This window comes from Nomascus leucogenys, chromosome 1a, assembly GCF_006542625.1.
Source record: "Nomascus leucogenys isolate Asia chromosome 1a, Asia_NLE_v1, whole genome shotgun sequence".
Taxonomy (NCBI): Eukaryota; Metazoa; Chordata; class Mammalia; order Primates; family Hylobatidae; genus Nomascus; species Nomascus leucogenys.
In genome coordinates this window covers 30,434,592-30,506,680 of record NC_044381.1, presented here as the reverse complement: position 1 = coordinate 30,506,680, position 72,089 = coordinate 30,434,592, and the positions used below count along the sequence as shown (strand labels likewise).

Genomic DNA, 72,089 nt, shown 5'->3' with positions numbered 1-72,089 from the left:
CTTCTTATAATTTTTTACCAAAAACACATGTCACTGTCCTTACACACCTTGTGTGTAAAACTGTTTATTCAGCAGACTCAAACATTACAATGCTAACTGAGCAACTTTTATTTTCGGTGAAAAATCTGGTAAGTAAGGATTTTAATTATCTATCAGGTGTGGAGCCTAAGATACTAGACAGAAGTCCAGATAAGGTCTTTTTTCAGCATAGCCAGGGGGCATGGCTAACTCCACATGTTCCCATGCCTTACCTGGAATCTAATGGCTCCGAAGCAGGTAAGTTGAACAATTATCAAGTTAAAGAAGCAGTTTATGATATTAAAGCATTTGGCAAACCTAAATCTGACTGGGTTAATTTAGACCAAATGTCTTTATTTTATCAATAATCTTTAAAACTGTCTTTAATTCCTAAAGATCACTAAAGTCATGTGAACTAAAAGGCATTTGTTTTTATTTTTCTGACAATATTTGATTTAATTGCCTATTATCTTTAAACCAATTAATCAGAGCTCTTTTATATATAAACACGACACACACAACACATGTAAATATGCAGACAGACAGAAAATTCAGTACTTGTAAGATTTTCCATTTGCAACTTTCTTAATTGGATTGCTGGCTTTAGGGTTGAGCCCTTGGAGGAACAGGACTGGGAAAGCATGTAGTTTCCAGGGCCTAATAAGCAGGCACAGCAAGAAGGCAAAACAGAGCCCCAAAATTAAGGGTCTCATTTTTATATTAGATCCTGGATCCCCAAAGAAAAGAGGGAATCATGAATGAGATAATGTCCTTTGCAGGGACATGGATAAAGCTGGAAGCCATTATCCTCAGTAAACTAACAGAAAAACAGAAAACCAAACACCACATGTTCTCACTTATAAGTGGGAGCTGAACAACGAGAACACATGAATACAGGGAGGGGAACAACACACACTGGGGCCTGTCGGGGAGAGCATCAGTATAAATAGCTAACGCACGTGGGGCTTAATAACTAGGTGATGGGTTGATAGGTGCAGCAAACCACCATGGCATACGCTTACCTATGTAACAAACCTGCACATCCTGCACATGTATCCCAGAACTTAAAGTTAAATTTTAAACAAGAGGGAATCAACCCATCTCCCATGGGAGTCTTATCTCTCAGTGCAGAATGGGGACATTTTCATACTTTCTAGGTGGCCAAGAACATGATTCTGTAATCCAAACATGCAAAGTGCCAAGTATCTCCCCATAACTGCCATTAGCCATCCCCAAAAGTATATTTCCTACCTAGTTATTACACACCAAAGCTCTCTCATAATGCAAAGTGATTTCTGATACCCCTAAAAGTCAATACTGTCAGACATTGCAATGCAAAACAGAGGAGAGCCTTAGATTTTGAGAGGGATCTACCTGATTTCAATTTCTGGATTTTCATGAAGAAAACAGAGGTTTTTCCCCAAACGGGGTCTGCAGTGCCTCCTGTTTTTCCCAAGGAGTCCCAGGCTGTTAGAGCTTGAATATCCACTTTTAATTAAGCTGACTTTTAACCATAGCATTCTTTAAAAAAAAAAATCTCATTATCAGACTCTAGCCAGGCAAAACACAAATACTTGTAGCTTTTGAACTTTACCAAAGGTAATGTCCCAAGTACTCAGAAAAAGGAAAATTCAAGAAAGGAAGTCAGAAGTTGTTCTGCAGCACTGGGCAGTCTCCATCGCTTTTCCCAGAAGGAGTCTAGAGCAGCCAATTTTGAGCTTGCAAAGCCTTTTAACTGCTCAATATAATTTTTAGGGCTATAATATGAACCCCAAAGTTCCTGTCCTCTGGATGGCAGAGACAAACAGGAAGTACTGCCACATGATTATAAGGTCAAGCTCCTAAGAACATAAAACAAGACAAGAGGGAAACTTCAGTTTTGTTTTTGTTTTGTTTTGCTTCAGGGACATGAAGCAAAGTTTGTAAGTGACCAGTTTGATGGGCTGTCTTGAACAGCAGTCTTATAGGGTGTATTAGTCAGAGTTCTCCGAAGGTACAGTACTAACAGGATAGATGAATATATGAATGGGGAATTTATTAGGAGAATTGTCTCACACGATTACAAGGTAAAGTCCCACAATAGGCCATCTGCAAGCTGAGGGGCCAAGGAGCCAGTCCCACTCCCAAAACCTGAAAAGTAGGGAAGCTAATAGTGAAGCCTTTAGTCTGTAGCTGAAGACCCAAGAGCCACTGGCAAATCACTGGTGTAAGTCCAAGAACCCAAAAGGTAAAGAACTTGGAGTCTGATGTTCAAGGCCAGGAAGCATCCAGCATGGGAGAAACATGGAGGCCAGAAGACTCAGCCAGTCTAGTCTTTCCACATTTCTCTGCCTGCTTTTATCCTAGCCAAGCTGGCAGCTGAATAGATGGTACCCATCCAGATTGAGGGTGGGTCAGCCTCTCCCAGTTCACCAACTCAGATGTTAATCTCCTTTGGCAGCACCCTCACAGACACACCCAGGAACAATACTTTGCATCCTTCAATCCAATCGATTTGACACTCAGTATTAACCACTACATGGGGGCTTAAGCATGTATTCTATCCTAAGATACCCCTCCTTCTGACAGAACAATATGGAAAGACAAATTTATAGCACAAAGTACACCAAACTCACTACAGCTTAAGACTAACTTAATGGGAAAATTCTTTTTCCTATTAATTAAAACTTTACACAGGAATAAACAGGGATGTTTACCATTCTTATAACTTGTTTGCACAGAGAGGCCAGAAGTCTGAATGGTAAGAAATTCTTACCCTTTTGCTGGTATGCCAGGCTTCTGGGTTCCCTTTCCCTGAGCAGCCCTAGTGACCTGTCTTGTGGCATCATAGCCCTAGGGGCCAAACCATAACACAAAGGAAAATCACCTTTTTCCATTTCATGAAACCATAGGCAAAAGCCTCTCAGTTTTGCAAGATGTCACCCAAGAGATTGCATGGGGTAACCAAATTAACATCTTCCAAACCAGCCAGAGCAAAATAAATGTAACAAAACATAGACATTAGCCACTCTGCTTAGCACCCAATACCAAACTGGCAAGGCTCAAACATGATTCTGGTCGGGCCTTGTCATCTTTGATCCACTTGAATTGGTGTGGAATGATCTTCTGACCAGGAGTTTCAACATGTGGTTTCTGGGCAAACTGAAACCGCAGACAGTTGCCCTGAGTAACAGAAAAGATAGAAAAGAGAAAGGAAAGAAAGGGAGAAAAGCATTGCCTGCAGCAGGGTGAGGAAAACGAGGAGCTCAGGGAGGCCAGAGAAGACCCATCCATTGTAGCAACACTGAATCTAAAGTTCCGGTGGCCAATTGTATCATCAGCTCTCAAGATTCCCCTTTAGGGAGAAAATGCTCCCCATATCCAGTGATCCTATATACGCCTAATCCTGTGACCCACAGCCATCAGCTAACAGTGCAAGGCAGATTAATCCAAAGAGAGTAATGGTTAATATCCCATAATGTCAAATCCATTTTTAACCAAGAAGGACTTTACTAAGAGGAGCTTAATCTTAGGAAGGACTCTAACCTTCCTAATTTGGGCCTTGAACCTAATTTCCATCAAGCGTCCTTGCCTTTTATTAAGAGGGTCCTTTAAGCTCTCTGTCTTAGGAGAGGCTCTAACTCTGCTAAGTTGGGCCTCTAACCCAATTCCATCCTTTAACCAGGTAAAATGGTTCCTACAACTTACCCAAAGTCATCCAATTGGTGCTCTAATCTATTTCTTTTGGTTAGGGAGTCTCTTAGTTTAATCTCATTGTGGTCACCAGGAAGATGTTACCAGAAAAGGGTCCTGATCAAGACTTTAAGTGAGGGTTCTTGGACCTCATGCAAGAAAGAATTTGGGGTGAGTCCATAGGGTAAAGTGAAAGCAAGTTTATTAGGAAAGTAAAGGAATAAAAGAATGGCTACTCCATAGACAGAGCAGTGGCATAGGCTGCTTGACTGATTATACTTATAGTTATTTGATTATGTGCTAAACAAGGGGTGTATTATTCCTGAGTTTTCCAGGAAAGAGGTGGGCAATTCCCAGAACTGAGAGTTCCTCCCCTTTTTAGACCATATAGTGTAACTTCCTGACGTTGCTATGGCATTTGTAAACTGTCATGGCACTGGTAGGAGTGTCTTTTAGCATGCTAATGCATTATAATTAGCACATAATGAGCAGTGAAGACTACCAGAGGTTACTTTCGTCACCATCTTGGTTTTGGTGGGTTTTGGCCAGCTTCTGTACCACATTATTTTATCAGTAAGGTCTTTGTGACCTGTATCTTATGCCAACATCCTATCTCATCCTATAACTAAGAATGCCTAACCTCCTGGGAATGCAGCCCAGTGGGTCTCAGCCTCACTTTCCCCAGCCCCTATTCAAGACAGAGTTGCTCTGGTTCAAATGCCTCTGACACACCCATGGCTGAAGTCTATGTGGTTGTCCTGGTGTTAGTTATTGAAGGATTCTGCCAAGGGGTAGGGAAATGTTAGAGAGTAAGCATCTGGGCTGTCAGGTCTAACTGTCCTTTTCCCAGTAAAAATCCTCCCTACAGAATCAACCTTTTGTTATCTGTTTTAAGTTTTATTTTTCAGGGAAACAATTTTTCTATACTTTTAATTAAAATTATTTGTACATAAATTTTATTTCCTCATGAGACCTTAATGTACTTGAGATAAAAAATTTAGGAAAATCACTAGAAGCCTCAATTTTCCCATTTGCAAAATGAGTGGCAAAAATTTTTCAAGGGCCCTTTCATCCGTATTACTCGCTAATTTTATACAACTCAGCCTAAAATTATAGGATGTCACAATTCTAGACAGGTTGAGTATACTTTATCTCTGGTTTCCATATTCGTTTTCTGGCTGATATGCTGCCTATTATCTTTTTGTTATTCTCAGGTAAAATAACTGCTCTGGAAAAGAAGGCAAGAAAGTAAAACAACGCAATTTCACCACAGCCATCATCAGGAACTCAGGGGCAATTTGACTTAAAGCAGCTTGAAATTTTAAAAGAAAAACAGAAAATGCAATCTGTTTTCTCATTTGGTCTGTTTCCTCTTTAAACAAGCACACTCTATCTCTCTAAAGATTTCCCCCTAAAAAGAAAACACATTGCACAGCTTGACCTATAATTTAAATCACAATTAAGCTTCCAGTTAGAAGGTATCTTCATCATAAATCTACTATAAAACCCCCAGTGTTCTGTTAAATTCCCCTAGCCTCTTAAACAGCAGGACCCCAGTGTTATTTTCCCTAGTTATAAAATGCTGGATTATAGCTTATTTATGAGTTTCATGAATAAGACAAATCTGATTGCCATTCACAGAGAAATTCTCACCAGGTTATTATATTCCTAGATCCTATTAACTAATAAAAATACAGAAACTAAAAATTACTCCAAAGTAGTCATTCAAGTAGAAATGCTTGCAAGACTTCTTTGTATAAAAAGAAGATGCCACCAAACAGCACTATTAAGAACTTTTCCTCCTATTGCTCCTGGTCATCACTGCTACCTCTGCTAAATCTAATCTGCTTTTTATAAACATTTATAAATCTACCTTTTAGCCTGCTATAGCAATCATTCCTGAGGGACATTGCTTTTTCACTAGGAATTCACTCCTTATGGGCAGTGCCTAAAGCGGTTCAGATTTTATGTTCTTGACCTAAATCTGGGTACCCACTATAAATCCAAACTCGACAGAGAATGTCCAAGCATCTGGTGAAATGGGTCATCTGGGGTTTCAAAGATTTCAGGGCTTCCGTAGTCACATGGACAGGACAATTACTTGAGGCATGAAGACTGATAGGTACTCCTAGGGTAGTGTAAAATTGTTGCAAAAAGTTCTGCTTTATAATCAATAAAATAAGAATTGATATTCACTACAATATAACCTCCATACAGCAGAAATTTTTGTAAGCACTCATTATTATTTGTTGAATGAGTGAATGGACTTTCATCTCAGCTCTGCTCTGTGATCAAAGCCTAGTTCCAAGATCCAGCTTCTTCATCTATGAAAAGGAAATTACCTGTATTACATGAAGTAACTTAGGAAATGTGTATGGAACTAAGTATAGCACAAGTATAAATCAATATTTTAAGCAATAAAATTACTTTCTAATAATCATTATAAATAATTCAAGCTAAATCTGAAATAAAAGATTATTTAAATCCTTGAAAGGCAACAATGGGGAAAACTGTTGTTTAAAAATTGCAAGTGTTTTCTTTCTCTTAAAACGTGAGGGATTAAACTTTCAGGCACAAACACCTTTTGTTTTTGTAAAGTCATCTGAATGGATACTCATTTACACAAATGTAGAACAATGGTTCCCAGTTGCAATAGAAATATTTTAGACATGTAGCAGCAAAGAAATGAACTGCTTTGCTTTATATTTTAACCAGTGACATTAACGTAAACAGGTTTATTTTAAAAATACCTTTCTTTTATTAGCATAAGGACAGAAATATGTTTTTAATACGTATGTACCTAGACCATTCCATGCCTTACGTTATTGCTTGTCCTTAAGAAATCGCATGAGTGTTTTCCCGAAGAAGTTGCCCACAGGAGATTGGGAGAGGATACTGGCAACGGCAGAAAAGACTTGGAGACATGATCTTCATCTTCTAATGACAAGGGACATAAAGAGAACATGATTTGGATTGCTGAAGCCTCACCTGAACTCCACTGTTAGTTTCCTACAAATGCTGTTATTTAAAAACACATTCTCTAATTCTCAGAAATGTATTGATGCCACACATTATCATGGTCTGAAGACCCTCAGGAACCAAAGAGGAACCAAAACCACACTATTATGAGTAGGGGTGGAGTTTGGAGAGAATGGACTATAGGGAGTAGGGAGACCAAAATAGAATCCACAGAAGTCTATGAATTCCCCATTTCCCACCTACCTATAATGGGATAGAGGTGGGAGTGGAAGTCAATGTTTGGAGATAAGGCCAGCATGGGAAAGAGAAGAGAGATAGTGATCAAGGTAATTCCTGAGTTTCTATGCACACTGTTTGATGGAGTATGCATATAATTACCTAGGAACTTAAATATGGGTAAAAATAACAGCAAAACAACAACAAACTTTCATCTGAAAAATCTGGAAAACAGTTTCTGGTTTGGAGAGAATGACCATCTTTATAATCTTTGTATGTTCATGTAGTCCCTTCAATTAACACTTATGGAGCACAACTCCGTCTCCAGAATTGAACTGGATGCTGCGTTTATAGACACTTACAAGGCAAGACCACTGACATCAAGGTGCTCACAGTGGGGGACAAACATATAAATAAATACATGTAACAGGAGTCTGTGTAATTCATAAGATAAAACAAAGGAGGGTTGGTAATTATACCTCGACAGCAACTAAGAAAGTGGTATCTGAATTAGATTCTTTCAACCCAAAACTGCAGCTGTTCATAAAGCATAGAAGCTTGTTTTTACTTTACGGGCAAAAAAAAATTGCAACCAGAGGTAAAGAATATGGTGCCAAGAGCCCTCTGAAGCGTCCAGCTGGCATAAATATTTCATGGTACATTCCTCAGCCTACTATCACAGTGGTCACTGATGATATTACACAAATAGAATATGTTGATAATAGGGTTTTTTTTTAAAGTTTTCAATATTAGGTCATTGAGAAATGATCACTACAATGAACTCACTGAACCTTAAAATACTATTTTGTGAAATACATTGTATATTTTCAAGTATTTTTTTCTTTTTTAAACTACCCTTTTCTTGTACCTTAATGAGCGAGCAGCAAATGAACCCCCTGAACTTATTCATATTCAACCAATATTTATTAAGTATCTACTATGTGACAAGCACCAATATGTATCGCAAAGGTATGTCACAATGGGAATGGAGGTCAGAAGAAAAATGTGGATAAAGGGTTAAGGGATTATGGAAGAGGTTGTAAGTAACTTGAGAAATGGATCAGATTTGGGGTTTAAATACATGTAGATATACACAAGGGGGAGAAGTGAAGAGTCAAAGGGCATTTCAAGTTCACCATGTACAAAGAAAGAGATGGAGAAGTGAACACCAATGCTTCAGGAATAATGAAAAGATGGTGCATAAAATGCTCCATAACCTGCCTTCTGTGGATCTCTTACACTAAATCTTGCTACTTCTTGCATCATACATTTATCTTCTGTGCCACTGCCTGTGCAATCTACTCTATTTAGATGACTGCCTTTCACTCTTCATTTCTCCTGGTTAATGTCTTCATACCAGTCTTCTCCACTCAACTATGGATTCCTTGGAGACAGGCACACATCTTATTCATCTTTGTATCCCAGCACATAACACAATTCTTGGCACAATGCAAGCATTCTATAAATGCCTATTGAATCCATTGATACATCTATCCACCAACAAAGTTAGAGAGCACTTTCTTTTGTCATTGGTTGGTGCATAAGTTCACAACAGTTAAAAAAAAAAAAAAAGACACGGTAATCTAAGGAAGAAAGCAGCAGATGAATCTGAGAAAGTAGGTTGGGAACAGACAATGAAAGGTCAGCCAGGCCACCTTAAAGAGGTTAGAATTAATTTTGTGTGTAATTTTCACCAAAGCTTTATATAGAGGGAAGAGGTACCATTTTTATATAGAAACATATATATATATATATATATATATATATATATATATATATGTGTGTGTGTGTGTGTATGTGTGTGTGTATGTGTGTGTATATATATATATAGTAAAACTTTAGAGAGGGCAGAGTCTTGTTGAAGTAGAAGATTAAGTTAGGATATATTTGTTGACTGTATAGGACTGCAGAGTGGTGTAAGAAGTAGTGGAGATGTTAACTGCAGAAGCAGATCTTGTAAAACAAAAAATCTGAGAGTGAAGACTCTCTTTGAATCTAGTAAGAATTGAGTTTGCTAATAAAAAGGAACCAATTGGAGGAGGATCAGGCAGATGTGTGTGGATTTGAAATAAAAAGTAACAATGGACCACCATGACAAGGAGAACTATGAAGTGAGAATAACATTTGAGGAAGAGAAGTCAGTAATTATCCCCATAAAAGAAGGGGTATGACAAAGCAGATGAGAGGTGAGCTAGGTAGCTCTGGCTATTAACCAGCATGCAAGTGATAAAAGCCAAGGACAGCTGGAAAAACAGAAAGAAACGAATACGAAACAAGTAAGAATAGAACTTACTTTATGAGTAGTACATGAAATTTTTCTTTTTAAAAAAAGTTCTGTCACCAGGCTGGAGTGCAGCGGTGCGATCTAGGCTCATTGCAACTTCTGTCTGCCTCCTGGGTTCAAGCGATTCTTGTGCCTCAGCCTTCTGAGTAGCTGGGATTACAGGCATGTATCACCACACCCAGCTAATTTTTGTATTTTAGTAGAGACGGGGTTTCGCCATGTTGGAGCCAGGATACTCTCGATCTCCTGACCTCCTATCTCCCCACCTTGGCCTCCCAAAGTGCTGGGATTACATGCATGAGCCACCGCGCCTGGCTGAAAATACTTTTTTAAGACCTAGTACCAGACTTCTTTAGAAAAGTAATCGCTGGTTTTTAGGAAAAGTGACTTTGAATAGAGAATGTGAGCTCTGTAAGGAAGGCTCAGGAGGAGCAAAACAAAGATCACTGATGTTCTTCACGAAAAGTAAATGAGAAGACCTCCTCCAACATGGTCGACTGAGCTTTCCTTTACAAACTCATAGAAATAATGGATAAAATATAATTATTGTTATATAAACCATATACAACTGTAAAAACAAAAAACAACAAAAAGGAAATTCTCAATGCCCGAAATAAATTGTAAACATTGAAGAGCAGAAAGCAGAACAGATACTGCGGTAGCCCTCCAAAATTTTATACTTGGCTATATGCCTCAGGAGCCAGTAGTTGAGTTTTAATGTCCAAGCACAAGGCTGAGCTTTGATGAGGCAGGTGAGCTGGAACTAAGCCCTTATGTAAAACCTGGAGCCTTAGGAATAGCCAGCTACTGGAACTGGAAAAAGGCAATCTACTAGTTTGGGGAAGCGATAAAAAAGTTTGTTCTTTGGGGCTTTGGATAGGGTGGAAAAAAAAACATAAGGTACCTATGAGAAATCAAAACCGCAGCCCTGCAACAGATCTAAATTTACAGTATTTGCATAATTCAGGAGCCACAAACTGAGAAATTACCATTTGAAAATGTTTCAGATCTTTAAGAGCTACAGTATGCTGGCAGAAGCAAATGCGTAATTGTCTAAAGGGACTCTTTAGCAACTAAGTGCGTAAGAGAGTCCCATAAACAAAACCACCCCATTGAAGAAGAGCACCACATGAGGAAATAAATCAGAGTAAGAGTCAGTGGAGGTTGTAAACAAGAGTTAGGAACTGAAAAGCTAAAAATAACAGAACTAACAGAAAAGAAGATAAAGACATATAACTTGATTAAAAGGGCAAAATAATAGAAATCATAATGAAAGAATAGGCAGAATTCACAAAGAACCAAACAGAACATGTATTTTGGAAAACAATATTGTCACTGAAATTAAAATGAATGGGTCTAACCAGATCCCACTGGGTGAATGAATATAATAACCTCCTTTTCTATTCCTCATTTTAAATTATAATTAGCCGTGTTTCTTTGCAAGTTTGTCAAACAGGTTATATTCGGTGAACCCACAGTTCAAATAATACGGCGTTAGAAATAAAATACAGTCATGCGTTGCCTAACGACGAGATAAGTTCTGAGAAATGTCTCATTAGGCAATTTCATTGTTGTGCAAACATCATAAAGTATACTTACACAAACGTAGATATTATAGCCTTATGATCCTAGACTACAAACTTTTATAGCATATTACTGTACTGAATAATGTTGGTAACTGTAACACAATGTTAAGTGTTTGTGTTTCTAAACAGAAAGGGTAGTATGTTGCACTATGTTACATCACTAAGCAATAGGAAAATTTCAGCTCTATTATAATCTTAAGGGACCACAGTCATATAATGTAATTGGACATTGAAATATTACGTGGTGCATGAGTGTATTCAAAAAGTGCTGCCAGGCCACTGCCCTCCAGCCTGAGACAGAGGGAGACTCCTTCTCTAAAAAAATAATAGTGCTGCTAGTCAATCCAATGTAAAAATACAAACTTTCTCTCATTATCAATTCATTTCCTTGAACCTAAAAATAATCTCTCAACAAATTGAGTCTTCCTTACTTCTGCAGTAAAGTCCTTTCTTTTTTTCTTGTCTTTTGTCCCAAGGAGAAAGGATTCACTCGGGTCCCTGTGAGAAGAGCTTCTTTAGCACTCTAAAATTAGAAAAGTATACCCAGGAGAGAGCAGGTTCCTTCCAGTTCCCTAGGAGAGTAGAGCACCAAATCTTTCTCCTAGGTCTTGCTTTATGGCTGTATGTGTGTCCTTGCTGGTACTGACGCCTTCCATATAAGGACTCAGACTCCACTAGCTGCCAGATTTCTGCTTGAAACACTGCCTGCTAGCGCTGAAGCTTTCAAACTATTTTAATCCATGGTGATGAAGCAAGAACAGTGTTTTCTGTATACTGCATCTACTCTATACTCCATCTCTGTTTCTACCCCTCACATCTCCAAATTAGGAGGCTTTACTGGCTTTGTGCCTTGGTTTTTTCCACTCACCTGTGGTGATCTCAGGAGGCAGTTTCAAGTTAGTCATCAGTGATATCCTCAAGTCCATTTGTCCTATATTTAGCAGCAATTCCTTAGTGCTTCTGGTATGCAATAAGACTAAAACTGATAGAGATCTCCACCTTTATAAGCATTTTTCATTTTAATCAATGGTCTTAATGGGAGTAGTTAGATCTACACATTCCTCTAATCACCCAGAAGTCCTTATCCAACAACAGTGCATCTGTATATGTTTTCATCCATTTGACGTAAGTATATCAGCTAGTTGTTAAAGTGCAAAGACTGTCTTAACATATATTTCCATACCAAAAATCACGTTATTTCACAACTTGACAAAGTCCACATTAGGATTTGTTGGCAAATTAAAATTCTTTACTCACAAAATGATAAAAGGAAGGAGACACAGCTCAAAGTTAATGTGTAAGAGTTAACAGAATCAATACATGCGAATAGCTGTGGAGCCTAGGGGATGCAGGAATCAAGGCAGACAAAGATATCTGCTGAATTAAATTAATGTTAGGTCACTACCCATGGTTGACATCACAGAAGTGGATAAGCATATCAGAGTAAATAAATGAATCCTTTCTTAAACAAAAAACCCATAAAACTTATTTTACTCCCTAAACGAGAAATAATTTCAAAATATAGGCCCATTCCTGGTAGGTTAAGACCAGTTCAGAAGACTGCATTGCCATTCCAGGGCCAAGAAAGCAACTTTAAAAACATGCACTACGCTGTGGTCTAAATGTGTCCCTCAAAACTCACATTTTGAAATCCTAACGCCCAAACTGATGGTTTTAGCAAGTGGCCTCTTGGGAAGTGAGGAATGGGATTAAGGTCCTTATAAAACAGGCCCGAGGGAGGGCCTCTGCCTCTCCACCATGTGAGGACAGAGCCAGAAGGTGCTATCCACTAAACAGAAAGCACCCCTCCCTACACACACCTTATTGTGACATTCCAGCCTTCAGAAATGTGAAGAATAAACTTCTGTGGTTCATAAACTACCCAGTCTATGATATTTTGTTATGGAGGCCCAAAAGGATCAAGCCATTCCAAAAGAGCATTGTTGCCCACATCATCTTTTTGTACCTCACCTAGGGTAACACCATACCCATTCGGAGTTAAGCCCTTCCTAACTCTTCAGTATCAACGTGCTTGGAAACGTGAGCAATCCTGACACCTTTTTTCTTCTTAAAGAACAACACATACTAATAATAGGATCGGCTAATAGTACTAGATTCTATGCATGAAGCCTAGTATGTATTTAAAAGCATGCAATCTGGACAAGCTGTTTAACCTTTTACTTGGGCTCATTTAACTTATTTGTAAAACCAGCGCAATTTCGGATTTCATAGGGTTGCTACGTGGATTTTAAAAAGCCCCATGCAACATAGCCAAACACTCAAAACTCAATAACATGAACTGTCTTAAAAGGTTTCCAGAAAAAATCCCCGACAGGTTAGGTCGGCTTATCATTACAACGCTTTCCGGTGTAAGGGAGATAAATAGCTATTTAGCACCACACAATTTCTCCTCTGGGCTCGAACAGCTCTCGATAGACTACGATCCCTTCCCGACGTGGAAACCTCAGATAAAAAGGCTCCGCGAGGTCCGAGGCCAGCACGGGGCGGAGCCAGGACGCGGGCCAGAGTCCCGAAGGACGGTGCCTCTCCGGCCCCAACGAAGTACAGCTTTTATTTTGCAGCAATCTGAGTCAACCAGAGATTCTGAGGCTTCCAAAACAGAACCGACGAGAACACTCATAGAATGCCTCTCCACTTCCTGACTGTCGCTTTGAGGGGAGAAAAATAAGCCATAGCGAGCCCAGCAGAGGACTCGGGAAGGCGGAGTCTGCAGTGTGCCTAACGCGGACTAGAAGGACCGAGGCGGGGCGGGGCTGGCGCAGCGCGAGGACCCGGGGCCGAGGTGTGGGGCTGACCATAGCGTGCCGGACGCCGGTGTGAACATACACTGTCTGCTCCTGTAGTGCCCAGGCCCGTGTCGGGGAGTCCCCGGAGCTACCATTATCGAGACTCTCATTCCTATTGCCCTGCGGCTTTAATCCTTCGAATGAAGAGGAAAAATTGAACCCTAAAGACAGGCAGCTCCTAGGCACCAGCACAGGAAATAAGCAATGGAGGTGGGGTCCTTTGCTCGCGCCGAAATTCAAAGGAATAAATAGTTCCGGCGCGGGTGTTGAGAGCGGTGCTGCAGGTGTTGTGGCCGCTATGGTGAAGTTCGCTTCGTAGCAGCCCCGGCTAGAGAGTTGGCCTGCTCCCCGCCTTTGTGACCCGGAGGAGCTTTTGGAGTGCGTCAAGCCCCTGGCCTGAGGCAGCGGTGAGGCGTGTGCTTGAGCACGGCCGGTAGGGCTCGGCCAGACATCCTGGCGGGAGGCGGGAGGCGGGAGGCGGGAGGCGGGAGGCGGGAGGCGGGAGGCGGGAGGCGGGGCGCGGGGGCTGTAGGGAGGGGGACCAGTGGCAGAGGGATCTTAGGTGATCCTTAGAAATAAAAGCTAGTTTCTTTTCGGCCTTGGAGTAGGGCGAAGAGGTGTAGACAGGCCTGGAGAAGCGAGGTAACAGCCTGAGTAAAAGCAAGAAGTTGAAGAATATGAGATACATCTTATCTCTAGTAAATACTTAAATGACTTCCCCTTCTCCTGGAGTCAAGCACAATTCGGGGATGCAATGATGGACGTAGGTGAAGATAATGCAGGAACTTACAAGTAATGACCGTCTAATATCAGCTTTAAGTACCATGAGGGAAAAAGCCGAGTGAAGGATTGTGGAGAGGTGACATAGGGAGGTCAGGGAGGACTCCAGTAAGGTGACATTTGAGCAAAGACGTGAGTGCAGTAGAGAGTAAGCTATGTCAGTATCAGAGAAAAGCACATTATGGGCAAAGATAATGGGATATGTAACAATCCGTAGTCTTTGTTAGGTAGAGTATGATAAAAGTAGAAGGCAATCCTGGAAAAACGGGTAGAAGAAATAGTTGAGACTTCCCAGTTGAATGGTTTAATTTCCAGATCGTGGCTAACTCTGGTATATTTTTGAGTAGATGAACTATGTCTTTACATCAGACAAGATAGTTTGTCAAGTGGCTGTTTTATTTCTATCACCCTATCGTTGCTGTTTTTGCCTCGTATTCATTATGATTCCAGGTTTACATTCCACTTAGGTGGTGTTATTTCTGTTTCGTACAGAACTAGTTTGTGGCCTGTTTGATTCCTGTCAGAGGTTTGCTGACCCAAGACAGGATCGAAAATGCATATTAAGTCAATTATTCTAGAGGGATTCAAGTCCTATGCTCAGAGGACCGAAGTCAATGGTTTTGACCCCCTCTTCAATGCTATCACTGGCTTAAATGGTAGTGGGAAATCCAACATATTGGACTCCATCTGCTTTTTGCTGGGCATCTCCAACCTGTCTCAGGTAAAGTGTAAACTTTCTGATTTATTGGAATATAACTTGGCAGGAGAATCCTCACTGAATTTTGGAGACTTCCCAATGTTCTCTTCATTTGTGTTTTTATACTTTTTGTAAATGACACCACACTGCAACCTTTTAAGGAAAGTAATATTACTCCTTTAGATGAGAAAATAGAAACTTAGAGATGTTTAGAAGTAACAGTGCCTCAAAACTCAGGCATTCTGACTGTAAAGCAGTCTCATTCCGGAGTATTTTCAACCCTGTGTAATGATGCCTTTTCAAATCCTATTAATGGATTGAATGATTGGTGAAAATCGTTGGGACGGTATTTCCTTATATCTTGCAAAGTAACTTTTTGTTAAAAAAAGAACAGGAAACAATTCAATTCAGGGTTGAAAAGGTTCTGTAGAGAAAAGTGTCCATTCCAGGTTATTGCCTCTTTTCCTTGTTTTTCTTGCCAGAGGATGCAGCTGCCTATCCTTGTCTACTTAATGGACTCTACGTTGGTGGGTTTTCCAACAGCGAGGGACCCATTTTTAGTGCTGCTTTGTACAGTAGGGAGTTTGTAATTGATATACTTTTCATATTTTAGGTTCGGGCTTCTAATTTACAAGATTTAGTTTACAAAAATGGGCAGGCTGGTATTACCAAAGCCTCTGTGTCAATCACTTTTGATAATTCTGACAAAAAGCAAAGTCCTTTAGGATTTGAGGTTCATGACGAAATCACAGTAACAAGGCAGGTGAGTGGCAATTAAAACATTTGGATATCTTAAGACCTTTTATGTCCGATGTGGTTTTTGGCCCTATGCCTTTGCAAAACGTGCTAGAGAAAGTTCATGAGCAAAATTGGTGCCTTAAATTCTGACTAGATTCCTTAATGTTTTTCTTATATTAAAATTTTGATCATGCACATTCTATCACTAAGAGGATTGAAAGACAGCTGAAAAGTTATTCATCCAATATAAGCACCCAACTATGCGGAAATCTTAAACCATACTTGAATCCTCTTTGGCTGTTCTTGAACACCTGTGTACTTGAGATCTTTCAATCTTCTGAGATAACCCATTCTGTTTTTGGACAGGTCTTATTAGAAAGTTACCGCTATAAGTTTTGTCAGAGTCTGCTGTCTTCAAATTTTATTCATTAATCCTAGTCCTCTTGAGAGCACCAAGAGCAAATCTAACTTATTCCCTACTTCAGTGTTTAAGTGATCTGCAAGTATATGTGTTTTAGTTCTAAGTGAAATCTTGCCAGGTCTTTCACTTGATGTTTATTCCTAGTTCCTTCACTTGCCTGATTATATCAAGTATGCTCCAGTTTCCCTCCCTGCTCCTGCATTCATCTATCTTTCTTTCAATGGCACCTTAGATTGGGTGTACCAAAATTGGTCTAGTTGGAGTTTCTCTTTCATTTTAGGTATTTTACTTTTATTTTTCCCAATAGAGCATTGGAGTGTTCATAATACATTGTGGATTCATACTAGATTTACTTGAAACCACTCAATTTTTTTTAGGTGTGTTATTAATATAGTCAGGCACTGTTTTCAGCTTGTCAAGGTTTTTTTTTTTTTTTTTTTTTTTTTTCTGAGACGGAGTCTCGCTCTGTTACCCAGGCTGGAGTGTAGTGGCACCATCTCAGCTCACTGCAATCTCCATCTCCTGGGTTCAAGAGATTCTTCTGCCTCAGCCTCTTGAGTAGCTGGGACTACAGGCGCCCACCACCACACCCAGCTGATTTTTTTTTTTTTGTATTTTTAGTAGGAACGGGATTTCACTGTTGGCCAGGGTGGTCTCAATCTCCTGACCTCGTGATCTGCCCGCCTCGGCCTCCCAAAGTGCTGGGATTACAAGTGTGAGCCACGGCGTCTGGCCCAAGATTTTGTTTTTTAAAATGTTGTCAACTCCTATTTACTGTCCATCTTAGCATTTATCACTTACAGATTTTCTCCTCTATTTTAATGGAAGCCTCTGATTGAAAAAAAAAAAAGAAACGTAGGCCCCGTTAGGACAGAATCCTGTTCCGTGTCATTAGGCATCCATCAAATATTTATCCTTTAGGAACTGTCACTAAGTCTCTTACTAATAATCTACCTAATTGTTCCTGTCCTCATTCAGGGCATAAACTTGTATCTTCACCAAAATTATAAAATTTTTGTCAGAGAGGTCTCTTCAAATACATTAATATATGAACTACCAACCTAGTAGTCCTGTCAGGAAAAGAAATGAATAACATTTATTCAATATTTATTAAATACTTGATGTATATTGGGTGTTCTTGAATGTACTGGGATGTAGAGTTAGAAGAGTGAGAAACAGAGCTTGTCTTTAAGGACTTCAATCTGGTAGATGAGACAGTCATACCCAATAAATGACAATTTAAGTGTGATAGTAGAGTATGGTGTCTGGGATGACTTAATGAAACCATACTGAAGCTCCGTGATTACCCTTTCTTTTAAATGGTCATAAATCATGTCTTTATTCGTAGCTTTTTGAATCGTGTCAAGAATTGATGTCAAGCTACTTTGACATCTATTCCTGTTGAAAAGTAGAGAAAGCCTCTAGAAAAATTACAGAAAGAAAGTAACTAGGAAAGTATGTTTTACATATACTTGGAAACATAAAGTTAGAAGTTACCTTGGAGACCTAGTCCAGTGCAGACCAGGGTAAGAGGCTTGTGTGTAATTGCGTAACTAGTTAGCAAAAGTACTTGCAGTAGACACTAGTTGTCCTGACTCAAGTTAGTGTTTTTGACCGTGTCATACTTGTTCCACTATTTATGCAGAATTGGTTTTGTTTACTGCTAGTCGGACAGAACAAATAAACGTAAGCTAATATACTTAGTAATTTATCCTAGCACAAGGTGTGCATGTACATTAATATTTTAAAAATTGCTTTCTTTTATAGGTGGTTATTGGTGGTAGAAATAAATATTTAATCAATGGAGTCAATGCCAACAACACCAGAGTACAGGATCTCTTCTGTTCTGTTGGCCTTAATGTTAACAACCCTCACTTTCTCATCATGCAGGTATTTTGTTTGAGGTCTTTATATCACTTTTGTAATAGTTTTGACATTTTTTACTTTTAAGCAATTAAAATAGAAGTACTTTATGTTTTGGATTTTATACTTTTTATTTACTATTGTGCTGTGTCCGGCCATCTGTTTAGAAATGTGGTTTAGTTACTTGCACTGATATATTCTACTGTATTATAGACCTTTGACTCCTCTAGAATGTTTGGAAGTAATTTTTGTTGACTTTTTATTTTGTCACTAAAAGAACAATACATGTTAACTGTAAAAAAAAAAAAAAAAAAAGCCATAATATATCCTTTTAAATTACTGGATTAATGCATCTTAATATTTCAAGTATAAAAGTTTGAATAATTTTCTTATTTAGAGACTCACACAAATGAGGAGTAAAGGCTGATTTTATCTTATGTTTACATTGCTTCATTTGACCCATCCAGCTATCCTTTGAGAGAATTATAGTAAAGGCAATGGGAGCATCTCAGTGGGACCAAAATAAAAATATTTCCACTACACACCTTCAAAGTTGAAACTTTAAGTGAATCTACATTCTAGTAATACAATTCTCTGAGACCTGGGTGTGCAGGTGTTTTGCTTTATTTATTTTTGGTAATGAATAAATTTAATGGTTTTCTGGCATTGATGTAAAATATTTTATTTTGTTTGAGGCCTAGAAGTATGTCATCTGTTTTGTGAAATTATCTTGGAGGGTTATCATTCAAAGAAATGTTAAAAGTTTTTTAATTATGCTGAAATTTCTTTTTATATTTACCTGTTTTAAAATTGAATATTTCTACTTAATGTTAACTGTCTCAGAAACATGATCCTTGTTAACTTTGTATCATGTAATGAATTGTTTCATTTGTATCATTTCATAACTTCCATAATTTGTATCACTGGTAAGTGAGAAAGTGAATAGCAAAGTTCCAAAATTCTAGAATCATAGAAGAATTATAGAGGAAAGACCCCACAAAGATTGGTATATTGAGATACAGCAGCTTCAGTCTAGATAAACATGAATGGCAGTACAGATAAACATTTTCTGTAATTTGTTATCTTAGTAAGTTTGCCATTTTATTTTCAGGGCCGAATTACAAAAGTATTGAATATGAAACCTCCAGAGGTAAGAGTACTATTTATGGACATTAAAAATAGTTGGTATAGATACTACTTTAATCTTTCAGACAATTTTTAAATATTCTATTAAAATTTTTGGAAACATTATTTAGGAATGATTAGTAAAGACAGTTGTATATTTGTGTAATATTTGGCACTATGCCCAAATATTAAAATTGATTTTGATTGTATAAAGGAGTCTTGCTCAGCTGGTGTTTCGTATCAGAATTCATTCCTACAGAAAAAGCCTACAGGAAAAGATTGTGTGAAATTGCTGTATTTAACTTATATGGTTCATTTGGGCCAAATTTTGGTAAGATGTTTAGTGAGGTCAAGGCAAAAATGCTATATTTAATGTAAATTCCAGTTGGACACATTGTCTTGGATACTAAACATTAATAAAATTGTCATTCCAGATTTTATCCATGATAGAAGAAGCAGCTGGAACCAGGATGTATGAATACAAAAAAATAGCTGCACAGAAAACTATAGAAAAAAAGGAGGCTAAGCTGAAAGAAATTAAGACGGTAATTTAATTCATGTAAAATATTTCTGGAGAAGAATGTAATTTTGCATGTAGAGTTTTTGCTGTAAAGGGGGAAAAATTTTTTTCCTTCGTTCAGTTTTCCATAGTCATCCATGCTACTTCTCTTTCAGATAAATTTTAATGGTACTTTACATGCGAAAATACTGATTTTTCTTTATTTTCCAGATACTTGAAGAAGAGATTACTCCAACCATTCAAAAATTAAAAGAGGTATATTCTGTATATGTGAGGATAATCTATTAGAATGTCTTTCAAAGTCAACGATGTATGCAAAATCATGCAAATAGTCATAATATTTCTTGGGGGGTTTTTTCCTGTGATGAGATAAGGAATTAGAGTTGGCACTCCATAACTCAGCGTTCTGCTTGCAGAGGATATGTACTTATCTATTAAGTCATAGAATATTGGAGAGTAATTTTTATAGTTTCAGAAAATGGTGTGCTGAATTTTAATTATTTAAGCTAAGCAAGTCTGGATTTGCCTAGTTAGGATTGACTGGAACAACATTTCTTAAAGATAACGCACTCTTAGACACCCTCATTGGTAGAGTGAACAATTTCCAGGATAAGAGGGGCTATCACTGTAATTATTGCTGTCAAGGTATTTTGTAAGCAAAAGGTATTGAAACAGAGGACTGGATTTTCTCTATAATCTTTGCAGCTCCGGACATCAAAAGACATGGGACAATATGTCATTAAAGAATGCATTTATGAGCTACGTTTTCTTTTTCTTGAGACAAGTCTCACTGTCGCCCAGGCTGGAGTGCAGTGGTGTGATCACAGCTCACTGCAGCCTCCACCTCCTGGTCTCAAGGGATCCTCCCACCTTAGCCTTCTGAGTAGCTGGGACTACAGGTGCATGCCACCACACCCTGCTAGTTTATTTTTTGGTAGAGACAGGGTTTCTCATTGTTTCTCAGGCTAGTCTTGAACTCCTGGGCTCAAGTGATCCACCTGCCTCGGCCTTGCAAAGTGCTGGGATTATAGGAGTGAGCCACTGTGCCCAGCCAAATGACCTTTTTAAAGATAGCCTTTTAGGAATTTGTTAAATGCTCATTGAAATTTGGTACTACTCAGCTGTCTTGTGAATCCATATAGTAGTTTAAATTTTACTGGAAAAACTAATCTTGAAGGTACCCTTTTTGTATGTATGATGTAGTAGAAAACACTAGATCAGGAATTGAAACTTAGGTCCTAGACTTCATTTTGCCACAATTTCTTTCTAAATCTAACAACATGGACAGATCATTTAATCATTCTGAATTTGTTTTTTGTGTATAAATTAAGGATTTTAGTTATTACTTTGTCTGGTCCCAGTAGGTCCTTACGGGAGTCATGTTTAGTAGTGATGTGAGCAGGTGCTTGTAGTAGTGCTTCAAAGTATATTAGAGTAGGCATCTTGATAATACTACTACAGAATCTGTTTAATAGTGTATCATTGGTGGGTGTATAAGTTGTCTAACACTAGCTTATGAACCTTATGTCCATATTTCTTTGTTAAGCTCAACTACCCAAGTATATGTTAGAAGAAATAGCCAAATAAGATTACTAGAGATGGTATAATGCTATCTAAAAGTCCTGACTTCTAATGTTATGTAAAGTTTCCTACAATTTAAAATGCTATAATTGTTTAATACAGGACAAAATCTATTATGTAATGAGAAATTTGTTTCATCTTGCATAATTGAATTTTCTTTGTTAATACAATTTTGAGTTATTCTTTTTTTGTGACTTCCCTTTCAGGAAAGATCTTCCTACTTGGAGTACCAAAAAGTAATGAGAGAAATAGAACATTTGAGTCGTTTATATATTGCTTATCAGTTTTTGCTGGCTGAAGATACCAAAGTACGCTCAGCTGAGGAATTAAAAGAAATGCAAGATAAAGTTATAAAGCTTCAGGAAGAATTGTCTGAGAATGATAAAAAAATAAAAGCACTTAATCATGAAATAGAAGAATTGGAAAAAAGAAAAGATAAGGTCTGAACATATGTATTGGAATCGATAATATACTCTGTGAAAAACGTACTAAATTATATATAGTAACTGTTTAGTATTCACTGGGCATTGTCTTCCGTATTGATTTGTTAATCTTATAGTAAGATAATGAAATAACTTATAAAAAAGTTTATTTGATACAGAACTCATACAATAAAATGACAGCATGAACAAATTTTACATAAGTGATTGAATTGACTGCATTTTATTATAGGAAATTGGAGGTATACTTCGATCTTTAGAAGATGCTCTTGCAGAGGCTCAGCGAGTTAATACTAAATCTCAAAGCGCATTTGATCTCAAGAAGAAAAATCTGGCATGTGAGGAAAGCAAACGAAAAGAGCTGGAAAAAAATATGGTTGAGGTAAGTGAGCTTAATGTGCCAATAGTGCCACTTGTAGACAAGTATATAGTCTCACTAGTGTACATTTATCTATTCCATGAATATTTAGTGAGTGTCTTCTATAAGCTAAGTACAGTTGTTTGGGCTGGGGTTATAACTGGACCAAATGGTCAGAAGTCCTTGCCTTGTGGACCTTCATTCCACTGGGGGAAATGATAATAAAATAAATAAAACATGTAACGTGTTATAGATCGATAACTGATGTGGAAAAAAAGTAAAGCAGGGAAGGGGATTAGGAGTGTAGGGGAAAAAGGATACAATTTGGGATTTTAAGTTGGGTAGCCATTGAAGTAAGTGGAGAATAGGAAGAACAGGTTCGATAAGCTTAAGAAATACAGTATGAATGTAATAGGCTTGAGGAGCCTGTTAGACATCTTGAGTAGTGATGTTGATTAGGTACTTAAATATATGAATATTGAATCCAGGCAAAAATACAGATTTGGAGGGATCATCAGTGTATAGGTGTTATTTAAATCCATGAGACTAGATAAAACGATCAAGGCTGTAAGTTTATATAAGAAGGTTGGAGCCCTGGGATACTTTCAACATTTGAATGTTGGGATAGTTCAACATTCAAAAGAGATTGAGTAGTGTGAGGAAAATTAGGCCAGTAAATTGTCCTGGAGTCCAGGTAAAAAAGATGTTTCAAGGAGAAGTGGCCGTGAGTACCTGATTAGATTGTGTTCATACTCTCACAGAATGAAGGCAGAAAAAAGAAAAGTGAATATAGATAACTTTTTGAGAAGTTTTCTGAAAGAAGGATAAATAGGGAGCTAACTGGAGGGTAATACAGAAGAAAGAGTTTTTTTGGCTTGATTTGACTGCCCTAGTCGGATGTTGGTACCACCTCACTAACAGGCCGTCTTGATATCCTTCAGTTACTTTATGAGTAGGCTGTTTCATTGTTCAGTGGCTCCATTGGCCTGTGAATAACAGGGTGCATGGAAAGTCCACTATATTCCACAAGAGACTGCCCATTATCATGTTGCTTGGGCAGTGAAGGATGTTCCTTGGTCAGAGTGAAATATGATGAAGTGTCAAAAAAATGACATATTTCTTTCAAGGGTAGCATCAGGGTCCACATGAGTGACATATATTTGTCCCTTTCAGGCATCAAGTCCTTGTTTCCACACAGGGGATTTTTATTTATTTTATTTAATTTATTTTTTTGAGGCGGAGTTTCGCTCTCATTGCCCAGGCTGGAGTGCAATGGCGCAATCTCGGCTCACTACAACTTGCACTCCACCCCCCGGGCTGAAACGATTCTCCTGCCTCAGCCTCCCAAGTAGCTGGGATTACAGGCATGCGCCACCATGCCTGGCTAATTTTGTATTTTTAGTGGTGATGGGGTTCCTCCACGTTTGTCAGGCTGGTCTCGAACTCCCGACCTCAGGTGATCCACCTGCCTCGGCCTCCCAAAGTACTGGGATTACAGGCATGAGCCACCGCGCCTGGTCCACATAGGGGATTTATTTTAGCAGTCCGGTCACTAAGTTGCCCTTCTCCTGACCAGATGACTATGCTGCTGGCAATAGCCTATGAGTTGGTGAAAGGTAGCAAGATATGGTGAAGGGGTGGCCCAAATGGACATCACCACTGCATGTAGTTTGACCCACTGAGCGTAATGTCCATGTTCAGCCTCAGTCAAAAGATGACCACTTACTGGCCTGATGGTGGCTACAGTCAAGAGGATCCCTCCTGTTTTGTTTGATGGAACTTTCAGTAAACCACGCCATACCATTAGTAGGCACATCTCAGAATCTTAGGACCCGGGGAGCCAGAGGAGAAGCCAGAGCATCCCCTGTGGGTTGTTTGGACCCTTCTAATAAGCTAGCTATTTTTTTCATGAAGCCTGCTGGTCCCTTGGGGTTCCAACTGGGCTTGATTTTAAATGTACCATTTCTGTTTGATAATCAAGCTCTTTTGAGCCTGCCCCAATTCATTGATAGAGTTTGTAAGCACCCAGGTAAGAGTGGGCAGTTTAAGTCGTGGAGTCGCATGTAGTGCTCTGGCCTTAAGCACACAGTCTCCAACAGTGCACAATAGCAAGCAAGAAGTTACATTCCAAGAGTTGTATCGGGTAGCTGCCTCAAGCAACTTAAAGTTCAATTTAGAAGAGGCTAGGTCTCCCCAGTGACAAGTTTCTGTTGCCATAGACTGCAGTCGGCATGCATGGAGGTTGTAGACACCTGTCATTGCATCAGGCTAACAGACTGTAAATGTTTTAAAAGCAGCACCAAGGCCACCACTTTAAATTGTTTTCTAAGGCCTGCTACTGCAAAGTCCCCTGTTCAAAGCTGCCAGCTTTGTTGGTCACCTGGATTAAAGGGGGCCAAAAAAACACCCACATGGGTTGTATGCTGTGTTTAGTACCCAAGAGACCTACCAGCTGTGGGGCTTCTTTTTTATTAGTAAGTGCCACCAGCACCAACAATTTTTGTTTGATTATATCTGGGATACTTCCTTGGCTTTCTGTCCAAGTGATTTTGACATTCAGCCTTTGACCATCCATTAGTCTTCATGCCCCAAAGGCCTTTCTGACTAGCCAGACTAGGCCAGTGCATTGTGACATTTTTATCTGTAGTGGGTTTTGAATTAAGAAAGTAGTGTCTTATTCTCCACTTGGTATGCAGTACTGCTTTCGTTGAGTAACTTAAGAGGTTTTGGGTAAGTCTTGAGTAACTTAAGAGGTCTTAGGTGGCAGGCCGGGGTGGATATGCCCCACTGGTATAGCTCAAATTCTTAGCTGCCAGGGGCATACCTCCTCAGGTGGTGGTGATGTTCTGCACCACAAGCAACCAAACTATCAATATCCATACTCAGTGGTGGGAACTGTGGTCACCAGCACCCAAAGTGACACAAAGTATCCTACTCACAGCAGATAAGCATAGTGAGTCATTACATTCACCTGAAACCCTCCCATGGTCATCAGTTTAACTTTTCCCTAGGAAAACTGGAAATATGTCCTCTGGGCTCCAGTATCCAAGAACTCCAGAAAAGCCTAATTTCATTTCTTTTTCTCATCTTGACAGGAGTGTAGGGCCATCTCTGGTGGGGACCTGGAGACCTCGGTCCCACTCTTAACTATGCCATTTAGCCATTTGGATCCACAGAGTCCCTTTATCAAACAAACACTTCAGCCAGGCTGCATAATCCTTTCCTGGCCTTTCCGTATACTCGTCCTGTAGATAGTGAGCTTCCATTTCTATGAAGGCCTGCATCGTGTGTGTTGGTTCTCTCAGATGCCTCAGGGACTGTCTGAGAACCTCTTTCCTGTTCCCTCTCGGGATCCATCTGACTACCCACTTCCCGAGCTCTCTGGCACTGGGAATGAGCAGTTACATGTGTCCAACAACCAGGAGATCATGATTCTGTCAGAGCAGACCCTACTAACTGCACTGATGGTGTGAAACAAGTTCAGTATGCACTAGTTACCAACTTGTCAGTGTTAATAGAACTCACCCATACAGCACAAGTTTTATGAAGCAAATTTATTTCCTACAGATAGGTAGTAATAGACAGTAAAATCCTAGGTTTCATGGTGGGCCATTCCCACAAGTGTTGGATGGAGTTTCATCTGTATGTTCCCCATACAGTTGAGGGACCCCAGAAAGCAGCTTGCCCTGGGTTTATACCCCAGAAATAGAGAAATGGGGGTGGTCAGCACATGATCCCCTGGTTTACGTGAGTTGCTGAGCTAAAGCGTGAAAGGACATGCATATTTCTAGGAGGGAACTGAAATAGAGTATGGATTATTCAGGCCATCCCCTCTATCAGAATGTTGCATTTTCTAGCACATTCTACAGCTATTCTACAGCTGAGAAAGGGAGAACACGGTTAGTCTAAGGACACCCAGATGACTGTCCAACAAACTCTAGATTTCTTTGTCCAGCTTACTTAATTAACATTTTTATCTGGATGAGTTTTAAAAAGTGTAAAACTTAACATATCCAGAATAGAATTTAGGAATTTCCCTCAACTACCCAAACCCACCTGAGTTACTGAATTTTCCTCATGTCGGTAAATGGTACCACTATTTACCTAATTGTTGAGGCCAGAAATTGTAGAGTCCTCTGGATTCTCGCCATTCTTTAAATATCTAGATCCAGTCTATCAACAAATTCTATTAACTTTAAAAGTGTATTCAGAATACAGCCACTTTTTGTTACCTCCATTACTGCCAACCTCGTTCAAGCCATCACCTCTCATGAGGGCTACTGCAATAATCTTACTAGTTGCACTACTCTTTTCCTGTTGCCACTCTATAGTCTCTTCTTTACAGAAGCTAAAATATAATTTGAATCACATCACTTCTGTGCTTAAAATCCTTCAGTGGTTTCCAAATTACATGTATGCTGTATAACACTGAAACAACATGGTTTTGAACTGCATGGATCAACTTATTAGCAGATTTTTCTCAATAAATATATTGGAAAATTATTTGGAGGTTTGCAACAATTTGAAAAAACTTGCAGACAAATACCATATTGCCTAGAAATATCAAAAAAATTAAGAAAAAGTTAAGTTGTCATAAATGCACAAAATATATTTAGGTACTAGTCTATTTTATCATTTACTACCGTAAAATATACAAAAATCTATTGTAAAAAGTTAAAATTTATCAAAACATAAACACCATACTTGGCATTATTCATAGTTGAGAGAAATCTAAACAAATGTAAAGATGCAATATTAAATGATAACTGCATAAAACTATAGAACATCCTACACTATTGTAGTAATTTTGTAGCCATCTCCTTTTGCTATTGTGGTGAACTCAAGTAAACTCAGTGTGACATTAATCATTTACTTCTTAGTAGTTCACGTTTCCGGTAAGTTGCAGAGCTCAGTAGAAAGTGATCTCTTGTGGTTCTCGTGTATTTTTCATCATGTTTAGTGCAGTACCATAAACCCGAATAACATGAGATCCATATGAAGTGCCACTAGTGATACTGAAAATGCTCCCAAAAAGCAGAGAAGTCAGGATGCTACAAAAAATAGTTGAGTGCTTGATAATGTACCATAGGTTGAGGTCTGCAGCTGTGGTTGCCTGCCTTTCCAGACAGATGATTTATCTTGTAAACAGATGATATAAACTTATCGCATCAATACACTACAGTACTGTAAATGTATTTTATGCTTTTAACATTTTCTTTTTTCTAGCTTTATTGCAAGAATACAGTATATAATGTAACATACAAAATATGAGTTAATTGTGTTATTGGTAAGGCTTTGGTTAACAGTAGGCTATTAGTAGTTAAGTTTTTGGGGGAATCAAAAGTATACGTGATTTTTGACTGTAGGGTGGGTCTGTACTCCAACTCCCATGTTGTTTAAGGATCAACTATATAATTGAATCTAAGTCTTTACCATGGCCTGCAAGGTGCTTCATGATGTGACTTGGCTCCTTAGCCATTTACTCACTGTGCTCCTAGTCCAATTCCTCAAACATTCAAACATGTTCCTCAGGGCTTTCAAGTATACTGCCCCGCAAGTATTTGCGCAGTCACTCCTCTCACTTCATCCAGTCTTCTGTTCAAATGGCATTTCAAAGGCCTTCTCTTATTATTCTTGAAGTAATAGTTCCTATCACTCTATTCCCCAACCTTGTTTTGTTTGATTACTATGTCATCTAACCTTGAATACAGGCTCCCCTAGAATAGCGACTTAGTCTGTGTCTTTAATGTCTTAGAACAGGGCCTACTAGATAGTAAGCACTTAATAAATATTTGATGAATCATGAACTAATCAAGTGGGCCAAAATTTGTTGTCACTTTAATTGTAAGTAAGATTGCTAGATTTTCTTTTTTCAGGGCTGGTATCTTGCATAGTGTCAGATATCTGGTAATATTACTTAAAAGGTGTTACATAATAGTAATACTTTTTCTAAAACTATTCGATGCTCAAATTTTATGGCTCTTGACAGTTTATAAAATATTTTCATATACATGCTCTTAATTCTAAAATCTCTACTTTTAAGCTTAGTGTAGGATGTCTGTTATTTCAGTTTTACAGCTTTAGAAATTCATTTTTAGTCCCTTCAAGTGATTTGTTTAAATCTGCAATTATTATTTAGCCCAATGTCTCACGGATTTAATTTATAACATGGAATGAACCAGTAGTATAAGAGTTATATTTATTCTAAAAACTGAGAGTGAATTTCAAAATGATAATTCAGTATTTATAAAGTTAGGATGGTTAAATTATTTTATTATGCTCACTCCAAATTACTATGGAATTTGATTACATAGGGTATATGCGTATAAGAAAGTGGGTGTTTTTCTTGAAATATAATATTTTTCCATTTGAAACTCTTCCTAAAGGACTCTAAAACTTTAGCAGCAAAGGAAAAAGAGGTTAAAAAGATAACAGGTGGACTGCATGCCCTTCAAGAAGCAAGTAATAAAGATGCTGAAGCTCTGGCGGCTGCACAGCAGCACTTCAATGCTGTTTCCGCTGGCCTGTCCAGTAATGAAGATGGAGCAGAAGCAACTCTTGCTGGTCAAATGATGGCCTGTAAAAATGATATAAGTAAAGCTCAGACAGAAGCCAAACAGGTAAATAGAGACATTAAGCACTATGTGATTGCTTTTTTTTCCAAGAAGTTTCTTTTCACGTTATGCTTTGGCAATTGTTACATAGTGTTGAAAATAATCAGGCTCTAGGAACTTGTTTGTTTACTTTATTCTGCAACTCTAATGCCTAATGCAGCGGAATTCAAATATGTTGATTGCTAAATATTGGCGATGTTAATTTGTTAAGATGCTGTACTACATAAATTACCTTAATTCAGTATGTAAGTGCAATAAATGCTTTGTTCTGTTTGCAGCATTGTGTGGAATTTTTGAGATTAATCCATTTATTCTTGTCTTTTTTTGGCTATGTTTATTTTTTATTGATATCATAATGTTGAAGTCTTAAGCTTTAACAGGAAAACAGGATTGTCTTCCCCATTGCTTTGCCTATCAATCATACCTAGTTCTTAAAACCTTGTTTCTCAAACTTTACATTTTTTTAGGAAGTGTCTCTACCTCACATTCTAGTCTTTGCTCTCCCTACTCTGATTTCATAATCTTAAAAGTCTTGTCAGTCTATTATAATGTTTCTCAGATTTTACATAGTAGTGCAACTTAAAGTCCTATGAACACAGGAGTTTTGCTAGCAGAAAAAATACATGTACACGGGCACATCAGTTTTGTTTTTAATGGAAGACACAGATTTTAAAACATGTACACAAATGTGTGTGATTATGCGTTAATCCTCAGGTTTTTCTCTTTATATATTTGCAACTTTTTCATTCAGGCATGACAGAGGTGATTGATAGTCACAAGTTTATAAGAACTCTCAATAGTAGAAAAGCTTTAAAGTACTCTCGGTTTGTCTATTATTTTATAAGGGAACTGGGAAAAATATATCATTATACAGTTTTAGAGGATACCCCCATGTAAAACCCCATCTAGGTTTTAGAATACTAGTTCATAGTTTTAAGAAGCAGTGTTCAAGTGTATAAATTCTTGAAGGCCTGACACATGTAATTTAAATAGTTCTAGCATTTAATTATCAGACTCAGCATTTAAGTTTCTCTGTCAGTTTAGCTGCTTTTCCTGTATAATCTTGTATCTTACTGCTCAATTCAGTTTCTTTACTGTTACTAGACAGCACTCACAAATATATACACATACAAATATGAACAACTAAGTGGAAAGGAAAGGAATGAGAGTTGTGATTTCTAGCTTTCTGTTTTTAATTACCAGCTACTGACATTCAATATAATCCTTCAATTTTAATATGTCATATTTTATTAAAAATATGGACTTAAATTTCAAATTCTTTAACAACATGTTAATCATATATTAATTTATACGTTGAGTAGTTTTTTGAGGAGAAAATACTGAGAAATGACTAATTTGTTGAAATGCTAATCCAAGAGACCAAACAATTAAATTTTTAAGGTTAAGGTCTCTTAGTAAAACCAGTCTGAATCTTCGGCCATTTAATTACTAGCACTGTCTGCCTCATACATCCTATGGTCTGTCGCATTTTTCTGCCGCAGGCTCAGATGAAGTTGAAGCATGCTCAACAGGAATTAAAGAATAAACAAGCTGAAGTTAAGAAGATGGATAGTGGCTACAGGAAGGATCAAGAAGCTTTAGAAGCTGTAAAAAGACTTAAAGAAAAACTTGAAGCTGAAATGAAAAAGCTAAATTATGAAGGTTTGCCTTTAAAAACATGATAATCAGATCATGAGGAGGTAGTGATTTTTGATAAAAAGCTAATTTAAATAAAGAATGCAAGCAAGTAGGAAACATTTCTTAGCCTATTAACAAGCGTTATTATAACAAGTGTGTGTAAATATAGTCAAAAAATACCTAATTATAAAACAACTCTTGAATTTTTGAGAACTCAGTATTGAGAATTTCCTGCTTCAGTCATTTGAAAGCTCAAAAAGTCATTTGTGTATTTCTACATTAGTAGGCATTCAGTTTGTATGTTATTTTTTGGAATGAAAATTGTGTTATTTGCCGATGGAAATAACGTCTGTTTGACAATGGATAGAAATAGGAAGGTTCAGCATGCTTTTTTAATACTTATAGAAATTTGTATTTTTTGTATGCTTTGGAAATAGTGGTTACTAATATTTTCCTTAAAACAGTAGACTGAGCTTTTAAAACTTGGTTTTAATTTATTATGATTTATCCTTCAGAAAATAAAGAGGAAAGCCTTTTGGAAAAGCGCAGGCAGCTGTCTCGTGATATTGGTAGATTGAAAGAAACATATGAAGCTCTATTAGCCAGATTTCCCAATCTTCGATTTGCATACAAGTAAGAGACTTAAGCCTTGAATTTTAACATAGTAGTAATCAAGACATTTTTATTTACGCTGGAAGCAGTCTGAAAATTTTGTCGACACCAAGATTTTTGTATGAAACTTGTTGTAAACTGCTTTTCTTTCATTGGTATTTTTCCTTTAAACATTTGTTGAAATGTTTTAAATGTTGGCAGGGAAATTCTTGTGAAATTTAATGGCTAATGATGCCACTAATCTTAAAAATGAGGGAAATTTAATCGCAGTTCAAAATGTCTTCAAAGTTATTCTGTCATTAATGTTAAATATCCACGTTTACATCTTATAATTTGTTTTGCTGTGTGGGTTTTTTTAATTGAATATTTACAGTAATCATATGTATTATAGGGATTAGAACATCAGAGTTGTTCTTATTACATTGAAACATACTGAAAGATCTGTTGTGATTTAGAAACCACAGCTGGCTAGTCATTTGGGACATTTTAAAATTTTTGGTTTGTTAAAACCATGTGCTGATTCTGCTTTCATTTCACTTTAATGTGTTGTCCAAAAGTGCTCTTGATGAGTAAAGTATAACTTTTTCTACTTTATTATCTTAAGATTAATTTTTGCCAACTTTTGTATTTCAGGGATCCAGAGAAGAACTGGAATAGAAATTGTGTGAAAGGACTTGTGGCTTCTCTGATTAGTGTGAAAGATACTTCTGCGACCACAGCTTTAGAATTAGTGGCTGGAGAACGACTCTACAATGTTGTAGTAGACACAGAAGTAAGTTGATTTTAATTTTAAAAAATTTAAAATTTGGTTAGCTTGAAAAGTCATGTGCCGCTAAAAGAATTAAATACTTTGATGTTTTAAGGCTCTCCCCTAAGGTGACATATTTATAGGGTAAAACTATTTGGTTCGTAACTTTTTGATAACTGTTCCAAAGGAGGTCTCATGCTTACTCAGAAACTCAAAATGCATATTTCCAATCTTAAACTTTTGGGATCTCTTTGCTGTATAAGTTGAATTTAATTTGTAAAATAATCTGGGAATAAATGACCTGTTTTTGATGTCAGTCTTCCCATCAAGGTAACATTGAATTTATTTACATTTCTTCAGTTCTCACTTATTATCCTTCTGTAGAATGCTCATACCCTTTCCTGTAAATGCTACATAGTCATTGTCAAATTTACTTGTTTTTTTTTAATTTACATTATATATATTGAAAATGTACAAGAAGCCTGGGTACGGTGGCTCACACCTGTAATCCTAGCACTTTGGGAGGCCGAGGTGGGCAGATCATTTGAGCCCAGGAGCTCGAGACCAGCTATCAGCAACATGGTAAAACCCAATCTCTACTGAAAATACAAAAGTTAGCCAGGCGCGGTGGCATGCACCTGGAGTCCCAGCGACTCTGGAGGCTGAGGCACAAGAATTGCTTGAACTTGGGAGGTGAAGGTTGCGGTAAGCTGAGATCGCACCACTGCACTCCCGCCTGGGCAACAGAGCAAGAATGTATCTCAAAAAAAAAAAAAAATACACAAAAACAAACGTACAAGATGTTTTGATACATATACATAGTGAAATGATTATTGTAGTCAAACATATTAACATAGCCATTCACCTTCAGTAGTTACCTTTTTTGTGTGTGACAGCACCTAAAATTTACTCTTAGCAAATTTTCAGTATATAGTATTATTAATTATAGTCCTCATGCTATACATTACATCTCTGAATAGGTAGATTTATTTATCCTACCCAACTGCAAATATGTACCCTTTGGCCTATGACCTCCTTCTACCCATTTTCTTTCACTCCTCATCCCTGATAACCACTATCCTATTCTTTTTATTTGTTCAGCTTTTTTTTAAAGATTCCATGTACAAATGAGGTCATACAGTATTTTTTTTTTCTTTGTCTGATTATGTCACTTAGCATCATGTCCTCTGGGTTTATTCATGTTGTCCCAAATGGCAGCATCTCCTTTTTGAAGTTCAAATGATGTTCCATTGCATATGTAATTATAACTTGATTGTTTGGGATAAATGGCACTAAACATTTATTATAGACTACTAAACTTGCACTCTCTCAATTTTCTGTCATCTTTAACATGCGTTTTTTAAATTCAAATGTGTGTTGTAGGTTACTGGTAAAAAGCTACTAGAAAGAGGGGAACTGAAACGTCGATACACTATAATCCCACTCAATAAAATATCAGCCAGATGTATTGCACCAGAAACTCTGAGAGTTGCTCAGAATCTTGTAAGTCTCGTTTTGTCTTATTTATATGTTTAATCGTCATCTGTGGTTTTTTTTAAGTTAGAAGACATTAATTTTGAGGGACATAATCATATGCAGAACCACAAAATTAAAATACAAAAAAATTGGGTTGGCTTGTGCAATTAGATGATAAGAGAGTAGAAATGTTGGAAGACTTGAACTCCCTTTGATGCTTCACTTTGTGGTATTAGAATGTCCTTTTTAACCTTAAGTCACATGACTGTCAGGTGATGGTGAAAATTACACTTGATTCCTGGTTAGAATTGAGCTTCTAGGTAAGTACCCCAAATTCTTCAAGGTTTTGTTTTTGTTTCTTTTTATGTCAGGCATACTTAAACTGCCCACAGTCACAGCCATTATGGAAAGCCTTCATTAGTATTGCAGTGATGCTTCTTTATTAGAGTTCTTCTAGATTGCTATTCAGCCTGTGCAGGTACATAGCAGGTGACCAGGATCCCATTCAACTGCTGACATTGATCTAAAGTGACATGCCTGCTAGTAAGAAAATAGATTAGTACAAGGAAATACATTTAGAAGTTATTGTAGTTGTGTAATACTGTAAAAACATGAAGTCAGTCATAACATTCAGCTGTAATACCAGTTTTTTTATTGATCAGACATTCCAAGTACATCAGTTGAAAAGACATTTCTATGAAACTTAAAAATATACTTGTAACTAAGTGGATGTTGTTGTATCCTTAGTTCCATTCAGAAGATTTCAATGGAAATGATTTCAAAATACAGTTGTGTTGATATGTATACTATCAGGAGAGGGAGGATGAGTGCTGAGTAATTGAAAGGTGATGTTTTTGGTTGGTACTTTCTGTACTTGAAAAATCACCATTAAGTCAAGAAGGCTCAGGAAGTTAATTCAGCCATACATCAAGTCCCAGCATTAGAAGGAAATTGGGATTTCAAGTAACAGCAAAAATACTTTGCCTCAAATCCTTTAGCCAAACCTATTTGATGGTAGCTGCCACATCAAAGAACAATACTGAACATGTGTTACGTAGAGCTTCCTTCACCGTAATTGCCACTGCTGATACTAAGCTCTAAAAGAGATGCTTAGTTTTTCTAAAATGATGGGCAGAGGTAGCCTCTATAAACAAAGGCTGAGAAGAAGCATTGTGATCAAAATAGAGGACTGGGGATTTTTTAAATTACTTTTACTCTCAGTTATTGTGTTTTCATTTCTGTAACTGGCAGGTGACTGCTCTAGCATGTTTCATTTGTATGAAAAAATATTTGTTGTGAAACCAAATTCCTGATTATTGAAACAACATTTTCATATAGTTGTGTTGATCTGGAAATTACAGGTTAAGCACTCCAAGTCCAAAAACTGAAATTTTCCGAAATTTAAAACTATGACACCCAAAAAATGCTCATTGGAGCATTTTGGATTTAGAAAGTTCAACCACTGTAATACAAATATACCAAAATCTGAAAACAAACACTTCTGTTCTAAGCATTTAGGATAAAGGATACTCAACCTGTACTATAATTAAAGTTGTGTCCAGTCAACCTTGGTGAAGGACACTTAGAAACATGGTAATGTCTCCTTATTGATAGAAACTTCCATAATGCCCTGTACTAGCTATTAATAAATATTTTACTTAGCAATAGATCTTTCAGTATTTAAACCTGCAATTTTTTTTCCTGAAACTTTTGAGTTTTACATAGCTTTTTAGAAAGTTCAGAAAGAATTTTAATGCTAGGTAATTATTACTTAAGTTTTTATTATAGCAATTCTTACTGGTTTATAAAATAATATCTGAAAGGAAAAGTAGTATGTACTGTGGCATATCTGTTGTTGTCCCATAGGTTGGCCCTGACAACGTTCATGTGGCTCTTTCCCTGGTTGAATATAAACCAGAACTTCAGAAAGCAATGGAGTTTGTCTTTGGAACAACATTTGTTTGTGACAATATGGATAATGCCAAAAAAGTGGCCTTTGATAAGAGGATAATGACTAGAACTGTAACTCTCGGAGGTGATGTGTTTGATCCTCATGGAACATTGAGTGGAGGTAAGTTTTATATCCTTTTGTCCTCACAATTCTTTGTGGTAAATAGGAAGATGCCTTTTTTTAGCCCAACTACCCACTTCTTCAGGAAACATGTTAACTTCGCATTTGTGTGTTTGCCAGTGCCACCTACCTCCTGTCAAAAGTAAAACAAAAAATTAAACCTGCCCTTGAAATGGTACCTTAATGCCTTAAAGGAATTCTTAGACAGTGATCGTATTCTTCTTGGTCTAGTATTTGCCACACTGAGTTTGCAGATCTTTGTCAAGACAATAGAATAACAAACACTGAATAATATTTACTGTATACCAGACAGTGTTCTACAACTATGCTGTCTAATACAGTAACCACTAGCCATATGTGACTCTTTACATTTAATTAAGTTAAAAGTAATTTCCTTGGTTTCATTAGTCACATTTCAAGAGCCATAATCACAAATGGTTAATGGATAATTCGACAGTGCAGATATAGAACATGTCTATCATTCTATAAAGCCCTATTCTATGGGCTTTAAATAAGAATTAGTTCTTAATAACAACGATGAGGTAGGCATATTATTATCATCTCTAATATACAGTTGCAGAAATGAAGATACAGAGTGGTTAAATAACGCACTACAGAGTGGCAGAGCTCAGAATTTGAATCCCAGCAGTCTGATTTCATAGTTTGTGTTTTTAACCCAGTAGACGGCATAAAGCCATTTGAGGTATCAAGTGACTTAATGTCGTTCTAGGCCATGGAAACATGGCCAGTTCAGTGAATTCCATGACCAGGTATCAGGTTCTCCAGTACACGGTCAAATGACTAGTATCTGCAAATGGAAGATAAAAAGAGACTACGTGCTTTTAAATGTCTACAAGAGAAGAAACTTTAGATTTTGTTGATTCAGATTCTTTTGAAGTTTCTACTTACAGGATATGAAATAAGTAACCCCGTATTTTAATTACAAAGTGTTTTAAAGCATTTTTAATTGACCTTAGCATTCTTCCATCAAACCTGCAGAGTTTCTTTGTCAACATAATGCCTCAGTCTGTGACTGCCAGATAGTTATACTTGCATAATGTGAAATCGGTTTATTCTGCTTGCTGTGCTGTATCAGAACTTAGGTCAGCCCCGAAATCTTAGCTTACAACAAATTTATTCCATGTTTATGCTACATCTGCTGCAGATCAGTTGCCTTTCTGCCCAGCGCTATTCTCATTCTGGGACTCAGTGTGAAGGAGAAGTAGTCTCTGTCTTGAACATATTTTTCCCATGGCAAACGGAAAGCAAATGGTGAATTATGTACTGCCTCCTAAAGTTTACTTTCAGAAGAGACACATTTCCCCATTTCATTGGCCAGAGCAAATCACATAGGCAAGTCCAATGGCAGAGGGTGGAAGATGGGCCCAGTAGACAAGGCAGTGGTTATTTTGAATAAATAATACCTACTACAACCTTTTGGATCTGTTATGAGTTCTCTGTGTTCTAAGGTTCAGGTGAAGGAATGAATTCCATGGCTTCATAAGCTCATTAAAATATTTACTATTGAATCAATTTGAGTATAATTCTCTTAGAAGACTTTTTATTGTGTAGTACATACCTGGTAACTTAATGTGGAAGACCTGTTTCAATTTGCCTCTATCAGGTGCTCGATCCCAGGCAGCTTCTATTTTAACCAAGTTTCAAGAACTCAAAGATGTTCAGGATGAACTGAGAATCAAAGAGAATGAGCTGCGGGCTCTAGAGGAGGAATTAGCAGGTCTTAAAAACACTGCTGAAAAGTAAGAACTGTATATACTTTTTTTTATTAAAGATTTGTATAGTAGAAAATGATAGAAAATTTACTTTTATTTCAAGAAATACAGCTTCTGACTTTTCTCATGTTTTTGGTTTTATTTAAAATGTTCGATTGAATTGTGAGTTGATAACTTACCATTTATCCATTTTTTTCTCATAAGAGAGATGTCTTTGTTAAGAAATTAGAAAAATCTATTTAAGCAAAACAAAACAAAAAATCATTCACATATTCCACTCTGTCTGCTGAGAAATACATTAGCACTTGGCTAGGGTTGGTGGGGAAACCCTTTGATACTCTGGCGTCTGATACCAGAGGATACTTGATTTCTTGATTTGACATGAATATGATACAGTATAGCATTGATCAGGTGCGCACAGTAAGTTTAACAGCATTGTGGCTGTCCTATGTATATCAAGGATCTGCTAGGTTGCCTAGTGAGCAGGTAAACAAGTTCATGTCGAACATCAGCACTAAAATTTTAGTGTTTCCTTACAGTATTTCTTCTGTGTAGGTATAGATAAGATACATATATACTTTCCAACATCACTTCTATTTTTCTATAATAGAGGTATATGCATATTTTTATTTTTTCAATATTGGGATCATGCTAATGTAACCTTTTTGTGTCAGTCAGTAAACATTTATTGAGTGCCTCCTGTGTGCCACATACTCTTCTAGGGGCTGGGGATCAGATAAATACCCCGTCTTCATCTAGTTTTTTCTTGTTGGAGAAGCGGACGATAAAGAAAGATAAATTGGTAAAACATGTTACTAGTTCTAAGAAGAAAAAAATCAGGAAAGGAGATAGGAACTATCTAGGGCAAAGACATGTTAAAATTTTATGTTGGGTGGCCAAGAAAAGCCTCACCGAGGACATGATTGTTGAGTAAACACACGAAAGAGTGAGTGAACTGGCTCTATGGTTATCTGGGAGAGTAGTCCCCACTTGAATTGAAAGCTTCATGAGTTAAAAGAGCTACAAACTTAACAAAGTGCATTGTTTGAAAGTTTGGCCAGGCCTAGTGGTGCACACCTGTAATCCCAGCACTTTGGGAGGCTGAGGCGGGTGGATCACTTGAGCTCAGGAGTTCAAGACTAGCTTGGGCAACATGGAGAAACCCTGTCTCTGTAAAAAAATACAAAAAAGTTAGTCAGGTGTGGTGGCATGTGCCTGTGGTCTCAGCTACTCAGGAGGCTGAGGTGGGTGGATTGCTGGAGCCCTGCGGTTCGAGGTTGCAGTGAGCTGAGATTGTGCCACTGCAGTCTATCCTTGGGGACAGAGTGAGACCCTGTCTCAAAAAAAAAATTTTTTTTTTAAGTTTAATTGTAATTTTTTCCGGTATCTCTGAAGATGACAAATAGGGACTGATTTAAAAAGATTTTATTCAGAATTCGCAATACTGAATACAATTTTAAAAATCTAAATAAATGTTGAAATGATTATTTTTGGGTATGTTTTTAGCATTCAATTTCTGTAGTTATGAAAGCTTAAAATGGCACCAAGACTTTTGAGGACACTAAATATGGACAAGATTTTCATAGGATGGCCATTCAAAGATAAAAATTAAATCAGAATTTGTCTTTTTTCTTTTTTTTTTTTTGAGACGGAGTCTCACTTTGTCGTCCAGGCTGGAGTGCAGTGGCCTGATCTCGGCTCACTGCAACCTCTGCCTCAGCCTCCCAAGTAGCTGGGATTACAGGCACTTGCCACCACGCCCGGGTAATTTTTGTATTTTTAGTAGAGATGGAGTTTCACCATGTTGGCCAGGTTGTTCTTGAACTCCTGGCCTCAAGTGTTCTATCCTGTTTACTTTCAAACATCACATACATGTAAAGACCTGCATTTTACCTTCATGAATATAAATTAACCATAGAGTAAATGAATTTTTTTCTGTGAGAAGAGTGAAACAAAATTTTTCTGTGATATGTGGAAGCTCTAGCAAGGTGATGAGTTTGTAGTTAGTTACATTTGGCTTAGAACTGTTAATTTTGTTCAGTAGTATTGGATCATTTATTCTGCAGAATTGAATTCTTTGCTAATTGTGACACTGAGGTCAAGGAAGGAAAATATATTTTGAAAAAAATGAGAATGGTGAAAGAATCAGCTAAAGCCATTGTTTCACACCATATCAGGAAAGTAACATCTTTTAAACAAATATTTCTACACTCCACATTTTTAAATTAATTTGAAGTAAAAATTATTGTTTTAAGTACTGTCAAGTACAGCTTCAGGCAAGAATACTCAAGGTAGTATTTATAAGTTTTGTTTTTTGTTTTTTTCCTCAAACTTCATGAATTTCTAGTGACAAGGTACTTTGTGAATTTATATTAACTTGAAATTTCACTGCAACTGAATTAGCTAAATACCTTTCAAAAGAAATGACTAAGCAGCCAGAACTGGGATAGAATTACAAAGTTTTCAAGAAAATGCATTTTAAACAACTAAGTACAAAACTTTTTTTTTTTTTTACACTAAAAGTAGGGAACATTATTATTATTTTTAACATTTGAAAATGAGGTTAATAACTACATTTTTGAAATTTTATGTAATTGTTATAATTAATCATTTTTCGTGGTGAGTAGTTGGTTTGATTTTTTTTTCTTTTTAGTTAGCAAGAGGGATTATTTTTAAGGAAACCTAGCTGTTAAATATTTCTAATGTAAATAGTTATTAAGGATTTTAGTCATTGAGAGTTGTTTACTTTCAATGATCAGATCTAAATTTGAGTTAATTGGTGCCTCAGAAACTTGAAAGCCATCAAAATTTTTCCTGTAACCAGTAGCATCTTATACTGTTCATAATGTATGTGAGTTTAATTTAGGTAAGAATCTGAAGTTTGAATGTATTTCTCAAATACCAGAAAAATGACAGTCATTTCTTACATGTTTCTGTTTTTGTAAGGTATCGCCAACTAAAACAACAGTGGGAGATGAAAACTGAAGAGGCAGATTTATTACAAACCAAGCTCCAGCAAAGCTCATATCACAAGCAACAAGAAGAATTAGATGCCCTTAAAAAAACCATTGGTAAGATGAAAACAGTCCATGCTTAATCTCTGGTTTTATTCATATCCGTTACCTTACGTTAGGTATCTTCTCTACCTGTGCTACGTTTAAGATATATATGATAAAGTTTATTTAGGGAAAATCCAAGTATGAGATTTCTAGGTCTTAGGGTATGGTCATTTTCATCTTTATTATATATTGTCAAAGGTCTGTTCGTTTTTACCAATACTCATTTCCACCAGTAGCATATGAAAGTTTTCATTTCTCCAAGTTCTTTTTTTCTCCAGACTTTAAAAATTTTCCAAATCTGTTGGTTGTGAAAAGATAGCATGCATTAGCATTTAATTTCCGTGTCCCTAATTGCTGATGAAATTTGGGATCTTTTTTGTATGTTCATTGGATCTTTGGGTTTATACTTCTGTGAATTTTCTGTTTATTGGTTTTTTTTTCCCACTGTTCTCATTCTTAAGAGTCCTAATTTCTTATAGGTTATGTGCATTGCAAATATCCTTTTACCATCTTTTTTGGCTATGTACTGGTCTTTTAATTTTGTGTTCATGGTATTTTTGTTATACAAAAGTTTTTAATGTTTAGTGTAATTCACTTTATAGCCATTTCCCTAATTTTAAGATAGCTTGTATGTTTTCCTTAGAATTTAATTGTATATGGTAGTTTAAATTTTTATTTTTGTCATTCATTAGGACAATATCCACACATGTGCTTCTCCACTAATATTTTAATAGTATTTTCTGCAATGAAAAGTAGTGTAAGAAATTGTGTGGTAATGACTTCCAAGGTTATATTTGCACCTGGGTCCTAACAAACACTCACAATATACATCAGTTGTTACAGCAACACATGTTCATTCAGTATTGCTCTTTTATTTAGTTTTTATTTTTTTGAGACGGAGTCTCTCTCTGTCCCCAGGCTGGAGTGCAGTGGTGTGATCTCAGCTCACTGCAACCTCTAGCCTCCTGGGTTCAAGCGCCTTCCTCAGCCTCCCAAGTAGCTGGGACTACAGGCGTGCACCACCACACCCAGCTAATTTTTGTATTTTTAGTAGAGATGAGGTTTCACCATGTTGGTCAGGATGGTCTTGATCTCTTGACCTCATGATCTGCCTGCCTTGGCCTCCCAAAGTGCTGGGATTACATAGGCATGAACTACCGCGCCTGACCTTATTTTTTTCTTTCACAGATTTGGGGATGTTTTTCCTTTGCTGTATCCTAGGCATACTGTCATATAATTTGTTGACTTTAATGAGAAGTTCCCTGAATATGTATAAAATAGGCAAAGAACATAATGTAAGCTTGTTTATGAAATTACACACTTTCTAGCAATTATAGAAAAAATACCATAGTTATACTGTTCTGGTTTTAGGAAGCATACAGTTGTGTTAAAAATACGATCTGTGATTTTTTTTTTTTTTTTTATTTTTTTTTTTTTTTTTAAATAGGTTGCTTCAATACCTTTGTAAAAGGATAGTTGTAGATAAAGTTCAATTTCATAGCAAAAGAAATTATTTTGTTACAGATCTTCAGATAATTCAAGTATGGCTTTTACGTAGGATCTGTGTTTCATTATACCATTTCTAGAATATCATTGGGATAGTTAAGTTTCTTAAATTGTACCCTGTAATTTTCCAAACCATTTCTTCTATTAAAAGTTGAATTTGTAAACCTTTACCTATAACTGTTAATTTAGACACATTTGCTTACTTTGTAATGCAGAGGAAAGTGAGGAGACTTTGAAAAACACTAAAGAAATCCAAAGAAAAGCAGAAGAAAAATATGAAGTTTTGGAAAATAAAATGAAAAATGCAGAAGCTGAAAGAGAGCGAGAACTGAAAGATGCTCAGAAAAAACTGGATTGTGCCAAAACAAAGGCAGATGCATCTAGCAAGAAGATGAAAGAAAAACAACAGGTAATAACTTCTTTTTGAAATTGAACCAACCTTTTAAAGTCAACATAGAGCTGAAGGTGGTAGAGCATCATTGGTTGACCTTATTCATCAGAATTGATCTCAGAATCTAAAAGGGAGCAGTATTCTTTGGAAACACATTATGCTTCTTACAAGTCAAAGGAGTATACATGATGAGCATCTCAAATCCAAAATACGGCAGAATTAGAAACTTTTTGAGTGTTGATCTGAGGCTCAAAGGAAATGTTCATTGGAGCAGATTGGATTTGGGATACTCAATTAGTCAGTATAATGCAAATACTCCAAAATCTAAAAAAAAAATCTGAAGTCTGAAACACTTCTGGTCCTACACACTTTGGATAAGGGATATTTTTATCTGAAAACCCTGCAATCGAGTGTTTCATAGTTGTGAGTAGGGGATGCTAATTTTAAGGAAAGGGCAAAGTTGACGGTTGGTAAATGCTTCCTTCAAGAGTGGATGGCCTTTCTTCAGGAGTGGATTATTTGATATTGTGGATGTCATATCAGAGATTCAGCAGGTTGACATTTTTATTTGGTAAGCACCTAAATGAATGTGCACTGTGAAAGCATGATGGAAGACAAAGCATGTTATATTTACAAGGTGTCATTCAGTTGTAAACTGATGATACTTTATTATATCTTTTAGCTAATGCCAAAGCTGGAATCTGAACCTAGGTTTTTGTCTCCAAAGGCTACGCTGTTAATCACTTTCATGCGATTTCACCTAAATATATTTCCCTTGCATTTTTTTTTTAGCCCACTCTAAGATTCTTGTCATTAAATAGCTGTACAAAGTATTTTCTAATGCAGGGGTCACCAACCCCCAGGCCACAGACCAGTAACAGAGGAGGTGTATGGCAGGCAAATGAGGATTACTGCCTGAGTTCCACCTTCTGTCAGATCAGCGGTGGCATTAGATTCTCAGAGGAGTGCAGACCCTTTTGTGAACTGTGCATGCAAGGGATCTAGGTTGCATATGCCTTATGAGAATCTAATGCCTGATGATCTGAGATGGGGTGGTTTTATCCTGAAACCATACTCTCTCCCTGTGCCCGCCATATGGAAAAATCATCTTCCACAAGTCTGGTCCTTGGTGCCAAAAAGGTTGAGGACTGCTCTTCTAATGAACTGAAGGCTGTAGTGGGAAAGAAGAATATTGAGAAACTTTTTACGCATTGAACAATTTTGTTTTTAAAAAAGCTTTACTTCCACTAATTCATCTGTTATGTAGCATGTTATATTGTTTTCCCTGTAGGAATAAAGGATAAAGAAAATGAACCAATAAAAATTACACATACCTTTTTTTTTTTGATATAGGAAAATAAACTTCCTTTTTCTGGGGAAGCAGCTTAACCTGTATTTTCGGTAGCTGAGTAGTAACAAAGCTGTGGATCTTACTTGCATGAGATTATTGTTTATTTAATTGTTCTGTACATATTTGTTTTTCAGTAGTTAATAACCTATATGAATACCCAAATACTGTATTTTTTATAGGAAGTTGAAGCTATCACTCTGGAACTGGAAGAGCTCAAGAGAGAGCATACATCTTACAAACAACAGCTTGAAGCTGTGAATGAAGCTATCAAATCCTATGAAAGTCAGATTGAAGTAATGGCAGCGGAGGTGGCTAAAAATAAGGTAGGATTTATTTATCAAATTGGAGAAATTGAAAATGCTAATCTTTTTATGAAACATTAGCTTAAGATGTTTCACTTTAGTGTTCTCAATCTTTTCACTCGTTGTGATGAGAGAATGAGGCACAAATAGCTTTTACTGATCCAGAATTGCCAGTTTTGGGATCGCATAGGTCAGTCAGCTTCTAGCTGACTCACTTAGTTGATTCTATCTACATTACATTTAGCAGAAACGCTCTCATTTGCAGCATGAGCATTGTATCCCCACCCCTTTTTCCAGGGATAATCCAAGTTTTCTTCTTTGTATAAATTGATTAGTCCTTTTAATGGTGATATAAAATATAGAGGGTTAGGTGATCATCTCTCTGCCTGTAATCACATTGCCATCTTGCCCAGGGATCTGTCAGATAATTGTTTAGTAAATTAAAATTATTTACATGTTACCTCACCACGTATTTTCTTTAATTTTTTTGTTTCAGGAGTCAGTAAATAAAGCTCAAGAAGAGGTGACTAAGCAAAAAGAGGTCATAATAGCCCAAGACACTGTAATTAAAGCTAAATATGCAGAAGTGGCAAAACACAAGGAGCAAAACAATGATTCTCAGCTTAAAATTAAGGAATTAGACCACAACATCAGCAAACATAAACGGGAGGCTGAAGATGGTGCTGCAAAGGTATACGTTTGTATGCATTTTTTATACTAAATCAAATTTTTGTTACTGAGCTCTTGAAAAATTTTAGAACACTGCTTGATAGAGAACTCTATAAAGATAGAGAACTCTATAAATATAAATGGCAAAATTACAGCCTGACATAAATTTGAGCTTGCAGCTTTAACTGCTTTTCAACAATGCTAATTTTCAACAAATTGCACAAATGTTTTATTTTTAGATTTAACTTTAGATATTTTTTCCCATCTACAAGATGTATTTACCAAATGTTTAGTGGTCTCGCATGGAAATAACTTTTCACCTCCAAATGTTGATGGAACTAATTACTGATGTGCTAGTAATAATGATACATATTCTCTACCTCATTTCAAATTGAATTTAAAGAACTCACAGAACTATATATACAGGTAATCTAAAAAAAGGACTGAATTGGCTTCCACTTGTCTTTACGAGTGTCACTGCTGTCAGTATTTGCAGCTTTATAAAAAATCTGATGTTTTGCCAAGCAGCTATGTTTTTGAGGTTATCCCAGTTTCTTTCATGTATCACAGCACCTTTACTTCAGTGCTTTAAAGAGAACACATGCTTTTGCAGAAATTCATTGCTTGGTTAAGAAGCTGCATTCACATGGTATTGATAATTCATCCAGCATGTTTTCTTATGAGTGTGTAACAGTTTGGCACCTTTTTAATGTTCAGGATATTTTTTTTTAGCATCCTAAAAATACATGAACTTTAACTTCAGAAAGATCAAGAGCATACAAAACAATCTCCCCCTCTTCTGAAAGAACCGTGGAACTTGATTTAAACATTTTTTAGGGCTACATTATAATCTACCACTTTGTTACTATTGATTTCCCATTAGCTTAGTGATAGTAGACTGACTAAAATATTACCAGTGGCATTGTTACTGCTAATAGTTTTTTGGTAATTGAAAATGCTAGTACTGGTGATTGCTAGGAGATTTTATTTACAATTGAAAGAGTAAAAGGAGGGACTTGCAAGTGGGTCTGCTAAGAAGTCAATGATTCTTTGAAAAACATAGTTTATCAAAGATTTATACATACCTACTAGTATCAGATACTGTGCCAGGCACTGACAATGTAAGGATGAGCAACACATACAGAATGCTTTCAAAGAGTTTACAGGTCAAAAGGAAGATACACTAGAAATGATCATTGTACTTTGGGGCCTACAGGTGAGACCATATCCATGGAATTAATACAAGTCAACAAATTAACAAGGATTGGATTCTGCCAGTGAGAATGAATCATAATTCTAGTAGAAGAAAGTCTTCTTTAAGCACTATAATTTGAACTGTATAATCAGTTGTATTACATGAAAAATTGTTATACTGTGCCTTTTTCAAAAGGGTGGGAGCAGGGATAGAGTCAATGTTTAGGGCAGTTTCTTAAAATATAGTTCTGAGAGAAAAATTATTAGGTCTCAGTCAGCATTAGGCTTCCATGATTTTTACCAAATCTATGACTTAAGTATTAAAAGAATTTTAGCTTCTCATAAGTTGTGTTTATAAAAAACACAATAAATTGAAGCAATAGATTGAATTTGGTAAATTCTGAAGGAGTTCTACCTGACTTGCATTTCATTCTAATGGAGGTGCTTTGCATATACTTTGTAAAAATTTCTCTGTGAGTTGGCTCTTCTTATGCCAAAGTAATAGGAAGATCTTTTGCTATACAATGTCTTGTTTCTGTAGTCTGCGCTCCAGGTAAAAATATTCATCTTTATTCTTGTCAGTAATGAAACTCATTTTTAAAAATGAGTCACCTAGCATGGTGGCTCACGCCTGTAATCCCAGCACTGGGAAGCCGATGTGGACAGATCACCTGAGGTCGGGAGTTCCAGACCAGCCTGACCAACATGGAGAAACCCCATTCTCTACTAAAAATACAAAATTAGCTGGGCGTGGTGGTGCATACCTGTAATCTCAGTTACTCGAGAGGCTGAGGCAGCAGAATGGCTTGAACCTGGGAGGCATAAGTTGCGGTCAGCCAAGATCATGCCATTGCACTCCAGCTTGGGCAACAAGAGTGAAACTCCATCTCAAAAAAAAAAGAAAAAAATTAGTCATTGAAGGTTTTTTCCTCTTCAGTATTTGATTCAAAAGTATTAAATATTTAAGAAACTGGCTGATACATACAGGTTTGTAAACATTCATAGATCTCCATCTATTTTTATATGTGGCTAGGTATCCAAAATGTTGAAAGATTATGACTGGATTAATGCAGAGAGACACCTCTTTGGCCAACCTAATAGTGCCTATGATTTCAAAACTAACAACCCTAAAGAAGCTGGTCAGAGACTTCAGAAGTTGCAAGAAATGAAGGAGAAACTAGGAAGAAATGTCAATATGAGAGCTATGAATGTACTGACAGAAGCTGAAGAGCGAGTAAGTCAATTTCTTATGAATATCTGGCCACATTAGAACATGACCAGCATTGATAGCTCTTTATGACCCCTGATGCAATTATTAGAGTTAACCTTTGGCAGATGTCCTTGATACTTTTCTTCCTGCTTTCCTTTTTCTTTTTTCATCATTTTTTTCTTATTACTCTTATGCGTCATTAGTTGTTTTTACATTCTGTTACACTTGGAATGACTTTTTCACTGGCTTTTGTTCTTTGTCAAACGTAATTCCTCACATTTCTATCATTTCTTTCACTTGCATTGAAAAGCCTTGAATAGGATATGCTTTCGTCCTCCTGACTCTACTGTATACTGAAACTATTATATAAGAAATGACTAAAGCCATTATATACATAAATACTGTTTCACTAATCTGCAAATTCTGCAGCCTCTTCTCAGTTTTAATGCTCTCAATTACTTAATAATGTTATTCTCCCCTAACCTGACAAAACTTTTTGAGTTTGGGAAGGGAGTTTACTGTCATCTAGTGATGAACTTGGGAGGACCCATCACGAGAAAAACCCAGTGGGGGAAGCATTCCCTACTCTTAAGATAGCCATATGAAATGGCTATCTTAGTAATTTTATATTAATGCCCCATACCTTCCTTAATGCTGCACAATTCTGTTTGAATTTGCAAATCATAGAGTAAAATTCATGGGAAATCTGCGACACTGGTAATAGCACAATTACTTTGAAGACATTTTACCATAACTTTTTTTTTTTAACTGTTTTTGGCATGAATATGTGCAAAGAGTCTATATTATGTTAGATACCAAACAGATGAATCATGCAGGTATTGTGATCTCTCTAGAAAATGCTCCTGCTGGTTTTCATTTCTACATTAAAGCTTTGCAATATGTGGTATATTTGTAGAAGGAAAACTTTGGTCTGAATTTGATCTGCATAACATGAAACTTGTTCACCTTTACTTGTTTACTTCTATTAGATGAGACCTGAGTCTAATATTTTTTTCAAAAGAATTTATCAACTCCCATCTCCTTACCAGAGGAGAAGCCTAAATTGTTGACCAGCAGATGGCCTTTTTTTCTTGTGTTTTATGTCTATCTACATAAGCAGTTACATGGATTTTCATGAAAAAATAAGATAAAAATGTAGAGAGAAGGTTTGGGGAGCATGGCTGTAAAGAAGAGGGACAGCAAGGAAAACAGCAGGACTGGCTAGAATTGTTAAAGGTGAATGTGAAGCCTCCTTGAAATGTAGGGCTTTGAGGAGAAATGAATTAGGAAGAGTTTTAGGAAGTCCCACTGCTGTTCATGGTATGATTATCCCTCAACAGCCTTGCTCGAAGGAAGACTACTCTAAAGTGGTGATATTTGAGCTGAAATTTCAGGCAACCGTTACGTCATAGAAAGAGCATTGCAGGAGGGGAGAACAATGCAGGGGCCATAAGACAAGAGTGAGTTTATTATGTTCGAAAGAGCTGTAAAAGACTATATGGCCAGAACTCGGGGAGGAGTTTAATGCCATAAAGTCAAGGGACAAATAAGGTCCAATTCCCTTTATCCTGATGCATACAGGGCTTAAAACCTGGTTGACTGGTGCAGCAAACCACCATGGCACATGTATACCTATGTAACAAACCTGCACATTCTGCACGTGTATCCCAGAACTTAAAGTAAAATTAAAAAACAAATAAGGTCCAATTTATGTGGTTCATATATATCATGGTGAAGGATCAAAATTTTGTTCATGTCACTGCTAAGGTTGACCTTAAGAGGAGAGCTTTCAGGGCTACTTTTACTTAAGTTTATATATAACACTTTTTTTTTCTTTTTTTTTGCCTTGGCTGCTAAGGAGATAAGGGAATATTAGTGGAGTCAAAATATTTTAAGGACTTTGTCTTATAAATTCTTAGTTCTAGCAATTTAATTTTGTTACATACATATGGATGATTTTATTCCTAATTTTGTTAAGAGTATGTATATACACACACATCATACAGTATATGTATAGCATGTAAGTATATATAATTCTTAGTGCATTATATCTTTTTGGTAAATAGGAATGTATGTATTATATATAAAAATAATGAAACCTGTTTATTTCTGACTGAATTCCAGAATATAGAAGAGATTTTGTATTTTCCCAGTTAACCATGTTTTTTATCTCTTAGTATAATGACTTGATGAAGAAGAAGAGAATTGTAGAAAATGACAAATCCAAAATTCTTACAACTATAGAAGACCTTGACCAGAAGAAAAACCAAGCCCTAAATATTGCATGGCAAAAGGTATTTTTTATGTTTTGTTTTATGTGAGGTGGCAAGGATGAAAAAATATCATCAGTGGATTTATACTCTAAGAAATTTGAAATGGCTGATCTATGTTTGAATGAGGCACATATTCACACTTAATTAAAACCTCTGACTTTTAAATGCATTTTTTCTTTTTGAACTTGACTACTATCAGATCCTGGCATTCTTGTACTTCTTTAAAAATTGGACAGTAAACAAGCCAAGTTTAGTATTCTCTTTTACAGGATGCTTACTCAACAAAATCCCAATTCCGTTTTGTTTTATGACAACTTTGGCGGATCTCAGGCTTCTTTACTGTTATTTCTACTTCCCTGACTTCATGTATCTGTCTCCTATAGGGTAATTCCTTAGCCTGTCATGTGGAAGTTTTTCCATTTTTACTATGGCAGAAGATTCTTACTTCAAAGATTCCAAATATAGAGTTACTGTGCTGTTTGGTAGTTTAGCAAACCTGTGCCTTCTGGGTTTTAATGGGGCACCTTTCCTCTTTTTCTCTTTGTAATTCTTTAGGAACTCTATCTTCAGTAATGCAGCACAATTATCCCTTTTAGTCACCTTGTTTTTTTCTTCTCTAAGACTTATTTTCAGTACTCCATTCCCTGTACTATTTTTCTCTTAAAAATGGAAGCAAAAGGCTGACCCTATTAATTGGTGTGCAGCATTACGATTTAACACTGGATCTGAGAGGTTTTTTTTTTTCTTTTTTCCCACCAGGGTTCCTGGACTTAGTACAAATCAGAATTTATTGTTTAAACATATCCTCCTCTTCCCAAATTTCCAAGGTTCTTCCAAAGCCAGTAACATTTATTCAGTGCTTATTATATGCCAGTCACTATTCTCAAATTAATTTTCTCATCTAATCTTCACAATAACCTAACGAAGTAGGTACTGTTTTTTGGCTTCAGGCATACTTGATTGACAAAGTGACAAAGCCAGAGTATTCTCGGCTTTTTTTGTTTTTGGTTTATTTTCTTCATAGCCTCATTGGACTTGCAGAATTCTCTTTTATTTCATCTTTATATCGATCTATGAATATAACTCATTTTCTGTGTAGCATAGGGCTGTATTCTTCTCTGTCCATTCTCTTTTGGAGGAAGTTTCACATTGGGTCTCTGGTTCAAGTTTAGTAGCATTCCTCTCTCTTGGTCCTGAGCTGCCTCTCCCACACTTGGCCTAGAACTTGCTTCCACTCTTCAGCAGCCATGTACTTGCTTTTAAAATGTGTGTTACTTAGTAAATCTATATTTAGGATCACTGCTTGTGTCTGTGAGATTTTCTTGTTACTATAAGTATTCATTAAAAAGTATATTTACATTTGAATATTGTATACCTGCATTTGAATTTGGAGATTTTGCTAGAGAACTTGGCTGTCAGGTGCTTTTTGTGTGTGTGTGTTAGGCTTTCAAGTTTCACTGCCGAACTAAGAATATTAGTCATGTCTTTGAAGACAGATGGCCAAATTCCCAAATCATCAATCAAATGCGTATGAACAAAAATTACCCTATCACAAGCTAGGATTTTTGGCCCTAAATCTCTGTCTCCTTCTGTGGCAAGACAGGGGCAGGCCAAACAGCTTTCTTTTCTCTTGGGATGTAATCCTATTTCCTCAACAGCTTAACCTCTTCGGCTAGGAGATGAGGCATGTAGGAAAGAACGCTTTAACGGATCTGGTCCTTTGATTTCATGCCCCTTTTTCTCCTGGGCCTCACACTGATGTACTTAGGCCTTTGGATCCATCCTATTCTATCCGTCAACAGGAAAAAGAAAAGTTTTATAAGAGAACATTTTATTCCAAAAAGAGTTTTCTTTTTTCGTTTACTTCTCTATTTTGTGTTTTTTTCCTCATGTGATACAATTGTGTTTATCTTGAGGATTCCTGCAGTATGTTCTACAAAAGTGTCAAAACTTTGGAGTAGAGTTAGAGGTGTGCCTTCTAGTTCCCTGGGAAATTAGAGCAGGATTCAGTAATTCATTTTTGTAAAGGGCCAGATAGTAAATATTTTTTGCTTGGGAGCCCATCCAGTCTCTGTTGCAACTACCTGATTTTGTCGAATCACTAGCACCGATAGACACTTTGTAAATGAATGAGCATATCCAGATTTTTCCCATGGGCCATAGTTTGTCAGCCCCTGAGTTAGCATAATAGACAAAGTAGACCTGCTGTGTTGCATATACATACATCAACAATTGATTCTTCTTGGAAAGCATCCTGATGTTTTAACTTTTTTATTTTTTAAATCCAGGTGAACAAGGACTTTGGGTCTATTTTTTCTACTCTTTTACCTGGTGCTAATGCTATGCTTGCACCACCAGAGGGTCAAACTGTTTTGGATGGTCTGGAGTTCAAGGTTGCCTTAGGAAATACCTGGAAAGAAAACCTAACTGAACTTAGTGGTGGTCAGAGGTGAGGAATCACTTTGCTATATTATAAATATTACAATTTTCATTCCTTTTACTTTATTATAATTCTTCTCCTTACCTTAAAATTGTATTTGTGTTTTAACTACCTTTGCATGTAGAATTTAAGAAGCCTAATATGTAAGACTAAACAATTTGGTTAAAACATTTGATTAAAATAGGTGACAAAGGAGGAATAAGCAAATAGAAAATTAGACAAAATATGTTTTTAAAAAATCTATTTTCAAATATTAGAAAATGAATAGTCCAGGACAAGATGAAACAGAAATGCTGAGCCCTATGTTCACCCTGGCTTTCTCTCTAGAGGCAGTTTTTGGACTTCAGTTGCCCAAACAGAGGTCAGTAGTATCACTAAGTTAGAAAGACAGATTAGAATTGTGCAAAGCCCTAGAGTGCTACACCTTGGCTTTAGGTCTCTACTGTCCCTGAAGTAAAGCCTAATCTAGACACATCCCAAGAAACTGAACAAATTTTTTGAAGGGATCAAACTTACTTGTTTATCAGAACAAAGGCCAGTGTTCTTTAAAGAAGGTTAAAAAAATTGAGATACTAAACAATATAACCACAATGAGCAGCATGTAATCAAAATTAAAGAGAAAAATTAGTGAGTAGAAACAGACTCTGAAATGACAGATGATGCAAGTAGGAGACAAGTTAATCCAAGAAAACATGAACATAATGAGAGAAATAGAAGCTACTAAAAAGAATTAAGTGAACTTTCTAGAGATTAAAAAAAAGTTTACTGCATGAGATTAACAGCAGATGAGATACTGTAAAAGAAAAATGAGTAAATTTGAAGACATAGCAATAGAACAGAATCTATTCAAGCTACATTGAGAAATAAAAAACTGGAAAAAAAAACAACAACCAGCTTCAGTGTCCTAAGGGAAGCTGTCTAATGGGCAAGTAATTGGAGTTCCAAAAGCAGAGGAATACTTGAAGAAATTATGGCCCCATATTTTCTAGATTTGATGAATTCTGTAAACCCACAGACTTGAGTTCTATCAACCTCAGGCAACATAAACAGAAACACATAAAAAATAACAAAGCAAAAGATACATAAAACTGCTGAAAACCAGTGATAGGAGAAAAATCCTAAAAGCAGCTAGAGGAAAAGAGACATATTATGTGCTAGTGAACAAAAATAAAAATGACTTTAGACTTCTTGTTAAACGCTATGTAAGCCAGAAGTCTGGAACATCCGTGAAGTGCTGAAAGTATATGTCAACTTAGAATTGTATATCTAACAGAAATATTCTTCAAATTGAAGGCAATATGAATACTACTTTTCAGACAAAACCAGCAGAACCATAATACAGGTTAAAGGAAGTTCTCAGGCAAAAGGAAAATGATACCAGATGGAACCTTGGATCTACATAAAGGAAGAGTGTTGGAAAATAACATGGATTTGGAGTTCAGGGAAGTTTCTCCCGACCTTACACAGTGATTCAGAAAATCAGCATAGTGATAGAAACCTAAAAGGTCATATGTCCTTACACCTTACCTACCGATTTACACCTTACCCAGCGATAGCCAATTAATTAAAACCTCCTGAAAGAAGGTTGTGAATATTCACATAATTGAAATTAGTGATTCATTTAGTAATTGGTTTTTTCTCCTGCATGGTATGTAATCCATAGGCCTTGAATTGGTCTTCTCTGTCCCGTAATACCATCATGTAACCCTTTTTTTATATACATAGAAAATATTGACACCTGCTAATGTTCCTTATGACCCCTTTTTATCATTTTTATGAGTAGAAATATATTTTATTTTATATTTTTATAAAATTTGTAAATAAGAATAAAAAATACAGCTCCTGCTGCCTGTTCATAAAAATTGGATTCCACAGTTTAGTTCCCAATATCTTTAGCTATATTTGCCGAAACCCTAGAAAATGTTTTGAGGAAAATATAAAATATATGCTTCTCTTCTTACTGGGACCTATAAATTATTTCTGTAATTAAGATGCTATAAAGTTATTTTTAGATTAAACTCTTCAGCATAGCAGAATTTTTTTTTTTTTTTTAAGTTTAAAACTCAATACTTGAGGCACTCATCACAGAGAAAGAGAAACATAATTTTAGGTTGGCTGAATGAGTTTAGCTCCCTTTTATAGAGGTGATTAACAGTCTCACTGTGATTTGGTTTTGATGATACTGTTTTATTCTTTTTTTTTTTTTTTGCTAGCAATTTTTCTCTACTTGTGTACGCATTTTTTCCCTACTTATATATTTCTTAATAAATAGCCCTATTAGAGTGCGGCAAGCCTTGGGCCGGGTATGGTGGCTCATGCCTGTAATCCTAGCACTTTGGGAGGCCAAGGCGGATGGATCACTTGAGGTCACGAGTTTGAGATCATCCTGGCCAACATGGTGAAATCCTGTCTGTACTAAAACTACAAAAATTAGCTGGGTGTGGTGGCATGTACCTGTAATCTCATAATCTCAGCTACTAGGGAGGCTGTGGCAGTAGAATTGCTTGAACCTCAGAGGCAGAGGTTGCAGTGAACCGAGGTCGTGCTACTGCACTTCATCCTGGGTGACAGAGCAAGACTCTCAAAAAACAAAAAAGAATGCAGCAAGCATTGAGTTGCCTATTCTAGTACTGTATGCCAGGATGTACTTGAAGTTACAGAGTAAGTATATTACAAATGCTACTCTAATTTTTAGTCTAATGTTAAGTAATTATAAATATATTAAAATAAGGCTTTTTATGAATTATATATTTGTAAGGAAAAAATATAATAATTATTATGATTCTTCATACCAGATTAGAATGAGCTGCAGTAAGCTAGAAGAGAACTGAAAATAGTGCTGTGGAACCTGAGATTAGGTGTAACTATGAATTTTACATAAGATTGTTTGAACTTTTGGCTGGGCGCGGTGGCTCACGCTTGTAATCCCAGCACTTTGGGAGGCCAAGGCGGGCGGATCACGAGGTCAGGAGATCAAGACCACGGTGAAACCCCGTCTCTACTAAAAATACAAAAAAAAAATTAGCTGGGCATGGTGGCGGGTGCCTGTAGTCCAGCTACTCGGAGAGGCTGAAGCAGGAGAATGGCGTGAACCTGGGAGGCGGAGCTTGCAGTGAGCCGAGATTGTGCCACTGCACTCCAGCCTGGGCGACAGAGGGAGACTCGTCTCAAAAAAAAAAAAGATTGAACTTTTGACAGTGATGTACTTAGAGTAGTGGGCCATAGTCTATACAACTTATTCACAAATGGTACCAAAAAAATATATAGAGAGAGATTGTGTGTCTGTGCATGTTTATGTAAGTGTGGTACATTATGAAAGTTTGAAAAATGACATCTAACCCAGTTACTGTTACCAAGATGATAGTTATTGTCTTAAATAATGACCATAGCTCTTACTCACCTGCCACCTAGGCTCTAATGAGCCAACTGGGGAAGGGAAAAAAAAGAACTTTTAAAACTAACATGATCTTAAGAATAGGTGCCAAACGTAATATGTCAGTATTAAAATTGTCTATGAAAATAGCGTTCTTCTGAAAAGAGGACAAATGGAAAGCTAAAATAAAAGAAAAAGAAATATTTTAATACAACAAAAGTGTTAAAGTTTGAAACTCAAGATTCTTTTTTTATATGACTACCTTTCAGATAAATGTGCTCTATTCACAATAATAGGATCACATATTTGCTTCAGTGTTTTGATAAGTGATAAAATCAAATTTTTATGGCTTTTCTTCTGGCCTTTTCTTAGGTCTTTAGTGGCCTTGTCATTAATACTGTCCATGCTCCTCTTCAAACCTGCTCCAATTTATATCCTTGATGAGGTAGATGCAGCCTTGGATCTTTCTCATACCCAAAACATTGGACAGATGCTGCGTACTCACTTCACACATTCTCAGGTAAGAACCAGAAAAAAAAGTCTCAGTAATAGTTTAATTAGACTATTTTTCTAAAACCATTCTTTAATAGTAGTCAATGTTAATGAGATATTTAGGGTTGATAAATAGTAAAGCATTGTATATCTATTTAAATAGGTATAGAAGGAAAAAAGTTTCACTCTCCTTTTTAAGAAAGAGCTAGGCATTAAAAATGTTGGTTGTAGCATGAGGGAGATTCCAATTTAGTCATAATACAGAATTGATTTAGGGTTAATATAATTGTTTTATCTAGTTAACTGCCATAAAGATTTACAATCAAAACAAAACTGTCTCAGGGATGTTTAAATCAGGTATCAAAATCATGTGACACCTGATGGGGGAATTTAATTTCTGATGGCTAAAAAGTAGAACAAAGCTTCTTGAAGCTAAGAACAGTTTGTTTTTATTGCACTATTGCTGTAGGAGCTGGGGCTACCAAATATGCTTGCATAAATTATGCATTGTACAACTCTGGGGACTCCACTCATAGTTACCATGGATTGTGTATTCATTACAGCAGTGTTTTGGCAAATAACATTGAACGGGGCGGCAGGGCAGTGCCTAATTATTCTAAAGTTCTGTTTGGGCTAGTGGTGTGCTATAGGAACTTGAAACCTTCTTTGATATTAAAATATCACAAGAAAAAATATCTCACTGGAGCAGCTTTAGTTAGCAACAAAACTGAATGCCAGCTACAAAAGATAGCAACGAGCAGTCAACCACCAGGAAATAGTAAAATTGGGTAATGAAACACTCAGAGTAAAATTAAGAGACTTCTAAAACAATACGGACAGCTAGCATTCATTTAGGTGCCTCATATAACTATTTAAAGAAATAAAATCAAAATTATCTCCAAACCATTCTTATCACCAGTATAAAGGAGTAAACTTCAAGTATAACACAAAAAGTATTTTTTATACTTTTTTTCTTTTTTCCTTAAGTTCATTGTGGTGTCACTAAAAGAAGGTATGTTCAACAATGCAAACGTTCTTTTCAAAACCAAGTTTGTGGATGGTGTTTCTACGGTAGCCAGATTTACTCAATGTCAAAATGGAAAGATTTCAAAGGAAGCAAAATCCAAGGCAAAACCACCCAAAGGAGCACATGTGGAAGTTTAAACTACAAATTTATTTCTTCATCTTGACCTACTTTTTTAAACATAAATTTTAAGGACTTGAGATAACTAATTTGTTTATATAAAAAAAATTAATGTTATGTTACTTAACCCATGTTTTCTCTTTAAATAATCACTTATCACTTACAAATGAGCATATATTCCTCATCTCTTAACTAGTCTAATTATGGTCCAATTATTGTGGTTGTGATTTTATGCATATCATCAAATGTTTTTTTCTTATGCAGGTCTTTTATATATTAGGGATCCTGAGATACCTGATTCCATGTGTAAAAGCTAATATACAAAAAAGCAGATTAAATTACATGATAAATGTAGCTGATCATCAGTGTTTAATTGATTTAATTCCTAAGGCAATATTAATGTGTTTTCTATTCTAATAAAGTCATTCAGGTAAGGAAGAATTATAAATCAGGTAACTGGACCAACAAAGGGAACACATATAAAGCTATTACGCATGCACGGAGCTGTTTGAGGCTAGTTTAAGGCCACAACTCCAGACCCCTGATTTAGACTGAGATAGAAAGCAGATCTTGAAAGAATCCTTATTTTAATGATACATGAATATCATTTTCCTGTATGCTTAATAATTGGTCTCTACGACTTTAATGTTTTTGTTTTTTTAAGCTTTATAAGTATTTTTAAATCAAAGCTTAGGAGGAAATGTGTTGCGTGGTACTATCTGCTGCGAATTTATCTGAAGTCTGTTAATATTTTCCAAGATTTTTGTCAGCCTTTTCATAATCCAATCATTAACAACCTATTGGTAAACAAGAATGTAGGTGCCAGTAGACTAAACCAAATTTATTTTTCCCTGAGTCTGATATATATAAATAACTCAATCCATCTATTCCACCAAAATAACTCAAAAGTTGGATGATTATTTGTCTTCTGCTTTCCAGTTCAAAGGGATGAAATTCCTTTAGAACTTGAAAGATGACACTAGCAAACACCATGAGAATACTGTCTACAGTTTTTAGTATCTCTAGGTACATCATCACTAGAACAGTGACTCCAAACTGGATCATGAAAGGTCTGACGTGTTGTAATCTGATCTCCCATGTGTTATTTTGGCCCCACAGCTCTTCTTGATTTTTTAGTCTTACTTCCTTAGTGTTATTATCATACTGCCCCTGATACATGGCTGTACTTCCTGGCCCTGGGCTTGACATTTCCCACCCTTCATTCTCCATACATATGAGATGTCAGAAAACATGCAGTATTTGATATTATGGGACACAGTGGAAAGGATTGAATCTGAAATTAGTTCTGTCCACTGTGGAGGGGAGAGGAAATAATGTTGTAAATGTTGAGTTACAGAAAGTCCAATGTCAAATATTACAGTGTTTTTGTTTCCTTTCAAATGTGTTACAAACTGTGCCAAAACAGTTATCAATTCACACTGTCAACATTAAAGTATACCATAGTATACAAATTAGTCAGTACTTGCTGTTAATTTTAATATTTCTGATTTAACAGTTATTAAGTGGCACTTCATTGCTGTTTTAGCCAACGTTTTAAAAATAATTTGGGAGGTTGACTATTTTGGCTGATGTACTCATTTCCTTTTCTCGCCTAAAATTTTTTGCTTGTATGCTTTCGTGATTTTTATCTTGTATAATCTTGATCTTTGAAAATCCTCAAACATGTATTAAATTTTTGTAATTTTTTTTCATTAGAGGGAAGACATTAAGGGGATTGGGGACATTTGTTTCACACATCTGCAGTAATATGAGTTAACTAATATTTACCAAGCTCTTTCTTTACATTAGCTGCTGTTCTCATTTGTATGTATTGTCATATTGAATCCTCAAAGTAACCTAGTGAGGTAAATACTGTTGTTGTCAGCATGGTGTAATCGAGGAATTGAGCAGAAAAGTTGGGAAACTTGCTCAGGGTGATAATACAGTTAGGAGTGTCAGGGCCCATGTACAAATCTTGTCAGTCTCCAGAACCTAAGATATACTACGTCACTGACAGCTTGAACATTTGTATTTATTGTACAGAATAAATTTAAGAAAAATACCTGTATGAGCAGTATGTACAACGTGAATGTTATCTTAAAGAAGAACCTCAACCATGTGAAGAGAGGATTCATTGTGGTGGTGGCGGTTTTGGCATTTCAAGTAAGCTCACAGCAGATGCAAAGCAAACACATGAAATTTTCTCTTCCAATAGGGTGGCATAATCTAAAGGCCAACATTCCCACAGATGATAAATATAGATTCTGGGCAAAATACAAGAAACAACTACCTGAGAGTTCAGGAAACTGAAGAAAAACTAGAAAGAGTTTGGATGGGAGATAAAATATGGAGGAAGAGACAGGCACAAGCTAAGGTTAATGTTTTTGACCTAAGTACCAGCTATAGTCACGATGCAGCTGTAGGACAGCTAAGGCTGCAGTGGAAAGCCTGGGGTCTTTCTGGTCTGGAGAACTAAAAGATGGGATCTGGGCTAACCACAGCTTCCAGAAAGTGAAGGAGACGTCTCAGAAGGGATAAACGAGGACCTGGAGAAGGAGGTCCCCAGACTTAGTAGATGAAGTCAGCTAAAGTAATTAACCCCTGAACTCTGCAGATACAGAACATATCAAAGATAAAGCCAGATACTAGTTAGTAAGGATAGATTTAAATCAGTTAACATACTCCTGCATTAAGAAGAGTCCAGTATGAACTGAACTCAATTTTGATTTGTATTGAGGTGACTGGGTGTCTTAAAGGGAGAATGAGGGAATAGAGAGGGGGATAAGTGGGGGCTTAGTAGAGTCAGGGATATATATAAACAGGAAAGGGAGTTGGTCTGTGTGAAACCCATTTAGATTTGTTAACTGGCTGTAATGCCAAGGTAGGCTCTTAACCTCCCACAGAGACTGGGACTCCACCTTCAAGTGTTGGTTGGAAGAAACAGTAAACTCTTAGCAACCTTGAGTTTTCTCAGGAGTTGACTTTCAGGAGGAGGATAGTCAACCTATGGATGTGGCTTTGAGCTGTTAGAAACTGCTAGTGTATTTTTCGGATCTTTACAGGCAAAGGTTTATTTAGATGTAGAAAGGGCTCAGAGGAACCTGGCTAGAACGTTATCAAAGAGAATCTTTGTGAAATAGACAAGCAGTTTGCAGTTTACAGTTTACCCTAATAAAATTGAATTGTGATTTGAACCGCCACCTGCAAGACCGTTCTCCAGGTGACCTTGGACTAACCCACCTCTCCCCACTTCTCACTAGTTGTCAAAAAGAACAGCCTTGCTATGGTCAGGTGAATGACAACCAAGTGGGAAAAGATCTGTGTGGTTACAAGGAGTATGGCAAAAGGTTGCTAACTGGCAAGGACAAATACGTGTCACCTGTGGATGCTGGGAATACCATAGCCACCTTTTAGGGAAACTTAAATTATGTTTTTGGATACCCTGTAAAACTTTGCTCTGGCAAGGAACCTCCTTTACTGCCCAAGGAACATGACAACAGGCACACTCATGGAATACAATGGGTTTTCCATGCACCCTGTCATCCTCAGTCCAATAGAGCTGTTGAACAATGGAAAGCCAGCTCACAACGAGTGAAGGAAGGACATCAAGATAGCCTACTAGTGGGGTGGTACCAACCCATCTGAATAAGGCAGTATGGACACTAAACACCGCTCCAGGGCAAGGGAACCACATGATTGCAGCACATGTTGAGAAGCACTGAGCTTGGAGGAGGTACAGGTGGACCAGATGATGGCCTCTGCCTGTGAAATCCAAATCCCAGTGTTCCCAGCCATTTTCTCTTTTCAGAGTGCACATCCTGTGGGTGGTTTGCAGTTCAGGCTGCCACAGTACCCCAAAAGGCCCCCCTAAATCTTAATCTGGAGTCAGTGTTTCCCTCAGGTGCACTCCCTGTGGGATCCCTCAAGGGTGGATACAGGACCAAGAAATACCAGGATGCTAGAGTCCCTCTAATAGTGCCAGGGACATCTGATCCTTCCATTTGGCTGGGCAATGTTGTCAGACATGTCATCATTCAAGAAGTGATTTCCCTTCCTGGACTGGATGACTGAAGCTGAAATGTCTGAGGCATTTCAAGGGTAGTACCACAGGATATGGTAATGTTTATAGTATACAGTGTGATGTTTTGATATTCGTATATGTTATGGAATGATTACCACAATCAAGCTAATTAACATATCTCACACAATGACCTTCTTTGTGTGTATGGTAAGAACATTTAAGATCTATTCTTCTGGCAAATTTTAAATATATAACAAAGTATTAGCTATAGTCACCATGCTGTACAGCAGATCTCCAGAACTTACTCATCATGCATAAGTATGCTTTTGTATTCTTTGATAAACATCTCCCCACTTCCCCTGCTCCCCAGCCCTTGGCAACCACATTCTACTCCCTGGTTCTATGAGTTTGACTTTTTCAGATTTTACATATGAGTGAGATCATTAGAGTATTTGTCTTTTTGTGCCTCTTTGATTTCGCTTAGCAGTATCCCTTCTATGTTAATACATGTCACAAATAACATGTCCTTTTTAACGCTAAATAATATTCCTCTGTGTGTATCTTTATATCTATGATGACTCTAGTTTTTTTGCTAGTATGAATACCATAAACATTTGTGTACAGGTCACAGACATCTGATCCTTCCATTGTGGTGGGCGATGTTATCAGATATGTCAAGTTTGTTTAGGACCTGACCTCCCTTCCTGGACTAGACCACTGAGGCCAAAAGGTCTGGGTGAAGTAACAAGGGCAGTGGGGCCTGCAGGGGTAGTGGCCTCAGGATAGGGATAGACAGACTGCTTACTGCACCAACTCAGCCTAACCCCTATCCCGTAGATGGGGTCAACTCTGAGAGATCTGGATGATTTGGATGCATAATGCCTCTGTTAGGTTCTCCTAAGCTGTGGCCATGGCCGCAAAGTGATCTGCCATCCTGGACCTCATTCTGTCACAGACCACAGTGACCAAGTCTTACTAATGGCATAGTTGCATTCACTCAGGTTCTCTTGTACAATGTTATTCATGAAGCCCCTACACAGAGGGCTAACAACAATCCAGTCCCTGTTTTTGTTGTTGCCATTGGGATACTTACTCATGTAATAAAAGGTGTGTCAAAGTGCCAGCCCCTCAAGCTTTTGTTAGATGTGGTTCTGACATTTTGCCAGAGGTCATTAATTTAAAACGGCACCAGCATGCCTAATGCTATAACATACACCATTACACCAACAGAACCTGAGCCCTGATTACTGAGTAAGGATGTACCCGTAGCATGGAAAGGAGCCAGAGGTGACCTGTTCTTTTTTTTTTTTTTTTTTTTTTTTGGCCTATGGCTATCCAATTGCTCCAGCACAATTTGTTGAAAAGGCTGTCTTAGCCAGGCACGGTGGCTCAAGCCTGTAATCTCAGCACTTTGGGAGGCCGAGGCAGGTGGATCACTTGAGGTCAGGAGTTCGAGACCAGCCAGACCAACATGGTGAAACCCCGTCTCTACTAAAAATACAAAAAATTCGCCAGGCGTGGTGGTGTGTGCCTGTAATCCCAGCTACTCGGGAGACAAAGGCAGAATTACTTTAACCTGGGAGGCAGAGGTTGCAGTGAGCCGAGATTGCACCACTACACTCCAGCCTGGGCAACAGAGCAAGAGACTCTGTCTTAAAAAAAAAAAAGAAAGAAAAAAAAGTGTATCTTTCCTCCTAGAAAAACATCAAGTTGGATTTTTGCTTTCCAACTGTGTCAAAAATTATTTGGGCATTTTTTTAAGTCTACTTTTATTATAGGTTCTCTATTCTGTTCCATTGATCTATGTGTCTGTCCCTTTTCCAATATCTCACAGTATTGATTATGGCCCTACATAATAAGCCTTGAGGTCAGTTAGATTGATTCTTGCTACTTTATTCTTCTTTGTCAAAATTGATGCAGATGTTCTTGATGGATGCCTTTCCATACAAGTTTCAGAATAATCTTAACTCTATCTACAGAATGCCCTGGGATTTTTAATAGGAATTATATTAAACCTAGGTATTAATTTAAAAAGAATTGACATCCTTACTATGTTGAACCTGGTAACCCAGGGACACGGACTGAATGTCTCTCCATTTATTGAGATCTTTAACTTCAACACTGATTATTTTCAGTACACCATATATAGAAAGGCAACAGTCTAGAATATCTAAATCAAGTTTGACAAAGAGGAATAAAGTAGCAGGAATCAAATGTGTATGCTGAAACATTCTGTACATTTTGTTAGACTTACACCTAAACATTTCATTTTTTGAGCTACGATAAAGAGTACTGTATGTGTAACAATATCCATATGTTCATTGTTAGTGTATATAATTAATTTTTATATGTCTATCTTGTAACTGTTGGCCTTGCTGAACTTCTTAGTTCTAGGTTTCTTGTAGATTTTGGGGGATTTTCTACACAGACAATTATGTCCTCTACAATCATAGGCAGCTTTATTTCTTCCCTGTTGATCTGTACGCCTTTTATTTCCTTTTGTGCCTTATGGCATTGACTGGAACTTCTTGGCACTGTGTTGTGTAAGAATGGTGAGAGCCAGACCATCCTAGCTAACACGGTGAAACACCTGTCTCTACTAAAAATACAAAAAGTTAGCCAGGCGTGGTGGTGGGCACCTATAGTCCCAGCTACTTGGGAGGCTGAGGCAGGAGAATTGCTTGAACCTGGGAGGCGGAGGTTGTAGTGAGCCATCCAGCCTGGGCGACAGAACAAGGCTCTGTCTCAAAAAAAAAAAAGTGGTGAGAGCCACTACACTTGCCTTGTTCTCAAAATCAGGGAGGAAGTATTCTTTCACCTCAAAGTGTAATGTTAGCTGTAGGGTTTTGGTAGATGCTCTTTACCAAACTGAGGAAGTTCTCTTCTGTTCCTATTTTGATGGCAGTTTTTTATCACGAATGAGTATTGAATTTTTTCAACGCTTTGCCCTCATTGATTGGTATGATCATGTAACTTCTTCCTTAGCCTGTTAATATCATGGATTACACTGCTTGATTTTTAAGTATTTGAACCAGTCTTTCCCTAGAATAAACTCTACTTGAGAATGGCATGTATAATTCTTTTTGCATTTGCTGAATTGTATTTGCTAATAATTTGGTCATGATTTTAATGTCTGTATTCATGAGAGGCACTGGCATGGTTTTCTTTTTTTCTTGTTTCAGGATAATCCTGGCTTCATCAAATTGAATTGGGAAATGTTCCCTCTATTTTCTGGAGGATTGTGTAGAACTAGTGTTAATTCTTCTTTAAATATTTGGTAGAATTTTGTGAAACAATCTGGGCCTTGAGATTTGCAGGTGGTGGTGGGTGGTAAAGTTAGTACTAAAAATTTCCTTAGTAGTTATAGGACTACTCTATATCTTTTATCTATTTTATATAGAATGAATTGCAGTAGTTTCTTCTTTTTGAGGAATTACTGCCTTTCATCTAAATTGTCAAATTTGTGTGTGGAGTTAATCATGGTATTTCCATATTATTATCCTTTTGATGTATTCAGGTTCTGTAGTTGATATCCCTTGTTTCATTTCCAATATGATAATTTGTGTCTTTTTTTAACTTTTGTCACCCTTGGTACATACAGGTTTGTCTATCTATTGTCTAATGTTATAATCTTTTCAAAGAACCAGTGTTTTATTTCATTAACCTTCTCTACTCTTTTTCTGTCTTCAATTCATTGATTTCTGCCCTTAGCTTAATTATTTTCTTTTTTCTGCTTGCTTTGGACTTACTTTGGTATTCTTTTTCTAGTTGCTCATGAGGAAGCTTAAATTATTAATTTGAGAACTCTGATTTTTTTCTGATAAGCATGTAATGCTACAAACATCCCCCTTAAGTAATCTTTCAGTGTCATCTCACAGATTTTGTCATGTTCCATTTTCATTTTCTTTAAATTCAAAATGTTTTCTAATTTACTTTCTTGAACATTTCTTCTTCAACTCATGGTTTTTTTGAGGGAGTGTATTTTTTTTTTTTTTTTTTTTTTTTTTTTTTTTTTTTTTTTTTTTTTTTTTTTTTTTTTGAGAAGAAGTCTCACTCTGTCACCCAGGCTGGAGTGCAGTGGTGTGATCTCGGCTCACTGCAACTTCTGCATCCCAGGTTCAAGTGAGTCTCCTCCCTCAGCCTCCCGAGTAGCTAGGACTACAGGTGTGTGCCACCATGCTTGGCTAATTTTTTGTATTTTTAATAGAGAGGGGGTTTCACTGTGTTAGCCACGATGGTCTTGATCTCCTGACCTCATGATCCGCCCACCTCGGCCTCTCAAAGTGTTGGGATTACGGGCGCGAGCCACCGCGCCCAGCCCTGGGGAGTGTATTTTTTAACTTACAAATTCTTGAGATTTTCCAAGTATATTTTTCTTCTTGAATTCTAATTTAATTCTTGTTTGGTCAGGGATCATACTTTGTATCATTTCAATTTTAAAAAATCAGAAATTGATAGACATATGCTTCTATTAAAAAACAAAAAGCCACAAATATAATGGTCTAAGGTTCTATTCTAACCTGTATTCTAGATAAGAACAAAGTAAACTCAAGTAAAAAGACGGAAATAATAAAGGATAGGAATCCATAATATATAAAACAATGGAGAAAATCAATGAAACCCACATCGAGTTCTCAAACTGTCAACAAACTCTGTATATCCCTATCAATCAAGGAACCAGAGAAATTACAAATCACTATCAGGAATGAAAGAAGAGCTGCCACTGTGGATCTTACCTGGATTAAAAAGATACAAACTTATGACCATTTTTATGCCGATAAATTTGACAACTTAGACAAAATAGAAAAATTCTTTGAAAAATAAAACCAAAATTGACACAAGAACAGACAAAATCTGAATAGCCTCACATCTACTAATGAAATTGAAATTATTATTAAATATCTTTCCACAAAGAAAACTCCAATCCTACAATGAATACTCCAAGTTTCACTCATAAATTTTACCATTTAAGGAAGAAGTAACACCAATCTTATAAATAGAAGGGGAGAGAACACTTCCTAGTTTTGTTGTTTTTTTTTTTACTAGACTAGTATTGTTCTAATAGTAAAACCTGACAAAGACAAAACAAAAAAGTTAAAGGAAAGCAACCCTCGTGAATATAGGAACAAAAATTCTTAAACTATTATCAAATTAAATCTAATGACATAAAAGATTAGCCATTACAAAGGTTTTTTTTAACAGACGGTGCCGACAACTTGATATTTATATGAAAAAAATGTAAACATTGACCCTTAACAACATACACAAAAATAAATAAAAATGGGTCATAGGCCCAGAAGTAAGTTCTAACACTTTTAGAAGAAAATATAGTGACCCTACATTATGCAAAGATTTCTTAGGACAAAGAAGACACAAGGAAAAAATAGACTAATTGAACTTCATCAAAATAAAGTTGAAAAAAATCTCTTCAAAAGACACTTAAGAAAATGAAAAGACAAGCTACAGAATAAGAAATTATTTGCAATGTATACATTTAACAGAATTGCATCCAAAATGTTTAAAGAACTCTTGCAACCCACTTGTTGCCATTTGCATGGATGGGAAACTGAGTGGTCGACTGAGTTAAACTGCTGACACCTTAGCATGCAAGGTAGTGCAACACACTGACTTCTAATGATTCTATTTCTCACTGCAACGCATTTGAATATTTTTTTTTTTTTTGAGATGGAGTCTCGCTCGGTTGCCCAGGCTGGAGTGCAGTGGCGCGATCTCGGCTCACTGCAAGCTCCGCCTCCCGGGTTCATGCCATTGTCCTGCCTCAGCCTCCCGAGTAGCTGGGACTACAGGCCCCCGCCCCTACCCCTGGCTAATTTTTTTGTATTTTTAGTAGAGACGGGTTTTCACCGTGTTAGCCAGGATGGTCTCGATCTCCTGACCTCGTGATCCGCCCGTCTCAGCCTCCCAAAGTGCTGGGATTACAGGTATGAGCCATCGCCCGGCCGCATTTGAATTTTTTTAATGGCAGTTTCTGTCTTTAATAAAGCTATAATACTAATTTTTAATATCTCAACTTCCTGAGTACATGTCTGTAATAATCTGTGGGATGAAATGAGAATTATATATAAAGCACTTCTGCATAGCAAAACATAATAGTTATTTTACAGAAATGCAGTTGTTTTATTTGGAGTCTGAAATACATGCTTTTTTTTATGGAATACCATTTTTACTTGAACAAATTTCTTACAGACAAACTGTGGTTATTAGGTTTATGGTATCAGGTAGCCATTTCTCAGAATTGAACAAAGTGAGCCTGTTATATAAACCTGACAAATAGGTTGCCAGTAGTAAAATTGTAGCTTTCAAATGAAAATTAGAATTTTGGCAAACTTGTATTCATTATGAGCCTGACATATCTTAATATTTCAAGACTTGTCTAATACAACTGGTGGCAACGTTAACAAATGAGGTTTTTTTGATACTGTATTATGAAATGTGTTAACATTTAGGAGATATGCATGATTCAGTGAATGGCATTTTCCAGTGGCCAGTGTGTGACATTACAAAGTCATTATGTGGGTAAAATAGGCATTCACAGTGCAGGAATGATCAATGGTTTTAATATTACAGAGTACAAAAACTTTATTGATTTGGTTTCAAACTCCACATTGAAACTAAATTTTAAGACGCTATTGTCACAGTTTGTTTTTAGTATTAAGGAAAAATATTTACATTATTTGAAAAGACTCTTAAAAATATTTCTACCTTTTCCAACTACTTATTTGTTCTCAATTCTACTTGGGTTACTCAATTTGCCTAAAGTTATACAGCTAGAAAATAGAAAAGCCAAAGTTTGAATTCAGACTGTCTAGCTGATAAGCCCATACTCTTAGATATTACACCATTATAATGAATGAGAAATACTCCTAAATTTACGTCTGGAGCTGAGATAACATTCGGTTCCCCCTTGAATAGAAATATAATATTCTGGCCTGGCACAGTAGCTCATGCCTGTAATTCCAGCACTTTGGGAGTCCGAGGCAGGTGGATCATCTGAGGTCAGGGGTTTGAGAACAGCCTGGCCAACATGGTAAAATCCCGTCTCTATTAAAAGTAAAAAATTCAAAAAAATTAGCAGGGCATGGTGGTGGGCGCCTGTAATCCCAGCTGCTCAGAAGCTGAGGCAGGAGAATAGCTTGAACCCGGGAGGCAGAGGTTGCAGCGAGCCGAGATTGTACCACTGCACTCCAGCCTGGGCAACAGGGTGAGACTCTCTCAAAAAAAAAAAAAAAAAAAAAAAAAAAAAAAAAAAAAAAATCAATAGTATCAGCCCTTTTATGTATTGCACCTATTGCTTCCTACTCTATTTTTGTATGTGTGAAAAGTATATAAATTGCCTAAGCTATTGTGTTACAAGGTTGAAAGGTTTTATTTTCACATCTTTCAACTTTAATCAAAGACAAATTTTTAAATCCCTTAGTAATTTATAGAAGTCTACTATATTGCTAATTACTTAGAATTGAACATTCAAGGCATATGTTAATTTGAAGAAAAGGAAAAAGCGATCTAATGGAGGAGAAAAAGATTTTTATCCTGAGATTGCTTCTAGCTCAGCATAAGGAAGCAGGTATTAAACATATCCTGATTACCTCTGTTTTGTGGGACCAGAAAGAACATAGGTAATTTACTTTTATAAATAATTCCAATATTTTAAGCCATATCATCCACGCCGTCTCTCACATAATTTCCATTAGGACTAAATGAACCAAAAAGGTACTGTGTTGCTACTCCATGGCCCATGCTATCCTGGTGCCTTGCTACTAACAATTTAGATTGAAAAATGTGCGTTCAGGTTAAAGAGAGAAAAGAAAGGAAGAAAACAAGGATGCATTGACTGCACAAATTTTGATCTATTAGCTCCTTTTAACAACTCAGCACAGTTGCTATTATTACTCTCATAGATAAGAAAACAGGCTCAGAGATGTTAATTTACCTCCCCTCAATTGAGGTATAGCAGAATCAGAATTTAAATACATCTCTTCAATTCCAAGGTTCATGATTTTTCAACATGTGTTTCTAAAATGCCATTTAATAATGTAAAAACTATTTAAAGGAAAAAAAAACTTTCTACACAGATTTACTTAAATATATAGGATCATAAACTTCTAAATGAACTCTTTTGCCTTCCATTCTTTTAAACTGAAAGAGCAAAAAATACACAATGACTACAAACAACCATGAAACCACAATTTAGCTCAACATCTCATCATACAGATAAAGGGGTGAAATAAAGTTGCAGCATAGAGACTCATATGTCTGATACAGAGCATATTAACATGTATTATGAACCATGTAATGACTCATTTTTCCCACCACTTTTCTCAATGTAAATCACTGTAATCTTGTGCAGTATGCTATTTTGCCATCACCTACTAGGACAAAACCATGTACATACTAAGAACACCGCTGTTCTTTTATTTAATGGCCCAATTGCATTAAAGCATTCCTACTTCATGCTAAAGATATTTTTATGCAATTATAAAGGCAAGCAATGAAATCACTTGTATCAAGAATACAAGTTATTTATTAAGATGAGCCTCAAACATGCCTATATTCATTTTTAAACTTACCAAAAGAAAAAGCACAAAATTTAAAATATTGAGAAGTTAACAGACCCCTGAAAATGTATCCTAAGACCCCTCCCCAGAGGTCCTCAAACTGCAGTTTGAGGAGGACTAGACTATAGCTTATGAAAGTGTATATGCTTTTTATATAGGATCATTATTTTCTGACAAAAGTTTCTTCCACAGTAACAGTTTCCTCAGAGGATTTTTACTAATATTTCTTATCTATGTTCTACTGTACTTTGTGTAGCGTAAAGCTTTTTCCCCATCTCCCTGAAGAGTGACAGCTTCAGAACACCCTTCTTGACTTTGGGACTAAGAACAGCTAGCTGGAATAGCTCTTCCCATTTAGGTCTAGCTCTGAATTTCTCAAAGTCCTGTACAAAAGCTAAATGTAATCTATTTATTGTCCTTTCTCTTTCATAATGTGAAATTGATGATGTTGATAATATCAACTAGATAGATTGCTAGACAAATTAGAACATAGTAAATGTTCTTGCAGTTTCTTGACACATACAAGGTACTAAAAAATGTTAAACTCTATCACCACTAACATAAATCAAAATTATTCTATACTATTCCAAATGTACATTTCCACTTATATTGTTATCATGTCTTATAGATTAATTTGTCATCCCAACAAACCAAACTCTTTGGACTCAGAGAGCAGGCTTATTCTAGCATTTTCAGTCCCTAAATGAGTGCTTAGCACATAGTTTTTCTATCAATCAGGAATTGCTGAACTAGTGAATTCTTGCTTATGTCACCTCACATGTGATGTATAATACCTTCACATGAAACACTGTAGTAACAAACATTTTTTAAGATTTCTGTTTTTTTTTTAATTGCCTTCCTTTTACCTAACATAATACACAAAACATAGTAGGAAAGAATTGTATAAATTAAATCACACCTCCACCCAACCACACACACACGTCTCCTTAAGAGCTCATCTGATTCAACCCCATAATTATTTTCACTGTGAGGCAATTTACATTTAGGAATGTCAAGGAACTTCTTGTCTCTGAATGTCCAACCCAGTACTTTCTCCCTTATGTGTGCTGCCTACTACCCCTACCTACTCTGTGTCTTGGTTATTTATAGTTTTCTTATATATATTTTTTGTGCATTACTCAAATTTTCCATGCTATTTTACTTGTCTGTTTCTTCTGCCTACAAGCCCTTTATTTCAGTCTCTGTCTAGAAATTGCTTGTGTATCTTTCAAGTGTCAGATTTAATGCTATGTCTACTGAGGCCTTGCTGCAGATAGCTTGAGATGCTGCCTCTTTCATACTTTTTCAGTAAGTCAAGACCTGTCAGGATGGTTACTATATTATATTCTCTCCGTGTTATACCCCCTGGAAAGCAAGGAGGACAGGGAGAATGTTTAATGTATCTCTTTATCCTTAATACTTAGCATAGTACCTGACACAGAGAGATTAACAAATGTTTCTTTCTTCATTTGATACATAATAGTTTACATATTTATGGAGTACATGTGATATTTTGTTGCATATATAGAGTGTGTAATAAGTCAAGGGATTTGGGGAATCCATCGCCTTGAGTACTTATCATATCTATGTTTTGGGAACATTTCAAGTTATCTCTTCTAGCTAAACAAGTATTTCTAAATGGAAAGTGTTAGACTTGTTAAAAAGTTTTTCATTTTATTAAAGATTCATGAGTTTATAATTGAGGAAATCTCAAGCACCTGGACAAGAGGTAGAGCAGATGGCTTTTCAGGAGATCCATTACGGTCCTTGTAACCAAATCACAGGTAGTCTATTTGTAAGACAGCTATAGGCATAGAGGCTCTGATGATTAATACTTCTGGATAAGAGTGGGAAATGAATGAACCTTTACTGGTAGCAAAAGACAATGTCATTCCAGGGGAGAGGGAAGGACATGCATAAGGCATGAAAATATGAAACATTAAATGTTGGAGACTAAAAATATTTCTATATGCCTGGGTTATAGATTGTGTAAATGGAATCAAGAAAAGAAGCTGGAAAGGCAATTCTACAACTGGATTGAGAAAAGTATTTGACTTTAAACTCTGTCTTCCTAACAAATCTGATTTGACTGGAAAATTAGAAGATCCTAAAACAATGATCAATCAGGAGAAAAGCGGTGTGAGAAATTTTTTTAATGTGGATGTGGACTCATGTTCTAACCTGGCGAATTTAGCTCAATTTTAACAAGAGCAAAAACCAGTGACATAATTAATTTTCTAAACAGAGAGAAAAATACTGCTAAGGCAAATCCAAGGTGTTCCCTGGATTTTAGACAAAATCAGTGGGAAAGGAACCACACTGAAAACTATCTTGGCCTTCTGATTTGCTTTCTGTTACAAAGCATTATCCATAGCTAAATATGCAAACTGATATATTCAAACTCAAATTCACAATGTAAAAATTGTCAGTCCACTCATTTTTCAACTGCAGGCATACTATGAACATCTACTACACTTTTTGCTGCCACCTGCTTTGTCCAACCTATGGATACCACAACAGACCTAACTCAGAGCCCAAAACAGGAATAAAATTTGGCCTATATTCGATGCTTGGAACTTAGAGTCTAGGTAACTATGTCAGAATCACTTCTCTTTGAGGCTTCTCTCATTCATCCATCCTTCCAGTGCTTTCCTCTTTTCTCCTCTCTTGAAGCTATCTACTCAAGTCTTGCTGACTACAAACCTAATTTTCCTATTTTCTCATGGTCTTCTTTTTTAAAAACATTTTATTAGAGATGAGATGGTCTCACCATCTTACCTAGGCTGGTCTCGAACCCCTGACCTCAAGTGATCTTCTTTGTGTCAGCCACCTGAGTAGCTGGGACTACAAATATGCACCACGACGGGCTTCTTTTGGTTTTGAATCACTTCCATGCCCTTGTAGGTCTTTTGCTAGTATTTCTACAGGAGAGCTTTCTCCCAAAATGCAATTTCTTTTCTGAAACCCTGTTTCTACCCTACTCCTAGGTCCAGCCTTCATTTCCCAGAGCTATAGCCCAGGCTAAGCCTTTGACCTTCTGCTTAATCTGAGAAGAAAATTTGGACTCTTATAGTATTTTCAGCAAAAAATATTCTAGTGAGCAACTTAAGT

General features: G+C 36.8%; 1 protein-coding gene across 1 annotated transcript; it reads left to right on the top strand.

The window, feature by feature from the left end:
- The first annotated feature begins 14,792 nt into the window (after window positions 1-14,792).
- SMC2 (structural maintenance of chromosomes 2) lies at window positions 14,793-58,189 on the top strand. The gene is made up of 24 exons (XM_030826870.1): window positions 14,793-15,063; window positions 15,653-15,802; window positions 17,966-18,088; window positions 19,173-19,211; window positions 19,621-19,731; window positions 19,917-19,961; window positions 21,494-21,727; window positions 21,960-22,109; window positions 28,472-28,705; window positions 30,202-30,361; window positions 30,853-30,970; window positions 31,583-31,721; window positions 33,081-33,200; window positions 35,040-35,244; window positions 36,869-37,004; window positions 39,924-40,048; window positions 41,758-41,951; window positions 43,464-43,607; window positions 44,083-44,277; window positions 46,483-46,683; window positions 48,837-48,953; window positions 51,221-51,381; window positions 55,118-55,265; window positions 56,225-58,189. The coding sequence occupies exons 1-24, from the start codon at window positions 14,896-14,898 to the stop codon at window positions 56,399-56,401; spliced, it is 3,594 nt and encodes a 1,197-aa protein (XP_030682730.1). The 5' UTR covers window positions 14,793-14,895; the 3' UTR covers window positions 56,402-58,189.
- The last annotated feature ends 13,900 nt before the right edge of the window (window positions 58,190-72,089 follow it).

Coding starts and splice junctions, on each gene's coding strand:
- SMC2 (XM_030826870.1), top strand. CDS start 14,896: ATGCATATTAAGTCAATTATTCTAGAGGGATTCAAGTCCTATGCTCAG. Junction 30,971..31,582: donor AATCTTCGATTTGCATACAA/GTAAGAGACTTA, acceptor TTTGTATTTCAG/GGATCCAGAGAAGAACTGGA. Junction 48,954..51,220: donor TAAATATTGCATGGCAAAAG/GTATTTTTTATG, acceptor TTTTAAATCCAG/GTGAACAAGGACTTTGGGTC.